The sequence below is a fragment of the Drosophila suzukii genome (genome assembly GCF_043229965.1).
Source record: "Drosophila suzukii chromosome 2 unlocalized genomic scaffold, CBGP_Dsuzu_IsoJpt1.0 scf_2c, whole genome shotgun sequence".
Lineage (NCBI taxonomy): Eukaryota > Metazoa > Arthropoda > Insecta > Diptera > Drosophilidae > Drosophila > Drosophila suzukii.
This window is the reverse complement of record NW_027255896.1, coordinates 16,957,192-17,029,280: the sequence shown is the minus strand read 5'-3', so window position 1 is coordinate 17,029,280 and position 72,089 is coordinate 16,957,192. Positions and strand designations below refer to the sequence as shown.

The window sequence follows — 72,089 nt, the reverse complement described above, 5'->3', positions numbered from 1 at the left end:
AACTGCTAAATGCGTTACCGTAATGCTTGCGCTCCTGCCCTTTCTGGACTCGAACCAATTCAAACGACCGGGCAAATACGTCGTGTGGCGTCGGCCAGAAAGCACCTATAAATTGTATTTACGTTAATTTTAACAAGTAGTCGTCGACACTTAGTTATAGGTATAGTATTATAAAAAAGGATAACTCATAGTTCTTGATTTAAGGAAGTTCTGGTAAATTTGTCCATGAACAAAACAGAGAATTTTTAAGGTTAAAAACATTTCAAAGTCAGGCCTCTATTCTGCGGCAAAGTTCTGATTGAGCGGCCGCTCAACATTGACAGTCACAGAAGTTGGGGACTTTACAGTTACTAGCTCGACAAATAAATAAGTACGCGTACATTTAAAATTATTTAATCTCCCTGCTCTATAAAACAGTCAAATTACCTATGGCAAAAAGGATGAAAGCTTTGCCATACTTAGGTGCATCCACTCCGATACCGCAGGCATCGAGATGGTTGACCCTGGTAAAATTCCTTAAGGAGTATGAAATGTCCTACCGTTGGGCGCCAATTCTGTTACGTGGGCATATTAGTGCCCGAGTCCTGACAAGGACTTGGGCCGAGGGAGAGGCGTCCGATGTTCAGGCACCATTTGCCGGCATAAGCTACGTCGTATTTGGGTCGTGGGATCTTGGTAAGCCTCTCTCCTCTCCAACATAACGAGAATAAACATTAAAAGTGCTTGGAAAAATAATAATAGTCATCAAGTTCGTCAGTCATCAGTCCACACTGCCCAACAAGCTTAGCTGTCGCTTGATCGCAATACGATCGGGCTGTGTTTTGGCCATATTCCCTCCCCTTCACACATTCGTGTGCCAATGGATCGTCGCGGGCCGCGCAATACGATCCCCTATTGTCAAGGTTGTCCGTCGAAAGTTATGTCATTGTTCTTGACCTACTTCACTCCTCGCGTCAGCACACCCCCTTTGTTAGAGTTCTAGCACAACATGGTTTTCAATTCTTTTTCACATTATAAATTTATTAAATAATATTTATGTCGGCGTGTGCCGGTGTTGAATAACATAATATTGGTTAATTCATATAGGGATTAAATTAATTGACAATTATTGTATTAGCGGAAAGTATCGAATTTATCACCTATGAAGGTGCACACATCAGCAAAATACTGACTATTCACGACTACAAACGTCGCTCAAAGGGCTCTTGCAATTATCAAATAACTACAAGGCTGATACTCGCCGCTGCAAAAGTTTATAGTAGTCTATAAAACTGTAGGATACTGCACGAATATTTATATATGTATGTTTATAAGAAAGGAACCGTGTCCCGACAAACTTACCCCCTCTTTAAATCCTGGGCGATGAGATCTCGACGCTCCAGATCCTGGGCTTTGGGAAAATATTATATTGGATATATATATATAAATATACGTGCACCAAAATACGGCTGTTCTTGAGTATATCAATTCACTTAAACACAAAATATATATATATTATGCCACAGGCATGCGACTTCTTCAACGGCTGGTGGAGAGATTCGTCCTCTCTAATTGTTTATCATGATTCGCACTTTGTCTATTGATTCGGTTGGTTTAAATATATTTCAGTGCATGTTTGAATGCTTGATTTTCACTTGTCATCCAATTGTATTATTTGAGGATATTGGTCCTTGGTTATGCATGAGTTCACTTTAGCTTTGGTTGGCTCGATTAACACATTTATATTGCATCACTACTTTCTCCGACGTATGCTATTGGTCGCTACGCTCTGAACGGATGGTTCCTATAGCTGAACAAATTTCAGGAGCATGGAGATCACGGATACTGCGTCCACAAACATCGCAGTATGTCGGATGTCGTCCTTATTGTTGATCTTCTCCACGTTCTTTGATGGCAATAGCGGCGCTGGTTCGACACAAGATTATTTCGAGCTGCAATTGTGTTCTCCTCAAGGACTGTTGGATATGGTGGCTGGTCCTGGTGGCAGAAGACTCCATGGACGACTGCCCCAGGGAAAGTCGCCTTCCCTCGAAGCTGCCGGCTTCCGTCAGCAAGACACCCAAATGGATTCTCTCCCTTTCTCTATTTGTCTAAGGTCTTTTATACCAGACTAGAGCTTTTACTTGGCTGCGGGTACGGATCGGATAAACTAGGTGTTCCCACCTAGAATTACTGTTTCTTGATATCTGCTATGTTGGTAGTCAACGGCCGGCTGTTGCCCATTGCCAGCTACCGGAGTATGGTTACCAATAGGTCGATAGTGGCCGTTGTTCTGGTCACGCGACACCCGAGAATTGCCGAATTTCTTTTTCTTCTGCCTTTACCAGTATGAGTCTGGTTTGTCACATGCACCCCTCCCCTTGGCTAAAGATTCGTCGTTGTTTCTCTATGTGAATCTTTCTATGTGGAGGGCGTACGTAACAATTACATGGGTCGAATCAAAGGTGCGCGGGAGTACGCTTACAGTATCAGGTACTGAAATTGGAACATTGACTACAGCGCCTCTTATTCCGCATTACCTTTCATATCCAAGGGATATAATGCGCATAAAAGGGAATTCGAGGAGAAATAAGGCGCTCCTCAAGACATGTCAAGTTTTTAAGGCATTCAGGTATCTCTGGAAAGTCGAAGCCATTAGAGAGACAAAGGGATGGTATCCTACCTTTGGAAACGCCTTGACGACATGTACTGCAATATTGATATTTGCCGGACGGACTCGGCAACTTTCTGCCTAAATAAAAGGCATTGTCTAGACTAAAATTGGGGTATTTAGAAGAAATAGTACGTATGTTCAAACCACTTACCTGAGATGGAAACCACGTTCCTCCACAGCACATACAAAACTTAGTTGGTCCGTCCTTAATGTTACGAAGATATTGTTCCCTTGCCGTAGCTCGACTCCTCCGTCGCTGGCGTTCCCGTTGATCCTCTCGTTCATCCTCTGAAAGTTGTGCTCTTGCACTGTGTTGGTCCTTTGCTCCTGTGTCCTAGTGATAGGGTTGTTCCTGGTGATCCTATGAGCTGCTGCGTCCCGTAAACGCTCGAGTCCTCTATTTTCCTCGATCGATCGCCAGGTAGCATGATCAGCAGTGTTTCGCGACTGCTCTCGTCGTCGCTCCTCGGAATCCGACCTGACTATTGCGTACGCTACAGCGTCCCGTGCGCGCTCTGGTCCTCGATTTTCCTCGATCGATCTCCACGTAGCATGGTCAGCAGTATTTTGCACCTGCTGTCGTCGTCGCTCCTCGGAATCCGACCTAACCATTGCGCGCGCTACAGCGTCACGTGCGCGCTCCGGTCCTCGATTTTCTCCAAACGATCTCCAGGTAGCATGGTCAGCAGTGTTTCGCGACTGCTCTCGTCGTCGCTCCTCGGAATCCGACTTGACCATTGCGCGCGCTACAGCGTCCCGTGCGCGCTCCGGTCCTCGATTTTCCCCAATCGATCTCCAGGTAGCATGCTCAGCAGTGTTTCGCGACTGCTCTCGTCATCGCTCCTCGGAATCCGACCTGACCATTGGGTCCTCGATTTTCCCCGATCGATCTCCAGGTAGCATGATCAGCAGTGTTTCGCGACTGCTCTCGTCATCGCTCCTCGGAATCCGACCTGACTATTGCGCGCGCTGCAGCGTCCCGTGCGCGCTCGGGTCCTCGATTTTCCCCGATTGATCTCCAGGTAGCATGATCAGCAGTGTTTCGCGACTGCTCTCGTCGTCGCTCCTCGGAATCCGACTTGACCATTGCGCGAGTTACCGCCTCAGCACTTACCCTCGGCGGTCCCCCACCGAAACCCCTACGACTGGCATAAATGCCATCTCAGCGCAAATATCACGTTGGCAACAAGTGCCAACATAAACATCTGGGCCGCTGCATATCCGCTCCAATTGCAACTCCCTTCCGCTAGGTCAGCATAAATTGTATTAGCTATAAGCCATTGAAAGACAAGATAAAAATAAATGAAGGCAGTCGCTGAGACGAACCCAATCACGGCAGTACTAAACGATCGTATTATCATTTGGGCGGTCACCTTTTACCTAACACAGGATATTCTCCACCCTCAACCATATTTCAACACGTAACTGGCGCAGTCGGTAGACCCTTGTTTAAGGACAGGTCTGACCCCAACATTCTGAAGGAAGGATCTGAGACAGCAAGGGATATGTCAACGATTTACATTATTTGTACCATAATTATGTAAGAGTAAGTAGAGTGAAGTGGGTGCAATGGAATGGAAAATAAACAAAACTAAAGAAATAAATTAATAAAAAAAAAAAAAAAAAAAATTAACAAAATATGCAATCAAGGAGTGTTATAATCAGTGAGAATAAAGGCAGTATTCGAACCGCAGGCAGAGGAATGTGAAAGGAGAATAGGGCAAGTACATAATGTCCGAAGTTGAACGACAGCAGATTGAAAAAATAATTAAATAAAAAATATATTCACATAGAATGTGTTTAATAAGTGGAAGAAAATTAACTTGGAAGTTTAATAAGAAGTTTTAATAATATTAATAGTGGTCGTGTTTGCGAACTAAATGGAAGGTTTGAGTGCAACAAAAGGCTCGTGGTCAAACGCCGGCGAACGGTCGGGAGCACCGACGGTTCGAGGTTGCGTCGAGCGGTTCGATCGAACGGTCGGATGTCGACAAGTGTCGGCAGACGGTTGTGGTCGGCGATGGTTCGATGCGCACCGAACAGCTCGGTCGAACGGTCGATCGTTGGTAGATGACAGAGAGAAGATGTTGCAGACAGCTCGGATCGAGTTGGAAGTGGTTGTCGGCAAGTTCAAGCAATACAGAAGACAAGAGAGTGGTTCGATAGGTTGGATACAGGGAGATGTCGAGGCAGTGAACTAGAAGTTCGGGAGCAAGAGTTATAATTCAAAATAAATACTATAAATAAATTATTGGCTCCATTTGCATGTATTGAGCGGCGCACTGTATTGCACAGGGCGGCCGCTTAGCGTGAGAATGAAGTAAAGCATCATGAACAATTAAATATAATTAATATCGGTTAGGCTTTCACTTGTATTAGGCGGCGAACTGTGGATCACAGGGCGGCCGCTTAGCAAGGGGAGGTACTGATTCGATAGAGAGAATAAGAGAAGTGATATATATCCATTAACATGTATTAGACGGCGCACTGTAATGGACAGGGCGGCCGCTTAGCGTGGGGATGGAAGAATATGTTACTAAGAGAATACAGAGAAAAATTAATAAAATACATTTAACGTGACACGAGGCTTTTCACATGTATTAAGCGATACACTGGAACAAACAGTGTAGTCGTTTAGCATGGGGATAGTCAAAGGAAATACAAATAAAAATCCCTAATGGCACTGACTGTCCGCATTTGGTTGTGATGCTGTATCGCACAGCTGAGCAGCTAGCTTCAGCATGCCGGGTAGCAACGATTAAATGAATAAATAAAATAAATAAACAGTAAAGAACAATTAAATTATGAGGTATGGTAGGAGGAGACGGAAGTACAGTGATAATAAAAAAAAAAAATTTTCTAAATGATTATAATGAAATCCATTGTTGCTATTTATAAAAACCAATCTGAGGAAAAGTACTTATATTGAATTAATTACAGAATTCCATTGCACAACACGGACACGGATCTACACAAACACAAGAAGAAAACAAATAAATAAGAATAAGTAACACTAAAATTAAGAGATACACTAAAATTATCCACTAAAATTATACACTAAAATTATACACTAAAATTATACACAGTATACATAGTATAAGCACACTACTAAGTAAAGAAGAAGAAGACAGCAAGAATAGGAAGAGAAAAAACAATTGTTATGACAGAGGAGAATAGAACGACAAGTATGGCGACGACTAGCGTCCTGGAAGCTATCAAGGTCATAGACCTGGTAGAGATAATCCCTAAGTATGAAGGAGAATCGGCGAAACTAGATGGATTTATAGGGACAGTAGAACAGGTCCTCAATCTGATAAAGGGAGAAGAGAGGTCAAACATAGGAGTGATCGCACTCGGAGCGATAAGGAGCAAGATTGTAGGAGCAGCAGATAAAGTCCTAGATTTGGATGATTCGGAGCTAAATTGGGACCAGATAAAGAAGATATTGATTACCCATTTCAAAGACAAGAGATCTGAACAGGATTTGATTATGGAATTAACACATATTAAGGAAAAGAAGTTGGAATTAGAGGCCTTGTACACCAAAGTTATGACCCTAAAGAAAGCCCTAGTGAGCCAGGCCAAGTCCAAGGAGCAAGGCATGTTGTTGAGGGGCGAAAAGACCAAATGGTATGAGGATATGGCCTTAAACGCCTTTGTGTCAGCCTTAAAAGGACCAATAGGAGTGACTATCAGGAACATGGGGGTAACCAATATAGCCAAAGCCTACGAGATAGCCTGCAGGGAAAAGAACTTGGGCACCCTGGAGGAGGTAGAAGTGGAAGCAAAAGGGCAAGTTTTGACAGAGCCGCAGGGCAAAGAGGTTAAAGAAACTCCGAAACAGGAGCCAGGAAGGCAAGATAACCCAGTACCCGGGTCGCAGACTGGCACTTGGGCTCAGTATCGGTGGGCAGAAAACACCTTACCACAGTTCCCAATGCCATTTCCGATGCCCAACATGAATGGATGGCCGGGATTTGGATTTCCGTGTCCCATGATGGGGAACCCATTCAGACCAGACAGTTTTAACCAGGGGGAAACTTCCAACTACTCAAGACCATATCGTAACTACCAGAACAGGAACGATAATAGGAATGATAATTGGAATAATAATAGGAACTATGGGCAAAATAATCGAGATAGGCAGTGGTATGGAAACAACAGGTATAACAACAGGCCTAGAGAGGGTCAGCGAGCAATCCAGGCGGCTGGAGATGCAGAGGGTAGCGGCCAGACAAGGATGTCTAGGAATTCGAACTATTCCGGGCAATCGTATAATTCCAACAATTCAAGGCAGTCGAATAATTCGGCCAATACAAGACGGTCGTATAATTCGACAAATAACGCAGAGAGAGGGGGAAATCAGCCGGCAACCAGTGGCCAGTTGCATAACATTCAAGAAGACGATGTAAATTTTCCGAAATCAGCCTCGAACAACCAACAGGATATTTAGGGGCCAGGAGGGGCCATTCAACCCTACCTTATGTATTGATCAGAATCACTCCCGAAAGAGTAATTAAAATGTTAATTGACACAGGATCTACTTTCTCTTTTATTCGTCCCGAACTGGCTCAATCACAATACGTGAAAGACCTACAAGACCCAATAGCAATTAAGACAATTACACAATCTCATAAGATTTCGAAAGAAGCATACTTGCCGACATTCAAGGAACTGGGAGGAATAGGGAAGATGAGGATGCTGCTCTTCAGATTCCACCAGTTTTTTGAAGGATTAATCGGAATAGATTTACTACAACAGTTAAAGGCCGTGATCGATATAGGAAACGGGTGGTTCCGCACGGTAGACAAGAGGTTGCAGTTTCAGTTTGCTACATATAGACCAAGCGAGGTTCACAGGATAGAAGCGGGAACAAAAAGAGTTATAAGTATTCCAGTACAGGTACCTGATGGGGACTTCTTACTGAGTAAAACAACAGTAAAGGAAGATATGATCATTTCAGAAGGAATTTATAGGGCAATGGCTGGAGAGAGCCTAGTAGAGGTAACAAATTACGCGGAGATAGACCAGGAGTTGTTTTTAGAGGAACCATTAAAAGTGGTAAAATTCAAAACTGAGCAGCATTTCGAGCTCAATAATATAGAAGGAACAGGGAACGAAGATACAATCGTACCGTTCCACAAGATCAGGACAGAGCACCTAAATAGTGAGGAGCTTAGAGAGCTTCGCAGGATTTGCAAGAAGTACCCTAAGGTATTCCATAAAGAAAAGGAGAAGTTATCGTTCACTAATGCAGTCAAGCATCAAATTAGAACGGGGGATGACATACCAGTGTATGCCAGGCCGTACCGGTATGCATTCAAAGAGAGACAGGAAGTTAAGAAACAAATAGAGAAGTTACTAGATCAGAAGATCATTAGACATAGCCACTCACCATGGAGTGCGCCGGTTTGGTTGGTGCCAAAGAAGAAGGATGCCTCAGGAGAGAGGAAATGGCGGATGGTAGTGGACTATAGGAAGTTAAACGAGAAAGTAATTAAGGACAGGTACCCGATGCCAATAATAAGTGATGTATTGGATAGTTTGGGTAGGGCCAAATATTTCTCAACCTTAGATTTGGCGAGTGGATACCACCAAATCGAGGTAAAGGCAGAAGATATTCCGAAAACAGCCTTCTCGGCTGAAGGGGGGCACTTCGAGTATGTAAGAATGCCATTCGGATTGAATAACGCTCCAGCAACCTTTCAAAGGTTAATGAATAACATTTTCGGGGAACTACTGGGAAAATGTTGTCTCATATATATGGATGACATTATGGTATTCTCAGCCTCGTTGCAGGAGCACATCACGGATTTGGAAAGAGTCTTTAAGAAGTTGGCGGAAGCTAATTTTAAACTACAGTTAGACAAGACGGAATTTTTGAGGAAAGAAGTAGAATATTTAGGACATGTAGTAACCCAACAAGGTATTAAACCAAACCCAGGGAAGATCGAAGCAATTAAAAGATTCGAGATTCCCAAGACTAGGAAACAGATCAAATCGTTCCTAGGCCTATTGGGGTACTATAGGAAGTTTATACGAGATTTCGCGGCTATCACGAAGCCGATGACGAAACAATTAAAGGGCAAAAAAACTGTACAGATGGATCAAGAATACAAAGAAGCATTTGAGGTATGCAAAACCTTACTATGCAACGATCCGATTTTACAGTTTCCCGATTTTGAGAAACCATTCATCCTGACCACGGATGCAAGCAACTATGCGATTGGCGCCGTATTATCCCAAGGAAACCTGGGAACGGACAGACCAATAGCATATGCTAGTAGGACATTATCAGGATCGGAGGTGAACTATGCGACCATAGAAAAAGAAATGCTGGCCATTATCTGGGCAATTAAGCATTTTAGACACTATGTATTCGGCACAAGTTCAAAATAGTTACGGATCATAGGCCACTGACCTGGCTGATGAGCATCAAGGAACCAGACTCCAAACTCGTAAGGTGGCGACTCCAACTGTTGGAGTATGATTATGAGATCGTATATAAAAAGGGCTCCTTGAACGTAGTGGCAGACGCATTGAGCAGAATTCAACCCGAACTCAATGTGTTAGAAGATGCGTCGGGAATAGCAACGAATGGAGAGACAATTCACTCTGCTGGAGAAGACCTACAACTGGGATTCCCAATATCAGAGAAACCACTGAATGAGTATAATATTCAGGTGGTTATACAGGAAGGGGTGAGAGCAGGAGTAGAGAAACGAGTCCCATTTAGGAATAAATTAAGAATAATTTGGACGGAAAACTGTTTTGACGACGAAACAATTGGCCGTAGGCTAAAAGAAATTCTAAAACCAAAAAGGACGGTGGCGTTATTGATTCCGGAAAACTTGGTGATAACGATCCAGGACGTATATTGCAAATACTTTGCTTATAGTAAGTTGTATAGGGCAATAAGATGTACAGTCTTGTTGCCAGATATAACGGAAAAGGGCGAACAGGAACAAGTCATTAAGGAGTATCACGAAAAGAGCAATCATAGGGGCATAGATGAAACGTTAGCCCACCTCAGGAAGGTGTTTTTCCTACACATGAAACAGGCAATCGCACAAACGATAAATAATTGCGACAGCTGCCAAATTCAGAAATACGATAGGAAACCAAATAAGATTAAGTACAGTCTGACGGAAACACCAGAGAGACCTATGGAAATAGTGCACATAGACTTGTATTTCGTGAACAAGAAAAATGTACTAACCATAATAGACAAATTCTCGAGGTACGCTTGGGGATTAACAATTCCAGCAAAGGAAAGCGTAAATATAGTGAAGGCAATAAAAGGTTTCATGGCCTTGTTCGGAGTACCCAAGAAGATAGTTTGCGATCAGGGAGTAGAATTCTCGTCCAACCTCTTCAAAGACTTTTGTAGGCAGTACAATTTGGAACTGCACACAACGTCCTTTCAGCAGTCGTCGAGCAACTCCACGGTTGAAAGGCTACACTCCACGATTACGGAAATATACAGGCTTATTAACGAAACTAAAAAGACAAATAAGTTAGATATCAGACATGAGGAAGTACTGGATGAGGCGTTTATAACTTACAATAATGCTATTCATTCAGCCACTAAGTTAACACCGCAAGAATTATTCACTGGTAGAACACATACCTTCTTAAATAACGTAGCGTTTAACAATGAACACGATTATTTGCAAAAGATCAATGCGTTTCAGGCAGAATTGTACCCAAAAATCAAAGAAAAAGTAGAGCAACAAAAAATCAGAAGGATAGATGCAGCAAATGCAGATAGAGAAGAACCAAGCCCGGTACAGGCAGGTGATACAATATTTAGGAAAGAAAACAGGAGGGATAAACTTACCCCTCGGTTTTCGAAACACAAGGTTTTGGAGGACAACGGACTAACACTAACATCAACAAGACCACAAAAGATCCATAAAGAAAAAATCAGGAAATTAACTAAATCAAATGAATGATTCATTCCAGGTGGTCAAGGACCATGACAGCGGAGAAGAGGTTCGAGATCCGGACATTACAAGGAGACGAACCGGTAGCACAAATCAGCTTAGGCCCTGCTAAAATAATTCAGACACATAAAAATTTAATACACATAATAAGACTACAGGAATATCAGGAGGCTATAGAGAACATAGAACAGACACTCAGAGAGGTAGTCGAGGATGCAGAAACAAAGGACCTCGTTAGGGTGTTACAAAACAAATTACACATGATTAAAGCGAGGCTAGAAGCAATATGTCCCAAGAGTAGGAGAACTAGAGGGTTAATTAATGGGTTAGGATCGGTTGTCAAATCTATAACGGGAAATCTTGATGCAGAGGATGCAGAAAGACTGGAAGAAGAAATTAGGAAGACCCAGGAGGAAGAGAAGATATTGAGAGAGACAATGAATGCGCAGGAAAGGACAGGAGTAAAGTTCAGCATAATGTTCAAAAACTTAACAAAATATATTAATGAGGAGCAAACTAGGGTAACCATGTTCATAAATAACTATAGGAACGGAATAAGTAAAACGTTCCTGGAAGAAGATAAAAGAATATACAGGTTAGAATACATAGATAGAATTTCTGTAACGATAGACATGTTAGGATTGAATATTAACGACATAGCAGAAAGCCTGTTGCTGGCTAAGATAGGATTAATTTCAAAATTCATATTTGATAAGCAAGAAACAACAAAATGTGTACAGGAGTTAGAAGGACAAGGCATAAATATAACGTCCGAGGAACACATGTATGAATTCTTAGAATTAAAAGCAATTATGAACAGAACGGACATAATATTCTCAATTAAATTACCGGTTTTTAAAAAGGGAACGTATTCTTTGGAGAGAATAATAGCGTTACCCATGAACAAAACTGAATATGTATTAGCACCGGAATATATTGTAAACAACGAAGAAGAGATATATTACTATAAGGAAAAATGTCTAAAAATAAGAAATTTATTTACATGTAAGAATGAGAAAATAGTAAACCAAGTCAATGAGAAATGTATTAGGAAGCTGATTAGCGGGGAGGAAGCAAGTTGCGAGACGAAGGATGTAGGACTCGTGAGCAGAATTTTCGAGCCGGAAGAGGGTTACATCGCTATATTCAATGGAGAGAATATAAAGGTGCAAACAGACTGCGGACATGAAAGGACCATAAATGGATCAGCACTGATCACATTCAGAGAGTGCAGAGCAATGGTAAAGAACATCCAATACGGAACATTGGAAAAGCTTGGCACAGTGAGATTAAACTTTCAGATACCTCAGATCAAAGCCATCCAAAAAAACCGAACTACCCAAGAATTGGGCATACATGAGTTGAAGATGGAGGACATCGAGACGAAAATACAAATCAATAGAATCCAGACGGGAACAGCAATACACGCAACAGCGACATATACAATGCTAACCGTACTATTGATAGTGGTAACAGCCGTGGGTTGCTTGGCGAAAAGAACGACCACCTTTACACCAGCGGCACCACTCACGTCATTCACGCCAACTATTGGTCCACCTGCCACCTTCACACCTACCATCGCTCCACTATGGTCGGTAGTTCAGTCTGAGGGGGGAGGAGTTACCGCCTCAGCACTTACCCTCGGCGGTCCCCCACCGAAACCCCTACGACTGGCATAAATGCCATCTCAGCGCAAATATCACGTTGGCAACAAGTGCCAACATAAACATCTGAGCCGCTGCATATCCGCTCCAATTGCAACTCCCTTCCGCTAGGTCAGCATAAATTGTATTAGCTATAAGCCATTGAAAGACAAGATAAAAATAAATGAAGGCAGTCGCTGAGACGAACCCAATCACGGCAGTACTAAACGATCGTATTATCATTTGGGCGGTCACCTTTTACCTAACACAGGATATTCTCCACCCTCAACCATATTTCAACACGTAACTCGCGCGCTACAGCGTCCCGTGCGCGCTCCGGTCCTCGATTTTCCCCAATCGATCTCCAGGTAGCATGCTCAGCAGTGTTTCGCGATTGCTCTCGTCATCGCTCCTCGGAATCCGACCTGACCATTGGGTCCTCGATTTTCCCCGATCGATCTCCAGGTAGCATGATCAGCAGTGTTTCGCGACTGCTCTCGTCATCGCTCCTCGGAATCCGACCTGACTATTGCGCGCGCTGCAGCGTCCCGTGCGCGCTCGGGTCCTCGATTTTCCCCGATTGATCTCCAGGTAGCATGGTCAGCAGTATTTTGCACCTGTTGTCGTCGTCGCTCTTTGGAATTCGACCTGGCGCTTGCGTGCTCTGCAGCGTCCCGTGTGCGCTCAAGTCTTCGATTTTCCTCGATCGATCTCCAGGTAGCATGATCAGCAGTGTTTCGCGACTGCTCTCGTCCTCGCTCCTCGGAATCCGACCTAACCATTGCGCGCGCTACAGCGTCACATGCGCGCTCCGGTCCTCGATTTTCTCCAAACGATCTCCAGGTAGCATGGTCAGCAGTGTTTTGCACCTGCTGTCGTCGTCGCTCTTCGGAATTCGACCTGGCGCTTGCGTGCGCTTCAGCGTCCCGTGTGCGCTCGAGTCCTCGATTTTCCTCGTTCGCTCTCCAGGTAGCGAGATTGTCAGTGTTCCTCAATCGTTCGCTGGCTCGAATTCTTTCGCTTCTCCTTCTCTGAGAGCGAGCAGCGGAATTTCGCGAGCGAGCTTCTTCTGCTACCTCCAAATTACTTGTACGGGCCAAGGCAATGTGCTGCGCATTACGGGTCCTTATTTGTGACGCATTTTGAGCATATTGGGCTCGGCTTCGTCTAAGCGCAGCTTGGCGGCGCTGCTCTTGAGATAAAGATGATATGCGCGGCATTCTCTTTATTTTGCTGTTAAAAAATAATTGTATAAAAGTTAAGGGGTTATAATTTGTCAGAGATTTTCAAAATCTCTTTGGTCGGGATTCTGGTAAATATTTATTGATGTTCCACCTGAATTTCACCAGAAGAGACTTATGTGATACGAATTTATGAATCCTGTTTTACTTTATAGAAATACTAACCAAAGGAATAAAATTTAATAATACTTTATTATTTTGTTACACACTTTTTTCACTTTTCACCTTATAGCCTAGTACTCAGATCGGCTAAGAGTTTCACTAGTCGAAAAATCTTATTCTTTGTAGTGTGACCGAAGTTTTCAAAGTTCACCCGCAATGCATGTAGCATGGTCTTACTGTTAAGCGGCTGGGCTTGTTGCCAAACGGAAAAGAAATCAATTGGAGAAATTTAAAAAGGAGGAATCTGCTGGTACAAAAAGAAATTTATATAAAAATAAGTGGAATAATCAACGAATGTTTTTATTTATGTAAATTAGTAGTTTGAAGCTTCTTTCTCGTCCCATGGATGCTTCGCCATCTTTCCCGCGCCACCGCAGTCCAGCTCCGAGACCCAATGGGCATATTGGACCTTAAGAAGTGGGAGCCGGATTGGGAGCGGGGTTGATGCTGCAGAAAGTCGCCCAGTATCCTGGCAGTGGCTGGCTAGGGCTTCTCCAACTGTTCCTTAGCGGGCGCCCTATTTTCGTCCTCCCTATAGAAGCCAGCGGGTCCTCCAGCTCCGCCTAAGCTGCCAAGTAGCTGGTGGTGGTAATGTCCGGAGTCCTAATGGAGAGGTCGTCGGAGGTCGTATTACTGGTGGTTCTGCTAAAAAGATACTTCTATTAGTAAAACGCAACCAAATTCTTTTGGCCAGATCTTACTTTCTTTGCGAGGGCGTGACCGGCAGGATGTCCATGTAGAGATCGAAATCCCACTCGGCATGTACCTTCCCACTGGGATTCTCTAGTGGATCTTCTCCAGCACTTCAACTATTCTGCGAATTTGCCCCTTTTGTGGAATTGCTTCCTGTCTGAGAAATCCCAAAATAAAGGGCATAAGCTTAGATTTGGCGTCCTATTTCATCTACTCTAACACCCTGCATCCGACTTTGTGGTTTTCCTTCCATTTTTAATTTTTAGTTTCCATATTTTCTTATTCTTTGGGCCGCTGCTAACGGCGTTCATCGAAAATTCACACGCGAAATCTGGTATTTTTTCTGGTATTTCCTTAGCTTATCTGAGTACCGCGCTGAAAAACAGACCCGACGAAAAACGTTAGCCGGATATTTGCCTCTCGCTCACTCCTATGGTTAGCTCGCGGTTTTCGTCGATCTGAGTACTAGGCTTAAATTGAAACATATAACAAAATTTCAAGCTTACGTACAGGTGCTTATACCCTATTCACACAGAGGGGGATTTCGCAGAAGTGACCAAATTCCTCTTCAGCGAATTTTTCCTCCATAAGAAATGCACGAGTAGGAAAAATATAGGAAAAAGTCGCAACAACTCGCTGCAGCGGAAAATGGGCCCGCACACACAAATTGAGTTGGTATTCCAATGTTTTCATTCAGTATTTTTTACAAGGTAAAGTAGTTTTTGTCTTTGACGTTTAGTGATTTTTTTTAGAAGGGAATGCTTTTGAACTGCAATCGCGCCGCTCTAAGGAATTTATTGTTGGTGCTGGCCCAAGGAGTCTTCCAACGGCGGAGATCCCAGCAATTGATCTCATCTTAAAAAGAAATATTAGTATGCTCGATTTTTAAAAAAATGGTTAAAGTCCAGCGTATATCTAAAACTATTAACTTAATCTTTTGACCAGGCGAAATTGATCGATGTTTAAAAAAGGTAGCAGAGGGTGTCGAAACGTTTGAGGATATTTGGAAAAAGGTACTCAGTGCGACAAACACCAATCAGTCTAAAAATTGTAGTTATATTGTTTGCCGATTAAAAAATTGACATATCATCTTGAAAAGAAATATTGATATGCTCGATTTTTAAGAAAATAATCAACCTCCAGCGTTTGTCCTTCTTGGCAAGTTCAAATACAAATTATTACAAATTATTATTACAATAATTATGTTGTGTCGTTTTTTTTATATAAAGTTTTTGGGTTTGTACGACTTTTTGTTAGGTTGAATACTAGGCTTAAGCCTAGTACTCACATCGACGAAAGCCGTGAGCACACCATAGGAGTGAGCGAGAGGCAAACAGGCTGCTAAAGCTTTTCGTCGGGTCTGTTTTTCCGCGCGGTACTCAGATGAGCTAAGGAAATACCAGAAAAAATACCAGATTTAGAGAGTGAATTTTCGATGAACGCCGTTAGCCGCGGCCCAAAGAATAAGAAATTCAATCTTTGGAGGTATTTGTGCAGAAGTGGTGGGGAATTTAAAAATGAAAAATGGAAGAAAAACACCAAAAACGGCTAAAGGAGGTCAGTGCAGATGAAAAAGGACGCCTAATCCAAGCTGTTGCCCATTATTGTGGGACTTGACCGACAGGAAGCAATACCACAACGGGGCAAATCCGCAGAATAGTTGAAGTGCTGAAGGAGATCCACTAGAGAATCCCAGTGGGAAGGAACATGGGACACCGCTCGATCTCCGACCAGCTCTCCATTGAAGACTCCACCTCCAAAAAAAAATAAGGTCGCCCGCTTAGCGACAGCTGGAGGAGCCATCACTCGCCATTATTGGCCAGCCTATTGGGACTTGGAGCTGGACTACAGATGGCGCGGGAAAGATGGCGAAGCATCCGTGGGACGAGAAGGAAGCCTTAAACTTCTAATTTACATAAATAAAAACGTTCGTTGAACATTTCATTTATTTTGATTTTGTGCACCAGCAGACTCTTCTTTTTTAAATTGCTCCAATTGATTTGTTTTCCGTTTGGCAACAAGCCCATCGGCTTGACATGCAACATGCATTGCGGGTGAACTTTGAAAACTTCGGTCACACTACAAAGAATAAGATTTTTCGACTAGTAAACTCTTAGCCGATCTGAGTACTAGGCTTTAAACTGTAAATTGAATCATCTAATTTGTTCACCCAACAAATAATTATGTATAAATAGTTCACCTGGCGTTTCCATATTTCTTGGGCAACAGTGGTTGCTGGTGGGAGTATGCCGCTACAACTCTTTTGAGCTGTATGCAAAGAGTATAAGGTGCCTTAGTTCAGTGCCAGCAAGCAATGTAATCGATATATAGATATGTGGTATTTAATGTACTATTGGTATATATTCCAAGATGGCGGAATATGCCAAGAAGAAAAGACCAAAAGCAAGCGACAAGTTTTTATGAGTGTATTTAAATGTTTGAATGCATAAATCTATGCATTTGTTGAGCCAAAGCACATAGTTAATGTGAATATCAATATCAAAACTACGGAGCGGAATTGCTACGTTGTGCGCCTCCATATCGCAGAGCTGTTCGTTAAGCTAAAAATCAAAAATCTTATATTTACGGACGACGACCTAGTATCTCTATAAAGCAGAATAAGATCGACGACCGAGATTATTAGTCTGTTGGTATTGGGGGAAGGGTTGCGGCTGACCCAAGGTAAATATTCATGGTCCAGGAGCTGACCATCTGCCTTTTCCTGTAAGACTTTCCATTGACCTGGGTGCACGGTGATTTGCGCGCCTCTACGAAACTGAAGTGTCGAATCTCAGAATATTTCGACGCCACGCCGCGTTAGTTGTGTGCGTGCATGCGCACCCAGTTGAACGCTCCAATTTTCCACCATCTCTTGTCCAGACAAACAGGGTATTGTAACCAAATCACCGCCACATCTAACAGCAGACTATGTCTGTCTTTTTGCGTCACCAAAATCCACAAGAGAACACATAGCTATGGCTGCAACGAGAAAACTGCAAGGTAAACAAAACTTCCTTTTGAGAGTGGTTCCAATATCTGAAACTATAAACTTAATCTTTTGACTAGGCGAAATTGATCGATGTTTAAAAAAGGTAGCAGAGGGTGTTGAAACGTTTGAGGATATTTGGAAAAAAGTACACAATGCTACAAACACCAATCAAAAGGTGAGTTAAAAAGTCTACAAATTTTAGTAATATTGTTTGCCGATTAAAAAATCGATATGTCATCTCTATCAGCAAAAACATCTGCAAGAAAAGTACGAGGCAGATCTTAAAAAGGAAATTAAGAAGCTGCAGCGATTGCGCGATCAGATCAAATCATGGATTGCATCGGCCGAAATCAAGGATAAAAGCTCGCTTCTTGAAAATCGTAGGCTCATTGAAACCGTAGGTTCTACCATTTTTTTTTTTAGTATGCATTATGAATTATTTATTTCCAGCAAATGGAACGCTTTAAAGTGGTGGAGCGCGAGACAAAAACAAAAGCCTACTCCAAGGAAGGTTTGGGCGCTGCACAAAAGATGGATCCTGCCCAGCGGATCAAAGATGACGCCCGCAATTGGTTAACCAGTTCAATAAGTTCACTTCAAATACAAATTGACCAGTATGAGAGTGAGATCGAATCGTTGCTGGCAGGTAAAAAGAAACGATTGGATCGTGACAAACAAGAGCGAATGGATGACTTGAGAGGGAAGCTGGACCGGCATAAATTCCATATAACAAAACTGGAGACTCTGCTTAGGCTGCTCGACAACGACGGGGTCGAAGCAGAACAGGTGAACAAGATCAAAGACGACGTCGAATACTACATTGATTCATCTCAAGAGCCGGACTTTGAAGAAAATGAGTTCATCTATGATGATATTATCGGACTCGACGAAGTTGAGCTTAGCGGAACGGCCACGACAGACAGTAACAACAGTAACGAGACAAGCGGGTCCCCAAGTAGCGTTACCTCCGGCGGCAGTCCATCACAGTCACCCGTCACGGTTCAACAAATTTTGAACACTCCGTCGCAGCCACTGTCTAGTAGTGGCAGCAGCGCAGCACCGTTCCAGCAGCAGCAGGCGACGACGTCAAATGGCAACACCGGAGGCAATGCGAGCGAAACAACCACATCATCGGTCACCACGACTATAGAAGCAGCATGTGGCACAGTTGCTATAAATTGTGGTGGAGGAGGGGTTGGTGATAAACGTAACAAGATCAGCGAAAGCAATGCCAGCAGCAAATCGAAAGTATGTATAAATATATAAAAATTACGCAATAAATGGTTTACTTCTGTTTGTAGCCACAGCCACAGCACCTTATTAAGCCAACACCCGTACGAGCGACGGCCAAGCCGCCTTTGAGTAGTGAGGGTAAGTTTTTGGAGATAGTATGTAGTAGTTGAATGACTCTTATATTTACCGTAAATTCGTATGCAGTTCAAGTCAATAAGATTGCCAGTTCAACTCCCAGCAAAATCCAGCCACAGCTGTCCACAGCATCTTCACTCATCGCAGCCTCTACACTTCAGTCGCAAAACGGTAGCAGTGGAAATTTCAACTCCACAGGGACGGGAGCAGCACAAACAACATCCAGTGGTCATATTCCTGCAGTACAGCCACATGCTCCAACGCCTGGCCAGAGCGGCTCCAATATTGCAGCCGCCACAGCAGGTGCATCTAATGCCGCCACAGAAGCTGCATCTAATGCCGGTTCGGCAACGATCAGTGTCAATCTCCAAGCCCCATCTGTGATCCAAGCAACACCAACAATTGCATTTGCTGCAGTAGCAAAACACAATACATGTAGGACGACAAACCAGACATACGAAAAGTTCTTACTTAAAGATTTGTCCTTTCAGCACTACCAGAAAATGGTCCAGTACTACAGCAGCAACCAACAACAGCTCCCACAGTGGCAGCTATCGTAGGAGCTGTAGCACAGCCTCAGCAGCAACATGGGTCACAATTATCTAATCTTCAAACAAATTCCCCAAACATGCAAAATGGTAAGATCGTGCTAAAAGATGAAATTCAAGTAATAAGAGAAAAGCAGGTTATACTTTTCATAAAAATTAGTAATGTCAATTAAAGATATATTTATTTAGCAGTTACGGTAAAAGGGTGAACTTCCGTTTAGCTCCAAACCACCGATTTTGTTTAAACTCTCCATATGCACGTATTTTGGGATCCTTTAATACTTGAAAAACAATCAAAGTTGGAGCAAATATTGCTTTCTTGAAAAAAATATAGTAAAAACCGTTATTCGAGTTATATGAAGAAATCTTCAAACATTTTTACTTTTTAATTATTATTATACATGCAAAAATGGAAATGTAGGAAACATGGTTTTCAAGAAAAACACAAAACTATAAACAATTAACAGTTTATAAGAATAAAATGTAAATGATATATAATAATAGAGGTAAAAGTTGGAAGATAAAATGAAAATAACAAAATGGTGCGTATTATTAATATATTTCAGTTATGTCTAAAATAGTTTTGACTTTGAGAGAAATCAAAAAAAAATCATAAATCATAATCACTATTTTTCGGGAAATCGAATTTCGTCCAAAAAAATGTTTGTTCATAATCAGGGCCCCAATAATACGTGGACTTAGAAAAGAATCGGAGTGTGAGCCCAGCGGAAATGTATCTATGTCTTACTATTCGTATTCATTTTATTAGATTAAAAATATAAAAAAAGGCGGAAGATGTTATTTTTTAAGCCTTTTAATTAAATTTTTTTAGGGTTTAGTTATATTTCGAGTTGCGTTTAACAAATTTAGGTCATATATGTTTTAGCTTACAATTATAATAAACAAGTGAATCGACTTGGAAAATGTGGAATATTTTAGTTACTCGTTATTCGTAGAGTAAAACGGTATACAAGATTCGTCGGAAAGTATGTAACAGGTAGAAGGAGACGTTTCTGACCCCATAGTGCCCATGCCCGTCTGTCCGTTCCTACGCAAGCTAGTCTCTTAGTTTTAAAGCAATCGGGATGAAACTGTCCCAATTATCTTATTTATGTTCCAGATAGTACATAAGTCAATTTGTAGCGTCTGTGTTTTACCAAAAATGTTCTTTTATTAGAATTTCGAATACAATTTTAAAAAAATATATATAAGTAATGGAAAATAATTGGAAATTCGTTTTTATACCCTTGCAGGGGGTATGTTGATTTCCGTCAGAAGTTTGCAACGCAGTGAAGGAGACCTCCTACGCTTGGAAATAACATTTTTCAATTAGTTTTGAATTTCGAATTTAATTTTATCAAAATCGGACGACTATATCATATAGCTGCCATCGGAGCGATCGGAAAATTGGTGGGAAAATTATATGAAACAAATTATAGCTTCGGCGTTTTTAACATAAAACCTCCTACGCGTGGAAATAACATTTTTTAATTAGTTCTGAATTCCGAATTTAATTTTATCAAAATCGGACGACTATATCATACAGCTTCCATAGGAACGATCGTAAAATTGGTGGGAAAATTATATGAAACAAATTATATGAGCCATATTATCTTATACTATTGGGAATATAATTTTTTTTATTTTTAAATTTAATAATTATAACTGCAAGGGTATACAAACTTCGGCTTGCCGAAGTTACCTTTCTTTCTTGTTTTTAATCATATTCTCTTCTACTCCAGTATATAATATTTTTTTATTACTTCACATAAACGAAAAAAAATTCCCAAATTCGATCGTACCAATAATTTAGAAGATATACACTAGTAGGCATAAGTATTTTGAAGAAACAAAAGTTAAATATACTCATAATTTGAACCTGCTTCGTGTACATTTTGACATCATTGAAAAGGTCATTTAAATTCTGTTTGAATGATTCAACACTTTTCTTAACCCATTTAGCACTCAATAAAAATGTCGAATTTTTGTCAAAACAAAACATTTTTTGGTGCTAAAAATTTTTTCAAAGAAAATTAATAGTAACTGCAAATGATTTTTTTAAAAATCTGCTCATATTTTGTACTATCTCGGAAAAATGTAGTATGAAAGCAAAGAAGAACGCTACCGTCGAGTACCTCGACTATCCGGTGCCCGTTACACAGCTAAAGAGACCAAAGGGAAATGGAGATATGCAAAGCAAAGCGAGACTGAAATGCGCTACCTACCTGCGATCTCAATATATGGTTATGTGGGCGGTAGACAGATTTAAGCGTTATGGGTGTTAGAGTGGGCGTGTCAAACTTTTTTTTGGGGTTAATCGATAGGTAATGACGAGACATACATTTCAGTTAAAATGTTTTATCTAGCATGATTTTCGATTTAGCGTCGCTTGTGAACGGTTGTGTTTACTCTTGTGCTCTGAATTTTTGTCTATTCTGTGATTTTTTGCGAGTGTTTTTGTTTGTTTATTAACAACCTAACCGCTGGGTTAGTGTGTTTAGTGTTTTTACTAGATCTCCCAGTGATTATAGTTATTTTAACATTTATATTAGATTTGTTTAATCTCCTAGCTTTGTTAGTGTAATTTTTATACTCACTAAACTTGCTAAAACTCTTTGATTCTCACTCTCTCTCCCGCTCTATATTACAACTGTAACTTAAACTCTCTCTGAACCTACCAAATTTCTGGTAGACTTTTGGTGTGCTATTCTCTTGTCTCTCTCTCTCTCTCTCTCTTGCTTGCTTTACATTGTAACTGTTCCTGCGTAAAGTTGTCAGTGTCCCACAAGCAACGCTCAGTCGATAGAAGATTTATTCTCTCGTGCTCTCTTACATTTAAATTAATACGCGATCTCGCGCTCTTATTTTTTTTCGTGTTTTGTGCCTTTGTGGTTTTGGAATTTGATCCCAGTGCCAAATTTACTTGAGGTATTTTTCATATATTATTTTATTTTATTTAATTTCCTTAAAATGGCTCTTGTCTGCTCTAAGAACAATTTTACTCTTTCGTCTTCAACTAAAGACCCATTTATTTTCTGTTGGCTCTGCGAATCGATGATGCACGTTAAATGCGCAGGATTTACTGGTAGAGTCAAAGACTTCATTGATCAAAATTCTGGACTCATGTGGTCATGTGGATCCTGCAAGGAAATGGTTGTTGAGATGAGCGGCTTTATGAAGCACACTCGAGACAGCCTTTTGAATCTCTCTGGTGCTTTTAATCAGCTCAATGAGGGGTTCAATTCCGTTTGTGCCCAATTTAATAATAAACAAGGAAGAACGCAATAGTCGAGTACCTCGACTATCAGATACCCGTTACTCAAAGGGAAATGGAGATATGCAAGCAGCAAAGCGAGATTAAAATGCGCCACCTACCGGCGGTAGACAGATTAAAGCGTTATGGGCGTTAGAGTGGGCGTGGCAAATTTCAATCGATAGGTATTGACGACACCAATACATTTCAGTTAAAATTTTTTATCAAGCATGCAAATTGTGGGCGTCACAGGTTTTCGCGGTTTGTGGGCGTTTAAGTGGGCGTGGCAAACTTTTTTTTAGGTCAATCGATAGGTATTGATGAGAACAATACATTTCAGTTAAAATTTTCTATCTAGCATCAAAACTGTAGGAGTTACAGTTTTGGGCGGTTTGTGGGCGTTAGAGTGGGCGTGGCAGTCTACTGAAACAAACTTGCGCTGCGTAAGAAGCTCAGGAATCTGTACGCCAAATCTCAATAGCCTAGCTCTCATAGTTTCCGAGATCTCAGAGTTCATCCGGACAGACAGACGGACAGACGGACATGGCTAGATCGACTCGGCTAGTCGCCTAAACGTAAAAAAACCAGCTTAGCGGCAGTTAATACGGTCACGGTATCCACCCAAAATCCGAACTTGGTGGCTGCAGCAGTCTCTGTTGACACTGTGGTAAGTGAACCTACTGCGCCTATGGATACAGCTGTTTCAGGTGAAGTCACTGCTTCTCGAAGTCGGGTGGTAAAAAAATCTTCAGTGCCGGCTACGGTGCCGACCGTACCTATAGGTACAGAAGTTACCGTTTCTGGCTCTCAGCTTAGTGAGGTGCAATCTGCTACTGGGGGACCTAAGAAATTATCAGTTGTTCCACATAGAAAACAATTATTTGTTTCGAGATTCACCCCAGATACCACATCTGAGGATGTTTTGGAATTTATTCGTGAAAAATTCCCATCCGAGAATATTTCAGTTGAACAATTTAAATTTTCATATGCTCGTAGTATATCGTCTTTTAAAATATTTGCTCCGCCTGATGTGTTTAAGGTACTACTTTCTGAAAGCTTTTGGCTTAATGATGATTTAGTAATAAAAGAATTTGTTCCCAATAAACCGAGAACAAATAACAGACCTTCCACTGCGCCAAAAAACTAAAAAATTTATTTTTGGCTTATCAAAATGTTAGGGGACTAAATATGAAGCTACCCAAGCTTTATGCTGACTCCTCTGCATTTACTGCTGATATTTTGGCTTTTACGGATACTTGGCTGAAACCAGAGATATCTGACAATGAAGTTCTGTCAAACAATTTTAATGCCCATAGGACCTCACGTAGGGGAGGCGGTGTGCTGATTGCCGTTAGCACTAGCCTAACATCCGAGAGAATTCACTCTGATACTCCAAATGAAATTGAATTTGTTAGTGTGAAAGTTTCCTTGCAATCATTCTCAATATTTGTTACATGTTCCTATATTCCACCTGGCTCTGATTTAATAATTTATGAGCACCACCTGTCTGCGATAAAATCAGTTCTATCCCTTCTTTCTAACAGTGACCTTTTGATTGTTTTGGGTGACTTTAATCTCCCTGATATTTCTTGGTCTCCTCCTACTGACTCACTAGTTGCTATACCTCTATCCGCCCATGATTTTGTAGATGGTCTTCTAGAATTATCGTTACAGCAAGTAAGCTTTATACGGAATTCATTAAATAGACAACTAGATCTTGTGTTTGTTTCAGACCCGTCTGAAGTCACGGTATCTAGAATTGACGCTCTTGTTGTACCTGAAGACCGATATCATCCAACAATGGAATTGACAATCTGCCTCCCATGCGTTGATACCCTCTCTCCTTTAGTTTCTCAAACTAAAGTGAGATGTTTCCGAAAATGTAACTATAAAAAACTTAACGACATGATTTCTCAATATAATTGGACAGAATTGTACAATTGTATGGATATTGAAAGTGCCACTGAACACTTCTATATAGTGTTAAATACCTTTTTTAATGAATGCGTTCCTGATAGGTTTCCTTCAAAGACAAACAGGCCACCTTGGTTTACCAATGCGCTTCAAAGACTTAAAAACCTTAAGACAAACACTTATAAAAAGTATAAGAAATCGGGTAAGCCATCTGATTTTTCGAAATATGTGGTGGCTCGATCGGATTTTAATGTTCTCAATAGTCATTGCTATTCTATGTATTTAAGTCGATGTAAATTTGAATTTTCAAATGATCCGAAGCAGTGTTATAACTTTGTCAATGCCAAGCGTAAGTCGTCAGCATTGCCTTCATCGGTACGTTTTAACTCAATGGAGGCATCGACGGATTCTGAAATTGCTGATTTATTTGCCGAGTTTTTCCAAACTACTTATAGTTCGGCTGCTTGGTCAAATTCTAACTACCCTAATCCCTTAAATAAGGCAAATTGCATCTTTACCCCTGAAATTACGGAAATTTCTCTCGTAAGAGACTTAGAAAAAACAACGCCAACTTATTCTCCCGGTCCTGATGGACTCCCCGGGTGTGTGCTTAAGTTTTGTGCGTCAACCATATGTAAACCGATTCTTAAACTTTTTAATTTGTCTATTTCATCGTCAGTTTTTCCTACTATCTGGAAGGACTCTTTTATCATTCCACTTCACAAAAAGGGTGCGAAGGCGGATGCCCAGAATTACAGAGGTATTTCTAAATTGTCGGCAATTCCTAAAGCATTTGAACGTATTATTACTTCTCATTTGCAACATTTAGGTTCCTCGCTAATATCACCGTGTCAGCATGGTTTTGTTAAGCGAAGATCGACCACCACCAACCTTCTGGAATTGTCATCTATTGTAATAAATGGATTTAAGAATAAAATTCAGACTGACGTTATATACACAGATTTTAGTAAGGCCTTTGACTCTGTCAACCACTCTCTTCTCTTATTCAAATTAAATCAGCTTGGGTTTCCATGTAATCTATTAACTTGGATTTCAAGTTATTTGAATGGTAGGACTCAGAGGGTTATATTCAAGAACGCTGCCTCAAAACTGATCTATGTGACATCTGGAGTGCCTCAGGGTAGTCATTTGGGCCCTTTGCTGTTTACTTTGTTTATTAACGATCTTCCCTCTATCATAGCACACTCTCGTGTACTAATTTATGCTGATGATGTTAAGCTTTGTTTATCACATAATGATATAACGTCGGGTTTCAACTTACAGCCAGATATTGATTGTTTTCAGGGATGGTATGAGTATAACCTTTTAAATTTGAACTGCCTTAAATGCAACGTTATGACTTTTCATAGGGGTACTCCTACTTTTGTTAGTTACTCTCTTCAAAAAACGCCACTCGACCGTATATATTCAGTTAATGACTTAGGCGTTCTTCTGGACCCAAAACTTAAATTTGACTGCCACATAATGTCCACTGTCAGCAAGGCCATGAGTGTTCTTGGGTTTATAAAGCGTTGGTCAAAAGAATTTGATGACCCTTATACAACCAAATTATTATTTACCTCCCTTGTCCGTCCTATTTTGGAATATTGTTCTTCGGTTTGGAGTCCACAATATCAAGTGCATATTGACCGTATTGAGTCGGTACAAAAAAAATTCTTCTTTTTGCCCTTCGTAGTTTGAACTGGGATCAAAACATAAGGCTACCTTCCTATCAGAGTAGATTACTATTGCTTAAGGGGGGCACTCTATGAAACGGCAGAAAAGATTGTCAGTTTTCTTCTTTTTATTGTAAATCAACCAAAAAACACAGGATATTCCCGTTTACAATATCTTTAGACATAAGTCTGAAGTTAGGAAAACAAGGTTTTGTTTGTAAAAAAAATTAAAAATGGCGGACATATTGAACATCGCCCACGGCTGGTTTTAAAAAAGTCTCCCCGTCCTCACGATATCGTCTCAAGTTGAAGTCTGAAACATACAAATTATATATCAAATTAATCAGCAGGCTTGTCTCAAGTGCATGAACTTTAAAAACTATTGAAATTTTTTAAAATTAGCAACAAAACCATATAAAAACAAAAAAGTGAATTTTGGCTCTGTTGTTTTTATTGAAAAAACATTGAAAAAAAAATTTTTTTCATGCATTTATGTGGTTCATGCACTTTTCTGTTCAATATCCTACAAAATGAGTGTTCATTTTTGAAAATCGGTTCAATGGTTTTTTTTTTTATCGTGAAGACGGACTCTAAAAACGTGGTTTTGAGAAAACGCGCGACGCTGTAGTAACGAACACCTGGCATGACTATGCACGAGCAAATTCTAGAAATTATATCTCCGAAAGTAATAGGAATTAGACTTTGAAACTTTGCAATTATGTTCTCAGATAATATATCTATCGATTAAAGCAATAAAAAAAAATCGAATTTTTGAACCCATTTCATAGAGTGCCCCCCTTAATTTACCTACCCTTGCAAATCGTAGAACAATGCTTGGTACTATTTTTATGCAAAATCTTATAAGAGGTGATATTGATTCTGTAGAACTTGTAAACCGCCTAGCTTTCAATGTTCCTGTTAGACTAACACGAAATTATTATCCCCTAAATTTGCCACGATGTACATATAATTTTTGTCTGCACGAGCCCTTTCGCGTTCTATGTAATAATTATAACAACCTTTATCATTTAATTTGCACTTCAACTTCTATCCCGGTATTAAAAACTAATATTTTAACTCATTTGCTTCATTCTTAGATGCTTCTTTTATTTTCATTTGTGTCCCGTCTCTATTTGTTTTTTGTATCTTCCTCGCGAACTCGTATTTTTTGCCCAAATTGATAAAAGGGCCCGCGCGTAACAAGCACGTGCTTGGTGTCGTTGTTTGTACTGCTCGTAGTGCATCAACGTCCATCATTAATATAAAAACAAAAAAAAAAAAAAAATTGTGGGCGCCACAGATTTGGGCGGCTTGTGGGCGTTAGAGTGGGCGTGGCATATTCGCGTAACAAACTTGCGCTGCGTACAAGGCTACGGAATCTAAATCAAATCCCCATTCTTTGTCTTTAATAGTTTCCGAAATGTCCGCGTTCATACTTACGATATTTTTTAAGTTTGTGGACTGCACAAGAAGCTCAGAGATCTACCTACCAAATCCCAACTTTCTAGCTTTTGTAGTTTCCGACATCTCGGTGTTCATCCGGGCGGACAGACAGACGGACAGACGGTTATAGTTATTTAGTTATGATCCTGATCATAAATATATGTATATATTTTGTGGGGTCGGAAGGTAGCGTTTCTACCTGTTACATACTTTCCGACGAACCTAGTATACCCTTTTACTCTACGATTAACGGGTATAAAGAGCAAAATATGGCTATAATACACATTTTAAAACATTTTACATAAAGTATGTTTAAGCTATAAGTATAATTAACTTTTGTTTAGTCAAAATATTCCGGCAGGTCCTTAAAAGTTATTTTCTTCAGGTTATTTAATCGTTTTAGTCGTTTTTTTCGCTAACCACGTCTTAAGAAAAGATTTTTTTTAATTCTTTTGTCACTTATTCAGCATTTTGAAAGATTCGTTTGAACGATAGATTTTGAAATATATTTATTTTTAGTAATTTTAAAAATTAAAACCCCAAAATGTTTTGTCCGAGATTCTTTTTTCTTAAGTCTGTCAGAAATTAAAAATTAATTGTTATCCAATTCCTTTGTTCATATTGTCAATATCGTTCGTTTTTTGAAAAGAAAACATGAAATAGTGATTGTTTTTGCATAAAAGTCTATTTAACGCCTTAAAAATTAAATTTGAATTGTTTTAATAACAACGACTTACTAATAAGAAATAGTATGCCCGCATGGGAAATGGGCAATGGGACAAAGGGTTAACCCGCGATTCGGGAAAGGGAAAAGGGCGAAAACAAATAAACGCGGCCAATTAATTAATTGTTTATTGTTTTTTGTAATATTTTGAAAAATTAGTTTTGCGGACACAAAATAGTGTTAGATTCCGAACACTTCGGATTTGCTTTCTTCTACCTGTTACATACTTTCCGGCGAATCTTACTCTACGAGTAACGGGTATAAAAATGTGGTCGCCAGACCGCATCTTAGATATAAAATAAATAAATTTAAAAAAATCTTATTGTTTCCAAGATCACAGCGATCACACGGACTGACAGGCATGACTATGTGGTCGCCCTACATATATTAGGTGACCGATCCGGCTCGTTCCGACCTATATACTCTCTGCAATAAAATTAGACTTTTGGGAAGGATTCATACCGATAGCTTCAAAACTGTGTGTAGAAACAGACAGACGGAAAGCCTGACAGACGGAGCGGAAATCATCTTCTGCAAGGGTATAAAAATAAGAGCACAACTTATTTTTAAAAATGGAGCTTACCATCAAAAAATTACAATTTGTAAGTTTTTTTCTGTATAGCGGTATTAACCAATCAAACCAGAGCTTATTTTCTTAACATACTCTTACACTTAGTGCTATTGGCTATAATGAATTGGAGATGATTAATAACCAGGTCAGGACCCTAGTTATAGAGCAATTGGGACCCAAAGGTTAGGTTCGGTTAGGTAGGAGTGGTTGGAGACTAAATATTAGTCCCCTCACTTTGGCCACAATGGGCCCCTTGTGATACCACATGATTTCTGAAAAGATCCGTTTCCCTAGCTCATGGGTTATCTGCTTTCGCGAAGTATTCTGTTTTTCTCAAGAAACATAGTAGTTTTTGAATGCTTACGTCCTGAATGGCCGCAAGGTTCGGAAGTGTGTAGCTACCTAGGGTTTGAAAGCGCTTTAGGTTATGCGCTGGGCAGAAGCATAGGAGGTGTTCGATGCTCTCCTCTTCGTCGACCCAAAACTTATGAACTATTTTTCATCTGATCCCTAAGCGAATTGAGGTGTTTTAGGTTACCAGCATGAACAGTCTTTAAAAGAATCGAAGATTTTTAGATGGGTTATGATCAAGTGAGTACACAAGGGACTTTACTACCGAATTATATCTTTGCTATCTTGGCGGTGATCCTGGCCGGATTTTATTGCTGAAAGATTCATTGAAAAATATTTTGTATTCAGCTTGGGCTAGGAATCACTATCTTATTCAAAATAACATTATAGGCTGATTCATAATTGATGTAACCCTTGTATTGGACTTACTTTAGTATGGAAAAACAAGTACATGTCAATAGAATGGACCAAGCATGATAAATGGCTGCTGTGGTACTATGTTTTTGGTTTATTTTAATGTTTAAAGGATCCCTAACTTTTAAAAAGGGTCCCCTTTAAGCAATTTAAATATTGTCCGCATTTAGGACATGCATTTTTTTTCAATTCATGTTTTTGAAATTTGTTCTATAAAACATTACATAATGATTTTAATATTCGCTCTTTTTTTTAAGAACCATTTTTTAAAGCCTCTTTCCACAGCGATCCATCCACCATTTACCATCCGTTGTACGGATGGTCCATAAGGTTATGCCTTTCCAAAATTATCCAGTTAGTCCGCCAGTAAAATTTGATGGTCTTTAACGGATGTGATGTTTTTTCTTCTTCACAGTGAAAATTAAAAAATTCACTATGAAAACGTAAACAATAATGACAGGGAACATTTACAAATGGAAGGCGCATAAGCTACGGGCTTCGTTCAACAAGCCAGATCAGCTGTTATCGGATGGTAGATGGTGGATCTGTGTGAATCGGAGTTTTATATATAAAAATTGAAGACGCAGAGCAACATGCTTGGTTGGATTAGGCACAGGTCTTCAGATCATCTGTTATCGGATGGTAGATATGGATATGTAAGTGGGTCACAGCTCGGTTTTTTTTTTTTCTTAACTTGTCATGATATATGATTTTAATCTTAATCTAAGACAACCAATCAAAACGTTTTCCTCGACCGTTCTTCACACACTTTTTTTTTTTTTTAAATATTTTTCTATTTTGACGTGGAAAATTGTTCACATATCCTTACATTGCCAGATGATTAAGAGGTCTGAAGGTTAGAAAATGTAAATTGTAGTCAAATCTTATTTTATAAGATTTATGCATCCTATACAAGAATAATACCTATAAAATAAGATTTGACTAAAGTTTTCAATTTATGCATCCTATCCAGCAATTATTTTTTCGGTAATTTTTGACTTTTCTTAAAGTGGGAAAAGATTATTTTTTTAACTAATCAATATAATAATATACTCTTCTTATAAAATAATATACCCTTTCTATATATTCTTTAAAATAAAGACCGTGTGGCTTAGTGAAGCTATATATTTTTTTTCGCAACTGAAGGGTTTTTTAAATACACTTTCTACATTCGTTGCGTAAATTGTTTGCCTTATATATTAAAGGGTAATAGTACATTTCAGAAATTCTTGCAGAGAATAGAGAAATACATACTCGTACATGTGAGTGCAATATAAATTAAAATCAACTGTTTTGTTTCTGCTAAATTTTAATACCATAAGAAGGCATGGGAAAACCTAAACCTTAACAGCGATATACTGTAAAATTAGATTCGAATATTCGAAGCGAATAATTTGTAATTATTTTTGTCAGCCAAAAGGTAATGTCATGTAAAGAAAGTATGGGCAAAAAGTTAAGGCTATATTTTTTAAAACACAAAAAAACAGTCTCAAATTACTCATAGGAAGATAGCCTTTTAATTGGTAACCGGCGCTTGTCGTTGTAAATTTACAGATTTATGATATTTATACCCGAAATATATAATACATTTCAGTTAAAATTTTTTATCTAGAATGAAAATTGTGGGCGCCACAGGTTTTCGCGGTTTGTGGGCGTGGCAAACTTTTTTTTTTGGGTCAATCGATAGGTATTGATGAGAACAATACATTTCAGTTAAAATTTTTATTCTAGCATCAAAACTGTAGAAGCCACAGTTTTGTGCGGTTTGTGGGCGTTAGAATGGGCGTGGCACTCTGCTAAAACAAACTTGCGCTGCGTAAGAAGCTCAGGAATCTGCATGCCAAATCTCATTAGCCTAGCTCCCATAGTTTCCGAGATCTCAGCGTTCATCCGGGCAGACAGACGGACAGACGGACATGGCTAGATCGACTCGGCTAGTGATCCTGATCAAGAATATATATACTTTATGGGGTCGGAAACGCTTCCTTCTGCCTGTTACATACTTTCCGACGAATCTAGTATACCCTTTTAATCTAACGGGTACAAAAGGCAAAAAACATCCAAGAAAATCTGAGCAAATGAAGTGTTAAACCGAAAACCGTTAATAGTGCTTTTTTTGTTGCCGCATAATTTACAACTTTTTTGATAAATGTATCGAAATTTTAAAAACCATAAGCATTGTGGGCGTAACCACTTTTATTTTAATTAATTGATATGTAACCCTACTTACCCTTACAAAAAGAATAAAAATATTGAAAAAAAGACCATATTGTAGCACAAAGAAGAATTGCCTACACATTGGTGCTATTTTTGTTGCCGCAGCTGTATTGGTCTCGTCAATACCTATAGATTGACCTAAAAATAAGTTTGCCCACTCTAACGCCCACAAACCTCCCAAACCTGTGGCGCCCACAATTTCCATGCTAGAAAACAAGTTATAACTGTAATGTATTAGTCTCGTCGTATTCCTTTTTTAAAATAGTTTTAAGCTATTGGTTATATAATACAGAAAATAATCATTTTTATTGATAGTAGGCCTTTCGCCCACGCAGTTTTTCAAATCATCTGAAGTTGTTTAAAACGTTGAAACATATGAAAAATACTAAATGTTTCGAGATGTCTCGACTGTAACTGTGTCGTACGTAAGCGCAATTTATTCAGATCCATGTGGCTACACATTAAAATTAACATTCAATTACATAATGACATTCATCCACATTAGGGCAGTCCAAAAAATGAAATCTTGTTCTCACCCCATCACATGGTTGATTAAAGTGTGCAAAAAATGTATTCAAAAATTAAAAGTTTTCTCGGTTGACCTTAAGACCGTGCGAAACGTCCTCAAAGTTTCGTTTAAAATTACTCATAAGACATGTATTCCAGCCATAACTTTTTCAAGAAGATCGATATCCCCTTCCCAACTTTGTCAACTCTCGTATCTCGGTCAATGTGAAAAAAAATTGACGACAAAGACCGAATGGTTTATGGAGGGAAAACTAAAATCAGAACTAGACACAACCGTCTTTCCATCCATGTCAGGGCCACCTATATAACACATATACATTTGATTAACTTCAACAGTGCGTATGAGTTATAAGCTTTGAAACCAATTCGCAGACCCTAAAACGCGTCTTTTTTTAAAAAAATTTCATTTGGTATACTTTTAATTCCTCAATGCGCACCTTATAGGCACATGAGAGAGGACCTTAAAAATATACATACAAATGCGGACCGCCCTAATGCACATGTCTAATGTGTTTAGATTTCGAGTTAGCTCTCACAATGACGCTCAATAAAACTTAATTTCCCCAACGTTGACTTTATCAGTCTGAGAATTTTAGCCGGCACCCGAGAAAATGGTCTTTAAGAAGATAAAAAAATTATTATATCCTTGCGAGGGTATTATGATCTCAGTCAGAAGCTTGCAACGCAGTGAAGGAGACGTTTCCGACCCCATAAAGTATATATATTCTTGATCAGCATCACTAGACGAGTCGATATAGCCATGTCCGTCCGTTTCTACGCAAACTTGTCTCTCAGTTTTAAAGCTGTCGGGCTGAAACTTTTCCAAAAGTCTTCTTTCTTTTGCAGGTAGTATATAAGTCGGAACCAGCCAGATCGGTCAACTATATCTTATAGCTCCCATAGGAATAATCGAAATTTTTTTTTTTTTATTTTATATCTTTGGTTTTTTTCACATATAGCCTCCAACGCTTGGAAATAACATTTTTTAATTAGTTCTGAATTTCGAATTTAATTTTATCAAAATCAGGCGACTATATCATATAGCTGCCATAGGAGCGATCGGAAAATTGGTGTTATTTGAGATATTATCTTATAGTATTGGGAATATCAGTTTTTGTATTTTTAAGAATTTTGAATTAAATTTTATAATTTAACTGCAAGGGCATTTCTTGTTGTAACTAGTATTTTGTAGCCATTCGAAAAGGACAAGTGCATTTCCTTTGGGAGGTGTAAATACAAAAACATATATAGTAGCATATTTGGGTTAAAAGTATTTTCTTAACTAACTAAAACATTAGTACCATCTGCAAGGATACACAAGGCAAAAAAGAATATATATCTTTTAATTTACAACTATAATGTCACCCATTAATTTTGCAGAATAAATGAATTGACTTGTGAGGTATAAGAATTGAACAGTTTATTAACTAAGGCGTCTGTTGACATCGTAAAAATTCAAACAAAAAAATCCGATCACAAATCGAGACGTTTACCATTTCAAAGTTACTGTCTGACACCATTTATAATAAAATAGATTTTATTTTGATTTTTTCTAATTTGCGATATTAGGTCGGTACAGCTTTGCGCCTAACATTTTAATTTCAGTATTGGTCAACGTAAAAGGGCTCATGTTATTTCCTTGGGCAGTGTTGTGAAACTTTTGTTTTTAAAGTTACTAGAATAATCAATAAAAATTATTTAATCAAGTGAACATATAATAATTAAGCTAATAATAATATTGAAGAAAACTTTTACAGAAAATGGTGTCAGTAATAAGTATTTGTAATTCGTGTATGTATATTTGTTTATATAGTTTGAAAAGTTGGCCTCCAAAAAAAAAAAAAAAAAGCTATAATATGTTCAAAATCTATGGTAAAATCGATTTATTTTAATTTTCAAAATTTGATATGTTAGTTCGGTAACGGATTTGAGCCCGAAATTTGAATTTTAGTATTGATAAACGTAAGGGGGTTCATGATATTCTTTTAGCCAGTACTGTCAAACTTTATTAACTTTTTGGAAATGTCAATAAAAACTATTTAAAGAACTTTTCAACGATTTCAATATGTTAAGTGGCGGTCTTTATTACGTAATCAAGTTAAAAAGTTCGTTTTCAAAAGCAATGCAAAAGATAAGTTAGGATGAATCGTCGAATTTTTTACAACAATGACCTCATAACTGTTAAAAGCTCAGGTGCATGAATGCAAGTGGGTCCCTTTTAAGCCGCGTATCGAGTTGAATGTTTTTTAATATTTGTGAGTACGTTATGGAATATGCGCTAGACGACAAAAAAAATCTCCCCAGACTTCAAAGCTTGGGTGAACTGAAAGAACGAGTCGTAAATAACGCCATAATAAGAGGGAAACGCATTTTATGATCTGGCGTTTGAAAATTCTTCATGCTTACATGAAAATGACTTCAAATTCACATCAGACAACCTTCGAGTCCAAAATTGATATCAAAGTTCTCAATTAACATTTGCAAATAAAAATCATAGTGGAGCTGCTAGTATTATGGTTATCATAACCATATCATAAGGTTAACCCATACATGATCAACGTGTTTACTTTGATAGCTCAAATTATGATTCTATTTGATGCGTAATAATAAAATAAATAATAGATCTTTTTAATGAATCCTTATATACAACTTTTTTGTTGTTGTATAAAAACAATAGACTAAATACTCAAACCAAGTTTCCCAATCTGTTTTATCAACAGATATATAGGATCCAATGTATTTGTTAAATGATCTACGACTTCGTTCTATTGCTTCTAATGTTTGGTAGTTAATGTTGTTTTTTAAACACAAGTATTTTCACAAATCTTCAATTATTGAACTTTTATATTCAGTTTAAAATGGTGATTTTTTTATATTTGGTTATTTTTGCCCTTTGATATTTTGGGCATTTTTTTTACAGTTTAAAAGCGGTTTAAAGCGATTTCATAAGGATATTTTATTGGACTTGTTATAGCATTAAAACCGTTTTTTATTTTTATTCAATTGTATCTCGTTGTGAACGGACGTGTTTTTAAAACCTCCGAAGAAAATTAAGTTTATACCTAGTAGTTTAGGCCGAAAAATCTAATCTCCGGTGTAAAATTGGAACAATCTCGTGTTCTCACTGTGAACATTGTAAATCTGCACCGCCACTGACCTTGCAAAGTCTTAATCGATTTAAAACAATTAATAATCACAAACTTCGAACTGCACTTGTTTTGTGGTTTTTGTGCATAAAACCCGGCATATGAATTTGTGTGTGCGAATCAAACTTCGATTTACCGCCTTCCTTCTTTGACTCCATTTGGCTCCATCTACCAAGCGTCTGCGTAGCAACAGCAACAACTACGTATCGTAGTTAATTTACATACTCCGACACATTTTACCAATACCTGTCCCTAGTAAGATTTCGTTGTATGACCAAGTCTCTGTACCAGTTTTCTCTAAGCATGACCTCATCTTTCTGACGTATGATTTGACCTTAGCTTATAATTCTGACACTTTCATATTTAAATTATTATAAAGATGTTAACTACACTGGCCCAGCACCAAGTGGACGTCAACGATCTGAACAGGAAGTTTGTGCAATTCGATGTACCTGAAGCTATATGTAACAAGTACCTGAATGCCTTACCAGACTGTGATAATAGATTTACCTTTATGTGTGTTAGACAATGTGAAGTTCTTGAATGTTTACTTAAGCTAAAGTCAAACGCTGAAGGCCTGGATGGCAATAGCCCTAACTGTAATAAATTGTTGTTACCTTTAGTCCTTAGCCATATTAGACACATTGTGAACACAGCAATTACCACATCCACTTTTCCCTCCGCATGGAAGTACGCGAAAATTGTCCCTATACCGAATTCGGACCCATATCTCTACTTCCTTTCTTGTCAAAAATTTTTATACCCGTTACTCGTAGAGTAAAAGGTTATACTAGATTCGTCGGAAAGTATGTAACAGGCAGAAGGAAGCGTTTCCGACCCCACAAAGTATATATATTCTTGATCAGGATCACTAGCCGAGTCGATCTAGCCATGTCCGTCTGTCCGTCTGTCTGTCCGTCCGGATGAACGCTGAGATCTCGGAAACTATGAGAGCTAGGCTATTGAGATTTGGCGTGCAGATTCCTGAGCTTCTTACGCAGCGCAAGTTTGTTTCAGCAGAGTGCCACGCCCACTCTAACGCCCACAAACCGCCCAAAACGGTGGCTCCTACAGTTTTGATGCTAGAATAAATAAACTGAAATGTATTCTTCTCATCAATACCTATCGATTGACCCAAAAAAATGAATCCTGGTGATGTCCATTTATACGCTGATGATGTACAATTCTATGTAAGTAAGCCTCTATGTCAAGTTAATGATTGTATTAGTATGTGTAATACCCTGCTTTTCATAAATTATAACTGGGCCAATGAAAACGGACTATGTCTAATCCCAAAAAAAAGCAAGTGTATCGTTATTTACAAAAAACCCTTCGACACTACGCAACTCCCGAATTTAATGATTGGCAATAGCCCACTCAAATATGAATAATCTGCAGGCAAACTGGGTATCACATTAAATAACACGTTAACATGGAGCAAATATTATTCCAAAGCAGCGAGTATATGGGCTTCTGAGACAGCTTGATTTTTGGGCATTGCGACACTCAGGATACGCAAAAATTAACTGTTGCTTGTAATTCAATCGTCCGTTATGTGTTTAATCTTCTTCGCACTGACCACACTTCCAACCTAGTTAATAGTATTCTTGACCTTAGCCTCAGTCAGTGGATTTAACTTAAGACCTTAATTTATTTTCAAAAGATTGTGTGCAGAAACTTCTTCCAGCCCAATCTCAAAGAACACAAAACTTTCTTGTCCCTAGATATAAAACCTTATGCTCGAGAAGGCAATTCATTATTAATGCTATTCGTCCATGAAACAATCTACCTCATGCACTTAGAACCATCAGAAGTGCGGCTCAGTTTATCTCTTAAATCAAAGAATTTATGCATGCTTAAAGATAGTTGCAAACTTAAACATATACTCAAATTGTAAACACAACTTCATCAATTTTTAAGTAGTTCATTTAAATTATTTATTTTATTTTAAAATTCTTTACTCAACCCGATTTGACTAATGCAATAAATATAATTCCTTACTAGTAGCGTTAGGATATAAATAAATGAATGAATCAATGGATGAATGTATGATATTACCTGCTCCTATATGGTGTCAACTTTAAAATATGTCATTACAACCTATATAATGCGAATAAACAAGAAAATTGGAAAAACTTTGGAATATAACACTTATTGCAGCCTTCTGTCCTAAAAAAACGAGTTTAAAAGAACTTCAAATCAATTAAGTTGTGTTTGCGGATTTTTCATTCCGAAAACTATTTAAATGAGTATAATTTTGTTTTTTCACATTCGTTTGGTTCCATGACTTATTTTAAATTTACAACATATAGGATAGACAATAAAACGAAAAACACCGGTATTATTGCTATAACAACTCCAACATAATATCTTTTTAAAATAGCTTTAACCGAAATTAAAGCAAACAGTGGACAATATATTCCAAGAATAATAAAAATGACTTTTTTTATTTTTTTTTTAAGAGAAACTTTGAAAATGTTGTGAATTCCAATTTTGACGTCAAATTCCAAAGACTTTGACTATGGCTCAAGATAGGGACTTTTTTAAGCAATGCCGATATGTTGAGACTAAGTTTCAGCGAAAATATTTAACATACCTCAGGGAAATAGGTATATGTGCACTTTTTAATTTTCTTTTATTTTCTCTAAAGTTGAAGGTACAGTTTTTGTAAGCATGCAGTTTTGTATTCTTATCTTTTATAAACATCCTCTTTGGGCATCATTCGTTGTACCGTTTTTAATAACATGTGCTGAAACTTGTGTTTTTAATAGGAAATAAGTATATGTGCAAATTGAGATTATTGTGTTATTGATAGCGAGTAAGCTAAGAAGTGTGATCTAAAAATATTTTTTAATCAGCGGAACGTAAGTAAAATAGATTGTTTATCCTTGTAGAATAAAATAATTAATATTAAGTTTGATTTTACGGTAGAATGCCACGTGGTTTACATTTGTCAGAGGAAGATCGCGGCATGATTAAAAAACTGGCTGAATCTGGCCAGACCATTTCTTATATTGCTGCCAGATTAAATAGGCACAGGAATACAATAAGTAACTTCTTTAAAAATCCGGAAAATTATGGAAAAATAAAGCGAAGCGGCAGGCCCACTGAAATCGACGAGCGGTGCAAGAGACAAATTCGGCGTCTAGCTGTTTATGACAACAAGTCTTGCATGGAGATAAAAGGTCAACTGAATCTTGACGTATCCAAAAGACATATAAACCAAATTTTGAACCAGAACAAAATGGTTACATATGGTTCACGCGACGCTGTACCAAGGCTATTAAAGGGTCACATAACCGCTCGTCTACAATTTGCTGAGCAATACAAATTTTGGTCGGAGGAGTTTAAAAAAGTTATATTTACGGACGAAAAAAAATTTAATTTAGACGGTCCTGACTCCTGTCAAAAGTATTGGCGCGACAAAAGGTAACCACGACAGATCTGCTATAAACGAAATCACGGTGGAGGATCATTAATGGTTTGGGCCGGATTTGGGTATGCTGGGAAGTCTCCACTTTGTTTTATACCGACTAGAACAAATGCAGAAATTTATATAGAGTTACTGGAAACTGTGCTCACCGAATTTGCTGTGTACCTTTATGGGGATGAGTGGATATTCCAGCAAGACAACGTGCCAATCCACACAGCTCGTAAAACTAAAGACTTTCTTGCAGCTAGAAAAATACCGCTATTGCAATGGCCAGCGATCAGCCCGGACCTAAACCCAATAGAAGATCTTTGGGGAATACTTTCTAATAAAGTTTACAAAAATGGCCAGTTCGACACAGTTAATGACCTCAAAAAGGCTTTGATCAAGGAATGGGATCAAATAAATCCGACAACTCTACAAGACTTGGCAACTTCAACGCCGGATTAATCAAATTTTTATTAAGAAAGGAAAATATATAAATTATAAGGAAGTATATTTAAAATTGATAAAAAATTGTTCAACTTGTATTTCGAATTTTCTTGCAGTATGCACATACAAGGGTGGTCAAAAGTATTTTCACAAAAAAAAAGTTAAATATATTCATAATTTAAACTTACATCTTGTTAACTTTGGCCTCAATGGAAAGGTAATTTAAATGCCGTTTGAATGATACAATACATTTCTCAACACATTCAGTACTTATTGAAAAGGACGAATTTGTGTGAAAATGTCCTTTTTGAACTTTTTTCCTCGACTTGAAAACTTAAATTTTTTGATGCAAAAAGTTTCTTCAAACAAAAATAATAGTAACTGCAAAAAGAATTTTTCAAAAATCATTTTGCTTATATTTTTTATGGTTTTTTAAAGGTGACACTGTCGGAAAAAATTTGTATGAAAAAGAGAAAAATATGCCTAAAATGCATGTTTCTAAGCATTTTCAAAAAATCATAAAAAATATAAGCAAAATTATTTTTGAAAAATTCTTTTTGCAGTTACTATTATTTTTGTTTGAAGAAACTTTTTGCATCAAAAAATTTAAGTTTTCAAGTCGAGGAAAAAAGTTCAAAAAGGACATTTTCACACAAATTCGTCCTTTTCAATAAGTACTGAATGTGTTAAGAAATGTATTGTATCATTCAAACGGCATTTAAATTACCTTTCCATTGATGCCAAAGTTAACAAGATGTAAGTTCAAATTATGAATATATTTAACTTTTTTTTTGTGAAAATACTTTTGACCACCCTTGTATACTTATTTCATATGAAAATAAAGTTCTTTTTTTAATTTAAAGTTAATCTTAACGTTTACGAAAAATATTATTTTTTTGTTAATATGTACTCAAGCAATATAAAAAAAATGTAATCAAAAACCTAATATAATTATTTTATGTTTTTGTTTTAAATAATTTCAATGCACATATACTTCTTTCCCTGAGGTAAGTTCAATTATGTGGGGCATATAACTCAAAATGTCACAAGCATCGTTCAATTTTGTGTTTCTGTGTTATCTTCATGCCACAAATAGTTGAAATCGGGTTATCCATTAAAAAGTTATAAGCAAATAAAGAAATTGACGCTAGGTGGCGCTGTTTCGGGGTGTGTAGTTGTAAACAGTCGCACTCCCCTTAGCTTAGTATCGGGTATTCGATAGCCGATGGCATGGACTATAGCGTTTTCTCTTGTTAAATTTGTGAATCAACTTTGAGATGTCAGTCCAATGTCTACTTGATAGGTTATCTCTATGCTCATAAATTATACGGCGTGCTTTACTAAAGCTTTTTACTTGCTTTTTGCACGATTCTATTTTTTAAAAAACATTTGTAAGATTAAAGTTTTTCTCATTTTTCTTTTAATTTATCGGAAATAGATTTCCAATTTATTTAGATTTATTTGGAAACTACTTCAATACTAATTACATTGCCTATTAAGGAATTTTAATCGTAAACAGAGAAAACTTTACAATTTCCAATGGTGGAGGGGAGAATGGCAGATATTATTTTTTTTCAATGTACTCATGTTCAAGTTGGTAAATGGAAATTGGGTCTTTGTGAGTTTAGAGGATTGATATTACTCTATTATCGAAACTAGGATCATTTTTAAATGTTTGTTGTTCCATACACTTGTTGGTCTTCATCTTTACAAAACCTGTTAAGTTCTGACAAATAAACAAGAATGTTTGTTAGTTTAAAAAATCATTTGAAATATTATTTTAACATTTCCCATTTTTCTATTTATATTTTAAGCATGGTGTCCCGCTTATTTTTTTTATTTTCTTCCCAACCTTTGATAAACGATTTTTTTTTGCCTCAACGCTTACTTTTCTTTTTCTTACAACAGACTTCACTCATTGTAATTAAACAAAAATAAATAAATATGTACTCAATTGTTCTTTATTAACTTTTTAACTTTTCTTTATAAATATAAAAAAATGTCTCGTTTTGGCTACAAAAAAGGCAGTTCCTCTGTAAACCCCCACAAACCCCCTACAAACTTCAAAGATCGTAAATATGAACGTGGATATCTCGGAAACTATCATAGATAGAGAATTGGGATTTCAGATTTAGATTCCGTAGCCTTTTACGCAGCGCAAGTTTGTTACGCGAACGCCCACAAGCCGCCCCAATCTGTGGCGCCCACAATTTTCATGCTAGATAAAACATTTTAACCCCAAAAAAAAGTTTGACACGCCCACTCTAACGCCCATAACGCTTAAATCTGTCTACCGCCCACATAATCATATGATGAGATCGCGGATAGGTGGCGCATTTCAATCTCGCTTTGCTGCTTGCATATCTCAATATCCTTTGGTGACTTCAGCTGAGTAACGGGTATCTGCTACGCAGACGCTTGGTAGATGGAACCCCAGTCAAAGACATGGTTACTGCGTACGTGTAAGGCAAGTGATTATGTAGAGGTGCGGTGGTAGTTGAAGGAAGGCGGTAAATCGAGGTTTGATTCGCACACACAAGTGCAGATGCCGGGTTTTATGAACAAAAACCACAAAACAAGTGCAGTTCGAAGTTTGTGATTATTAATTGTTTTAAATCGATTAAGACTTTGCAAGGTCAGTGGCGGTGCAGATTTACAATGTTCACAGTGAGAACACGAGATTGTTCCAATTTTACACCGGAGATTAGATTTTTCGGCCTAAACTACTAGGTATAAACTTAATTTTCTTCGGAGGTTTTAAAAACACGTCCGTTCACAACGAGATACAATTGAATAAAAATAAAAAACGGTTTTAATGCTATAACAAGTCCAATAAAATATCCTTATGAAATCGCTTTAAACCGCTTTTAAACTGTAAAAAAAATGCCCAAAATATCAAAGGGCAAAAATAACCAAATATAAAAAAATTACCATTTTAAACTGAATATAAAAGTTCAATAATTGAAGATTTGTGAAAATACTTGTGTTTAAAAAACAACATTAACTACCAAACATTAGAAGCAATAGAACGAAGTCGTAGATCATTTAACAAATACATTGGATCCTATATATCTCTTGATAAAACAGATTGGGAAACTTGGTTTGAGTATTTAGTCTATTGTTTTTATACAACAACAAAAAAGTTGTATATAAGGATTCATTAAAAAGATCTATTATTTATTTTATTATTACGCATCAAATAGAATCATAATTTGAGCTATCAAAGTAAACACGTTGATCATGTATGGGTTAACCTTATGATATGGTTATGATAACCATAATACTAGCTCCACTATGATTTTTATTTGCAAATGTTAATTGAGAACTTTGATTTCAGTTTTGGACTCGAAGGTTGTCTGATGTGAATTTGAAGTCATTTTCATGTAAGCATGAAGAATTTTCAAACGCCAGATCATAAAATGCGTTTCCCTCTTATTATGGCGTTATTTACGACTCGTTCTTTCAGTTCACCCAAGCTTTGAAGTCTGGGGAGATTTTTTTTTGTCGTCTAGCGCATATTCCATAACGTACTCACAAATATTAAAAAACATTCAACTCGATACGCGGCTTAAAAGGGACCTACTTGCATTCATGCACCTGAGCTTTTAACAGTTATGAGGTCATTGTTGTAAAAAATTCGACGATTAATCCTAACTTATCTTTTGCATTGCTTTTGGAAACGAACTTTTTAACTTTATTACGTAATAAAGACCGCCACTTAACATATTGAAATCGTTGAAAAGTTCTTTAAATAGTTTTTATTGACATTTCCAAAAAGTTAATAAAGTTTGACAGTACTGGCTAAAAGAATATCATGAACCCCCTTACGTTTATCAATACTAAAATTCAAATTTCGGGCTCAAATCCGTTACCGAACTAACATATCAAATTTTGAAAATTAAAATAAATCGATTTTACCATAGATTTTGAACATATTATAGCTTTTTTTTTTTTTTTTTGGAGGCCAACTTTTCAAACTATATAAACAAATATACATACACGAATTACAAATACTTATTACTGACACCATTTTCTGTAAAAGTTTTCTTCAATATTATTATTAGCTTAATTATTATATGTTCACTTGATTAAATAATTTTTATTGATTATTCTAGTAACCTTAAAAACAAAAGTTTCACAACACTGCCCAAGGAAATAACATGAGCCCTTTTACGTTGACCAATACTGAAATTAAAATGTTAGGCGCAAAGCTGTACCGACCTAATATCGCAAATTAGAAAAAATCAAAATAAAATCTATTTTATTATAAATGGTGTCAGACAGTAACTTTGAAATGGTAAACGTCTCGATTTGTGATCGGATTTTTTTGTTTGAATTTTTACGATGTCAACAGACGCCTTAGTTAATAAACTGTTCAATTCTTATACCTCACAAGTCAATTCATTTATTCTGCAAAATTAATGGGTGACATTATAGTTGTAAATTAAAAGATATATATTCTTTTTTGCCTTGTGTATCCTTGCAGATGGTACTAATGTTTTAGTTAGTTAAGAAAATACTTTTAACCCAAATATGCTACTATATATGTTTTTGTATTTACACCTCCCAAAGGAAATGCACTTGTCCTTTTCGAATGGCTACAAAATACTAGTTACAACAAGAAATGCCCTTGCAGTTAAATTATAAAATTTAATTCAAAATTCTTAAAAATACAAAAACTGATATTCCCAATACTATAAGATAATATCTCAAATAACACCAATTTTCCGATCGCTCCTATGGCAGCTATATGATATAGTCGCCTGATTTTGATAAAATTAAATTCGAAATTCAGAACTAATTAAAAAATGTTATTTCCAAGCGTTGGAGGCTATATGTGAAAAAAACCAAAGATATAAAATAAAAAAAAAAAAATTTCGATTATTCCTATGGGAGCTATAAGATATAGTTGACCGATCTGGCTGGTTCCGACTTATATACTACCTGCAAAAGAAAGAAGACTTTTGGAAAAGTTTCAGCCCGACAGCTTTAAAACTGAGAGACAAGTTTGCGTAGAAACGGACGGACATGGCTATATCGACTCGTCTAGTGATGCTGATCAAGAATATATATACTTTATGGGGTCGGAAACGTCTCCTTCACTGCGTTGCAAGCTTCTGACTGAGATCATAATACCCTCGCAAGGATATAATAATTTTTTTATCTTCTTAAAGACCATTTTCTCGGGTGCCGGCTAAAATTCTCAGACTGATAAAGTCAACGTTGGGGAAATTAAGTTTTATTGAGCGTCATTGTGAGAGCTAACTCGAAATCTAAACACATTAGACATGTGCATTAGGGCGGTCCGCATTTGTATGTATATTTTTAAGGTCCTACTCTCATGTGCCTATAAGGTGCGCATTGAGGAATTAAAAGTATACCAAATGAAATTACGAGAGTTTACAAAGTTGGGAAGCGGATATCGATCTTCTTGAATCAACCATGTGATGGGGTGAGAACAAGATTTCATTTTTTGGACCGCCCTAATGTGCTTGAATGTCATTATGTAATTGAATGTGAATAAAGTGTGCTTACGTACGACAAAGTTACAGTCAAGACATCTCGAAACATTTAGTATTTTTCATGTTTCAACGTTTCAAACAGCTTGAGATGATTTGAAAAACTGCGTGGGCGAAAGGCCTACTATCAATAAAAATGATTATTTTCTGTATTATATAACCAATAGCTTAAGACTAATTAAAAGAAGGAATACGACGAGTCTAATACATTACAGTTATAATTTGTTTTCTAGCATGGAAATTGTGGGCGCCACAGGTTTGGGAGGTTTGTGGGCGTTAGAGTGGGCAAACTTATTTTTAGGTCAATCTATAGGTATTGACGAGACCAATACAGCTGCGGCAACAAAAATAGCACCAATGTGTACGCAATTCTTCTTTATGCTACAATATGGTCTTTTTTCAATATTTTTATTCTGTTTGTAAGGGTAAGTAGGGTTACATATCTATTAATTAAAATAAAAGTGGTTACGCCCACAATGCTTATGGTTTTTAAAATTTCGATACATTTATCAAAAAAGTTGTAAAATTATGCGGCAACAAAAATAGCACTAATAACGGTTTTCGGTTTAAAACTTCATTTGCTTTGATTTTTTTTTTGGCTACTTTCCGACGAATCTAGTATACCCTTTTACTCTACGACTTACGGGTATAAATATCATAAATCTGTAAATTTACAACGACAAGCGCCGGTTTCCTATTAATGGGCTATCTTCCTATGAGTAATTTGAGTCTGTTTTTTTGTGTTTTAAAAAATATAGCCTTAACTTTTTGTCCATACTTTCTTTGTCCATACATGACATTACCTTTTGGCTGAAAAAAATTATTACAAAATATTCGCTTCAAATATTCGAATCTAGTTTTATACCGCTGTTAAGGTTTAGGTTTTCCCATGCCTTCTTATGGTACTTAAATTTAGCAGAAATAAAACAGTTGATTTTAATTTATATTGCACTTACATGTATGTATTTCTCTATTCTCTGCAAGAATTTCTGAAATGTAATATTACCCTATAATATATAAGGCAAACAATTTACGCAACGAACGGATGTAGAAAGTGTATTTTAAAAACCCTTCAGTTATAGAATATTTAGAAAGGGTCTATTATTTTATAAGAAGAGTATATTATTATAATGATTAGTTAAAAAAAAATAATCTTTTCCCACTTTAAGAAAAGTCAAAAATTACCGAAAAAAATATTTGCTGGTATATTTGGATAGGATGCATAAATTGAAAACTTTAGTCAAATCTTATTTTATAGGTATTATTCTTGTATAGGATGCATAAATCTTATAAAATAAGATTTGACTACAATTTACATTTTCTAACCTTCAGATTTCTTAATCATCTGGCAATGTAAGGATATGTGAAAAATTTTCCACGTCGAAATAGAAAAATTTAAAAAAAAACATATTGGATGAAAAACGGTCGAGGAAAACGTTTTGATTGGTTGTCTTAGATTAAGATTAAGATCATTAAAAATGACAAACTGAGAAGAACAGAAAAATCGAGCCGTGACCCTGTTACCCGTCAAGCGAGCTTGAAATGCGCCACCTACCCGCGATCTAAATATATGGAATGTGGGCGGTAGAAAGATTTATTATGGGCGTTAGAGTGGGCAAACTTATTTTGGGTCAATCGATAGGTATTGACGAGACTTTTACATTTCAGTTAAAATTTTTTATCTAGCATAAAAATTGTGGGCACCACAGATTTGGGCGGTTTGTGGGCGTTAAAGTGGGCATGGCATCTTCGCGCAACAAACTTGCACTGCTTACGGAATCTAAGTCTGAAATCCCCATTCTCTATCTTCTATAGTTTCTGAGATATCCGCGTTCATATTTACGATTTTTTTTTAAGTTTGTGGGCGGTTGTGGGCTTTTAAGTGGGCGTGGCACTTTTATGGGGGTAATCGAAAAGTATTGATGAGGACAATATATTACAGTTAAAATTTGTATTCTAGCATCAAAACTGTGGGAGCCGCCGTTTTGGGCGGTTTGTGGGCGTTTGAGTGAGCGTGGCACATTGCTGAAACAAACTTGCGCTGCGTAAGAAGCTCAGGAATCTGCATGCCAAATCTCAATAGCCCAGCTCCTAAAATAGTTTCCGAGATCTCAGCGCTAGAACGACTCGGCTAATGATCCTGATCAAGAATATATATACTTTATGGGGTCGGAAACGCTTCTTTCTGCCTGTTACAAACTTTCTGACGAATCTAGTATACCCTTTTACTCTACGAAGCGATAATTTAAAATAAATGTTGTTGACTATAGCTAGATTGGCTCGTCTCGTGATGCCGGTCAAGAATATACAGGGGTGGTCAAAAGTATTTTCACAAAAAAAAAGTTAAATATACTCATAATTTGAACTTACTTCTTGTTAACTTTGGCATCAATGGAAAGGTAATTTCAATGCCGTTTGAACGATGCAATACTTTTCTGCAAACAAAAATAATAGTAACTGCAAAAAGAATTTTTCAAAAATCATTTTCTTATATTTCTTATGATTTTTTTAAGGTGACAATGTCGGAAAAAATTTGTATGTAAAAGAGAAAAATTTGGCTCAAATGCATGTTTCCTTCATTACGTTGCAAATTTCTGACTAAAATCATTGTTTATATATTTATTTTATATTTATATTTGTTTATTTATTTTAGCCAGACGTTTATATCATTTTTGGTGACTTAATTAACATTATTTGTGTAAATACCATGTTTGACAATTAGGCCAAAAGATATTTTATTTAAATGTTTTTTTTGTTGCCTAAAACATATCAAACATAACACATTGTTGAAAAAAGTTACTTTTGAAAGTAATTAACCAACAAAACAAATATTAACCGGTTCAGAACAAATAACGCTGCCTGTGCATTGAATTTTGTCCTGGAAATTAAGGAAACTTTAGTTCTAATTCCTTGAAAAATCCGCTAGTTCATCGATAAAAGCTTATCAATATCCAGACTTAAAACGACTGTAGTTTCTAAATTACTAAAGCTAAAGATATGTGCTGTATGTCGTTTAAAAGTTATTTTAAAATGCTTATAATAAAATAAAAATTTTCTTAACTGAAATTGTCGAAATACAATTGACTGTCAAAAAGTGTAGTACCGTTTTTTTTTTAATTTAAATCTGTATAGCCCTTGAGATTGCTTAGTTTTTAAAATATAATAGTGTGTTTTGACTACAAGCATCTTTGTTAAATATTCAAAGTCAAGAAAAAACGCTATAATCGATGGCCCGACTATTAGATATCCGTTAATCAGCTTAAGAGAGTGCGAGAGGGACTGAGATATGCTTAAAGCAACTCTACTTTTTTCACTAACATTCCTAGCACCACCTATCTTATTCTTCTATAGCGCCACTTGGCCTACAGCGCCAACTAACTCTGCACGCGCCTTAAAAGTTGCCGAAAAAAATATGCAACAGCATCAGAACTTTGGTATGTTGAAGGTGCGATTGTCAGTCATTTTTTTACCTCGATAATCTCTTATTAAGTTTTGTTTAATGTATTTATTATATATTTTCCTTTGTTAATTTAGAAAGTTTTAGTTTGCTAATTTATAAATTTTTATTTTTAAAATCGTTTTGTAATCGTTATTCATGACCTTTGATTTATATCGTTTTGCAGGTCTGACGATCTCGGAAAGTAATACTGACAATAACAACAGTGTTGCCGATACAATATCCCTAAAAACAATGGCACAGGAAGCCATTAATAGATCAGCGACCGATTACAATTCATTAAATCAGCAGCAAACAAGCCACTCTGACACAAGGCAGCAGCAGTCGCAGAAATTACTCCTCCAACATTTCAGCTCGGAAACAAAACCCAATCAACAGCAATTGACACCCCAGCACCAACAGCCGCTTCAGAATACCACCGGTTCAATTGCGTCTGCGGCACTTGCCACTGGAACCGGAAACGGACCTTCGACAGGTAGTGGACTTATAAATCTGGCGAACGCTGCTGGTCAGCCCATCAGCGGAAATGCCAAATCGCATGCATGCACGCACCATCAGGTGGCAACAACGGAAGCACACATTCCTACTCTGCTTGGAGTGACACCGTTAGGCCCAACGCCACTCCAGAAGGAGCATCAAATGCAGTTCCAAATGATGGAAGCCGCGTATTATCACCTGCCACAGCCCATGGACACTGAAAAGCTGCAAACTTACTTTCATCGCGCACCAGTGCCTACGCCAGCGCATTATCCACAGGTGAGTTATTTTATTTACTAGTCATCGTTTATGCATAGATAACCATATTTAATATAAATTATAATCAAGGCACAGCTGCCAATATATGATACCGTTGAATTCTATCAACGACTCTCAACGGAGACCCTTTTTTTTGTGTTCTACTATATGGAGGGCTCTAAGGCGCAATATTTGGCGGCCAAGGCCTTAAAAAAACAAAGCTGGCGTTTTCACACAAAGTACATGATGTGGTTTCAAAGGCACGAGGAACCCAAAATTATCAACGATGATTACGAACAGGTAAGCAAGGCAACCCATCAGGGAAAGAGCTAGCTTATAAAAAGTATTGTTACCTTTCACAGGGTACGTACATCTATTTTGATTATGAAAAGTGGAGTCAGCGAAAGAAGGAGGGATTCACTTTTGAATATAAGTACTTAGAGGACAAGGAGCTGAATTGAAAATGTTGCGATGTGTTTTTCTTCGTTCGTATATAAGAAAATCAATTCATTAAAATAATAAAATAAACAAATACCATTTTAATACGAAATCACACATCCACAATCATAAAACATAAACCCAATAACAGTAAGCGAGAAAGAAATCAGGTAAAAACGCAAATATGCCGCTGTAAACATAAGTTAAAAGGAAAATAAACTATGATACTTATTTGAAATGCATGTAAAAATAATTTTTTATAAAAATGCTTTATTGGTTACGACTACGTTTAATTTGTACATTCTCGCTGAACTTATGAGGATGTTATGACGTGAGATTCATACAAAACTTTTATATAAATTACGAGTAGGTTTTGTTATCACTCAAGCTAAATAGCTAACATTTAGTTTGGTGATTTGAGTGAAACGTGGCAGCCGAATGCAGAACACCCTTATAAAAAAAGTCAAAAAACAAAAAACCCATTAGTAAAGTTTGTATGCGTCTAGAAAAGGATGCGATAAAAAATTTAACAAATTTCAGCTGATCTTATTTATATTTAATAATATATTTATGGTTACTAAGATCATTGATTAAGTTGTTTAAACTTTATGCAAATGTAAGAAAAAATAAAAACATGAGTATCTACATGAACCTATTTGTATTATTTTAGTTTGGTTTAATCACCTACATAATTTTTGATGTTGTATATTTGGTATGGAGTACATATGTTTTTGATCAGCACTAAGTCCTTTCCTTTCTTTAATACCGGTTTTATACCCGTTACTCGTAGAGTAAAGGGGTATACTAGATTCGTCGAAAGTATGTAACAGGCAGAAGGAAGCGTTTCCGACCCCATAAAGTATATATATTCTTGATCAGGATCACTAGCCGAGTCGATCTAGCCATGTCCGTCTGTCCGGATGAACGCTGAGATCTCGGAAACTATAAAAGCTAGGCTATTGAGGTTTGGCGTGCAGATTCCTGAGCTTCTTACGCAGCGCAAGTTTGTTTCAGCAATGTGCCACGCCCACTCTAACGCCCATAACGCGTAAATCTGTCTACCGCCGGTAGGTGGCGCTTTTTAATCTCGCTTTTCTGCTTGCATATCTCCATTTCCCTTTGGTCCCTGATTTAGCTGAGTAACGGGTATCAGATAGTCGAGGTTGTGTGTTGTAGATCTCTGGTTGTGTTGCAATCGCCTTTTAATATGTGCGCGGATATAGTTAGAAAACGGCCCTGGTCTGAGGTCTGTACCATAGATTCCATAGAAAGGATTGATTATCTCAAAATGCAAAGAATATATTTATTATTATTATTATTTTTTTTTTATCTTCCTAGCGCTAAAGTTAACAATTTAGCTTAAATATAAAGCACTAGTCACAAGACAAAAATTACAATATTACAGAAAGTTTTACACAATTACTTTAACATATACGTTTTGATTATTTTATAGGTAATGGTTATCAATAGTAAAATTTTTAATTCTTATCTATTATAATGTTGCATTTATAATTAGTTGACTTTAATAATAACTCTTTCCGAAACTGTCTAGCACGTCTTTTTTAAACTGTGTGGTCAATTTTTCCAAATATTGAAATAAAATCTTGCTATGTTGCTGTATGCTACGATCAATTCATTCGATCTTATTGAGTCATAATATTCTGGATCAGTTTTATTTGCCGTAGTTGGTAAAGTTCTGTTAAACACAATTCCAAGGTTATTTGCGTGACTTACATATTCAATCTTATCAGTATCAACCCTGCCTTTGCATTGGTGCGTTTATTTCTTTTTTAAAAATAATCAAACATTAAAATTTTTTGGATTTATTTGAAGACAATTGTTCTTTGCCCAATTGCTTACTAGTTTAAGTTCACTATTAATGACATCAATACATTCAGATATACAGCTATAGGGACGACTCACATACATTTGCATATCGTCAGCATACATCTGCACTTCACAATTAGACAAGACATTTGGAAGATCATTCACATATATCGAAAACAGTAACGGTCCAAGGACCGAGCTCCGTTACAACACATTGAGATCGATCCATTAGGTATGTTCTTATCAAGCTTGTAGCTTGGTTTGAAAAATTGTATAGTTTTTCTAACTTAGTGCACAGAATAAAATGGTCGAAAGTGTCGAAAGCCTTACTATAGTCTAGCAATGTAAGAAATGTAACTTGCCTTTTCCGAAAGCCATGTTGTCGTGTATTTAACAGTGAATTATCGTGAAGATACATATTAATTTGTGTGGAGACTAGTCGCTCAAATGCTTTATATAAAAATGAAAGTATAGATATCGGTCTATATTCACCCTTTGTTTTTGGTATGGTAAGTATTATGGCTGTCTTCCAACATTTTGGAAATGTAAAAGATGTTATTGCAATATTAATAATGTGTGTTATGTATGCGAGTAGCCTGGGGACAAGGACAAGTAAAACTTTGGGATGTATATTATTGCATTTGATTTTATAGTTAACATGGACTGTACACTGTACACTGGACATCACACTGACTCACACAAACAAAACTAAAGCTAGTATCACAGTTTTTGTTTGGCAATGTGTTTAGGTACGGATTGTTAGTTTGATCAGGTACTTCAGGTTGACATTTCACAAACGTAATATTTAATTCATTAGCATTAATATGGCAAGCTGTCTCTTCTCGTTGTTTTTTTACTCAAATACTTTTAATATTCTTCCAGAATTCCTTTCCAGATGACACATTATTGAATTTCTTTTTAGCTAACCAGCATGACTTATTTACCTTTATTCTCTAAGAACTGTATTGCTTGAGCAAGTAATCTGTTTTATAGCGTTTCCACTTTCTATAGGCCCTATCACACGCATGTATGATAGTTTTTATTTCCATGCTAGTCCATGGGTTCTCATTCGGCTTAATTATTTTTGTCCTGAGGGGTACATATTTGTTATATAGAAGCTCAATATTACCGTTAAAGAACTCTAACTGTGACCGATAAACATTGGGAATTGTATACAATGTTTGCCAGTTAAAAGAGTTAAATTCTTAGTCTAGTAGCGTATAGTTTATATCTTCTAAGGTCCGATAAGTTATGGATTATTCCTCAGCGCTTAATTCTATGCTATACGTCATGTAGATAAGATCATGCCGCGAGAAAACTGGTTACCTGATTATATAAAAGGATTTTACTTGCGTCATTAACGAAAAATGCGTCAAGTAAGGTTTGTGAGGAATTTCTAAAATGGGTAGGGTGTAAGACATTTTCTGGCTGAGTGATAATAGTTCTGCGCAGAGACTAGATTCAGTTAAAAGATCGCTGTTGAAATCACCGGTTAAAACGACATTTTTGGAATTGTACGTTAGGGCAGTCAGATTGGCAAGTAGATCTGAGTAGCAAGTAGTACGATGTGGTCCTCATACTTCTACAAGTAAGTATTCTATTGCACCCTCTAACGCTTGCTGACATATAACTTTACATTCAAATTGTTTACGGACTAAAATAGCAACACCACCGGCATGATTTACTCTATCAGAACGAAACAGATTGTCATCAGCACAACGAATATATGAGCTACTAATATCGGACGTGAACCAAGTTTTGGAAACACAGATGATATCGACTTTTGAATTTTCGAATAGGTACCTGAACTCATCGATCTTATTAGTCAAACCTTGCGCGTTTATGTGACACACTATCATACCAGTAGTTTGTTTACAAAGAATTCTGATTAATGCATGGCTGTTAAAGTTTGGAGTAGGCTCGATTGCAAATATAAGTAATAACGAGACCTGCACTACACACACAGAACCACACATAATATACCAAGAGTACGAATTGTAATTGAAAGTAAATATAAATAGAACTACTGATACCTTAAAATGGACATTTAGAACATTTAGACGAGCTGCATTAACGAAATGAATTAGGTCGCTCCATCCTTCGTTGAGTCAGTTTCAGCAGGTGTTTTATGCAGATCAGGATTAATGTCGTTAAGGGCCTTCATGTTCTCAACGCATAGGACCTCATCACTGCCCGTCTTCTTTACGTGGACTGTTGCTCGACGAGTAAAGACAGCCGATAGGGTCTTCTGACGCTTCATTTGCATGACTGCTTTAAAAATCTCGTAGTTTGTTTTAGTTTTAGTCAACTGTTCGTTCAGATAAATTGGAGTGGGCGACTCTATACCAACGTAACTTAGAGAAAGCTGGCTTTTCGATTCACGCCATAGTGCACCCACGGTACGCATCAGGTTAACCTTGTCTTCAAGTCAATCGAACTTGATCATTATTATAGGGTAAACTATAGAAAGACCGTTCCGAGGAAGATATCTCGAGTTCTTGGGGTAGGAGTAACTTTAAGGGTAAAGCAAAGGGTGTGAATCAATGCCCTCACATCTTCGCCTTGATTAACTGGTACCCCATGAAGGCGGAGATCTCACGCTGCAACTCAGATGCAGACTAGGCGATTGACTTGCTCTCGCAAGGCCCGGGTTTCCGCGACCTCACTCTTCAAACGCTCGAATCTTTTTATTAGTTCCGACATATCACTGTTAATAGCGTCCAGCGAAATAGTAATTTTGGTCGTGATGCAATTCTCCAGTTCAGTCATAAGGTTTTTAAAAAAGTCAGTTAGCTCAGCAAACTTCTGACATATTTTTTCCCAAAATTAACTCAGTGGAAGTTTTTTCCATGGTTCTCTTTGCTGGCGGTACAACCCAAAATTATTAACGATGATTACGAACAGGTAAGCAAGCCAACCCATCAGGGAAAGAGCTAGTTTATAAAAAGTATTGTTACCATTCACAGGGTACGTACATCTGTTTTGATTATGAAAAGTGGAGTCAGCGAAGGAAGGAGGGATTCACTTTTGAATATAAGTACTTAGAGGACAAGGAGCTGAATTGAAAATGTTGCGATGTATTTTCTTCGTTCGTATATAAGAAAATCAATCCATTAAAATAATAAAATAAACAAATACCATTTTATTACGAAATCACACATCCACAATCATAAAACATAAACCCAATAACAGTAAGCGAGAAAGAAATCAGGTAAAAACGCAAATATGCCGCTGTAAACATAAGTTAAAAGGAAAATAAACTGTGATACTTTTTTGAAATGCATGTAAAAATAATTTTTTATAAAAATGCTTTATTGGTTACGACTACGTTTAATTTGTAAGTTCTCGCTGAACTTACGAGGATGTTATGACGTGAGATTCATACAAAACTTTTATATAAATTACGAGTAGGTTTTTTTGTCACTCAAGCTAAATGGCCAAAATTTAGTTTGGTGATTTGAGCTCCCCCGATTCGCGTATTGTATAAACGTGGCAGCCGAATGCAAAACACCCTTATAAATAAAGTCGAAAAACCCATTAGCAAAGTTTGTAAGGGTATAGAAAAGGATGCGATTAAAAATTTAACAAATTTCAGCTGATCTTATTTATAATTAATAATATATTTATGGTTACTAAGATCATTGATTAGGTTGTTAAAACTTTATGCAAATGTAAGTGTTGGGACACCCAAGGTCCCAGAGGGTTTCCACTTATTTCAAGCTCTGGTTCACAGCATACAGATAGCTGAAATCTTTATTCAAATTCAAATGAGTTCACAATTAATCAAATTATGAACATTTTTTCTTACACTTGTGGTTTGCCGCTCTTTAACTTCTCATAGCATCATTTTCTTCTTCTTACATTCCTAAGTTTTCCAATACTAACAATATAGAGATGACACTGGCTAGCAGTGTTGAACAACTTAACAGTATTTTTAAACTAACAGACTTTAAATTCAAATAAATCGACTTTAGAAATTGGACAGTTAGCGTGCGGCTAAAACTTCTTATTAGCCTCGCAACATTCCCCACCTTGTGATTCTTCTGCGTCACTACGCTGAATATCACCAATCCTTAGATGTCCAATTTAGCCAGTTTAACTGCCGGGCGAGTAACGAGTCCTCCCGGTGTACGCACAACACCGCTACGAACTTGTCCATCCTTCGCCAGATGAACATCCACGACGATCCCTTTAGGCCAGGAGTTTCGCTTTCTTGTCTCATCAACAACAAGAACCACGTCATTCACGAAAATTGGAGCTGGGTTCGGCTGAAACCATTTTGTACGCCTCGTCAGGGTGGGTAGATACTCTCGAATCCATCTTCTCCAGAAACGGTCTGCTAGTTGTCCAGCAATGCGGAAATGCTTGCCAAGCCTAATCCGTTGGATTCCATCGCACCGCGTTCCCGTAGACCACTGGAGTTACCAACCAAGAAATGGTTTGGTGTAAGGGCTTCCGAATTTTCCGATTCCAACGGAATATAGGTCAATGGTCTTGAGTTTAAAGTGCATTCGACATCGGCCAACGCAGCGCGAAATACTTCCTAGCGCAGTCCGACGTTCGACAGAATATCCGTCTGGATTGACTTTGTAGAACGCACCATACGCTCCCAGCTGTCGCCCATATGAGGCGATCCCGGAGGAATAAAGGTAAACGACATCTCCGGATACTTGTTTTCCACTACTGACGTTGATATACGTTTGATCTCTTGCGCGAGTACTCTGCTGGCTCCCTGAAAAGTCGTTCCGTTATCGGATAGCAACTTAAGAGGCACACCTCTGCGTGCAGTAAATAGTTTTAGAGCCAGTAAAAATGAATCCGTTGAAAGAGATGGCACCAATTCTAAATGAACAGCGCAAACTGTTAGTCAAGTAAATAAAACTCCCCATCTCTTCTCGCGACGCCTTCCTACAGCAACTTCAATCGGTCCAAAGTAGTCTACTCCAGTAAACGTAAATGGCAGTGTATGTGGCGATAGACGTTTCTTTGATAGAGTTCCCATCATCGCACACTGGGCCAGCCGATCCGATTTTTGGCCAAAAATACGTTTTCTTTTTTTAAGAAAATTACCAGACCGAGTATGGAGTCCTTTTTATAATACATTAAACTAATTTATGCCAAAGTTTCAAAGAATTCGGGCAAGCAGTTTTTTTTACCGTATTTTTAAAGTTAAAAATTCATCAAATATTGATGGAAATGAAAAAAAATCTAAAAGTCAAAGATGCTGATGTAGCTGTTCGACTTCTTTACAGAACTTTTAGAAGTCATTATTTTCAACAAGTAAAAAATATTAAATAGCTCTTCTGACTTACTTGTTTCCTAAAAGAAACTTTTTCGTTGATTTTTACTGCTTTTCTTAGCAAATGAGTACTTTGCTTTTCGAGTGCTTTTGAGTGCCATCCCCGAATGAATCAATGAATCAAAATTAAATTCTTTAATTAATTTACTTAAACCGCTCGATGCGGTTTTGCCTTAGTTTTTAATTAATTTAGTTTTAGTTGATGGCTTAATTTGTAGTCGAACCATTTTGATGAGCTTTACTAAGAATGCCTAAAAGTATGCCTAATTTTTTGTTCGTCAGGTTTAATGTACGTTTTGCGCGCCAAAATTTGATTTTAGTCTGCCTAACATCTAAAATCTACTTTTTTCATTCATTCCCGCTTCTTTTATTTCTGACACCCAAAAATCGAATGTTATATCGATATATCGAAGAGAGAAATATCAACTTTGTTGGATCTTCTCTAAAAAATGTTCACAATTTCACTTATTCGGTGCTCGAAACTCGAAGCGAACACACCATGGCTTTAAAAAAGCGGAAATTGTGGACTTAATTTCTGAATACAACAATGATATATCTTTAGTAGCTGGTTTTATTGCATCTAAAGCTGGAATTTCTGATGACAATTGCATTAAAGCTATAAAACTTAAAGTTTGCAAACTGAGATCCGAATACCATGTTAAAAGGAGTTGTTTGAAAAAATCAAGTCTCAATTTTAACGAACGTCATTCGACTTGCTTAAATTCATTATTCTTATTTCCAATGACCTTAAAACGTGGTCCATCCGAGAGGGGTCGTCCAAAATTAAAATTTTCGGAAATGTCTAACAGGTCGCAGCGTCGAGAAATTTCAAATATAAGTGTCAAGCATAATAATGATTCACAGAAGCTTCTCGAAGCTGGGACATATGCTGCGAAGAGGTCTGGGGATAAGGTATTTCTAATAGACCGGAATTAAAAAGGGAACTTTAAAAAAAAAGTGCCGATGAAGCCTTGGCTTTTTTTTAAATAATTCGTTTTCTAAAGCGCAATATACTGCCATTCGAATATCGTCGAAGGAATCTGGTGCCGACGTCTGGCCTTCTTATAATACTTTAAGAGAGGCTAAACATAAATGCCGTCCGTCCGCAGAGACTGTGAAAATTTCCGAAGACAGCGCTGAAGTTAAGCTACAAGCTTTAGTGAATCACACGACCCAACGGCTTTTAACTTTATGTTCAGACTTAATAATAAGTTTAGGCAGCAATTCACTTGACTTGCAGGCTATATTTTCCTATGGGTTTGACGGTAGCAGCGGACGTTCTGCTTATAACTAAAAATTTTTGAATGGGCCTGGAAAGGATGAAAATTTGTTCGCAACAACTCTAATTCCTCTTAGAATTATTGTAAGACCATCTGGCGAAATAATTTGGAACAATAAATCGGCTCAGTCCGACAAATTTTGTAGGCCGATAAAGTTACAATTCGTGAAGGAAAGTAAAGAACTGATTTTATCGGAGTACAATAATTTGGAAAAGGAGATTTCTAGTCTACAACTGTTCCAAAGGATTACTGAAAATACCAATATTTCAGTAGATTTCGTGCTATCTCTTACATTAATAGACGGAAAAGTTCTAAACGTTTTGACAGGCACAAAATCGATGCAAACATGCCCCATTTGCCATCAAAATCCCAAGGATTTTAATGTAAATGCCAATATTGAGGGTCGTCTTTTTGTGTCAATAAAATCTGCACTTAACTTCGGCATAAGTGCATGCCTATATTCGGATTTTTGAAATGTGCCTACAAATATCGTACAGGCTGAATATAAAAAGACATCACGTTCGGTCCGAGGAAGACAAACTGGAATTTAATTCCAGAAAGGCTTATATTCAAAATCAGTTTTGGGAAATGCTGAGCCTAAGGGTAAGCCAGCCAAAGCCCGGCGGGTACGGCAACACCAACACAGCCTTCAAGGATGTCGACGTTCTTTCAAAAATAAGGGGCTTAAAATCCGAGCTCCTTTATAAGTTAAAAATTATTTTAATAGTTATTAACTCAAAACATGACATAAATGATCAAAAATTTGAAAAATATGCTTTACAAACAGCTCTTTTTTATATAGATGCATATCCGTGGTACCCAATGACCGCTACTTTACATAAAATATTGGTTCATGGAGCAGATATAAATCGAACCAGTATTTTACCGGTAGGTATGTTGGGCGAAGAAGCCTCTGAGGCTAAAAAAATTTTTACAAAAATGATCGGATAAACCATACCAGAAAGTGTGATCGCATATCAACGATGTCAGGCCTTTTTTATAGATCAATGTCAGTTTCTGTTTCAATACCGCTTGCGAGCTGAGCCTAAGGGCAAGCGAATCTAATCCGTTTCGTTTTCTTTTTTGACAAATGTTGTGAGCGCTACGTTGACCGTTTATGTGGAATTTCATGGTATTGGTACCGAAAGTTACGCTAACCGTTCATGTCACTTTCGAAATCTGTATAGTTTCCATGCGGAAACTATTAAACAGGAAATTACAGCGCAGAGATGAAATGCCTGGCAGAGCGCTTAAGGGACTTATGTATGCCTAAAGGTATGCTGCATTTCTTGTACTTTCTTCGGAGAAGAACTAAAATATATATTATAAAAATATAAATGTAGCTTACATAAATACGTAGTCGAAGGCCTCGTAGCTAGCACTACCCCCTATATTAGTATTAGTTTTTTAAACTTTACTATGATCTCAAATTAATAAATATATAAATAAATTGCATACTTTTGTGATGACTTCAGAAAATGTCAAATTAACAGAAAACGAATTAAAAAACAATATTTTTCAAACAATTTTTTTCTAAGATTTTGATTATAAGAATCTAAACAGATAACAAGAAGAAAAAAATAGAAAATTTTGTTAGGTCGATTATTAAATAAACGTTCAAGTGGGAGCCTCCGAAAGTAGCAATTTTTAACGGTTCATAAATCTCAAACGACGTCATATTTTATAGTGGTGTTCATTTTTTTTAATTTGTTTTCTGTCATACTTAATCGTGTATGAAAATGAAGAAGGTGCGTCTTCTAGGTATTTTTTTAAAAATAAAAAACCGAAAAGTATGTAAAATTTTCCGATTTTGGTTTGGATTATCTATACCATATAAAATTCCAATAAATTGTACTTTTAAGATATAAATGCAAAAAACTGCATCCTTCTAACTATCCCAGGAAAGAAATTACAGATTTACAGGCCAAAAAATTAACTTTCTGGCCCACAGTGCAGCATTCAAAATTGCCACCTGGAACTAAAATGGCCGAACAAAATTCAATCAAGTTTCGGCTTTACAATAGTGAAAAAACGCGTTCGATACAGTCTCCTGGATAACTCTCCTATAATTTTCGGATACCGACTATTCGGTCTTTCCGTTTTGGGCCTTGGCAGTGTGAGGGTCGTGCTCCCCTGAACAAACTTTCATCAGTGATTAAACCCAAACTCAGTGATCTACCAAAATTTAATCGGCATAAATATCAGATATCGTCGGCCTTTATTAAAGTTTTCTGTTACCAGTTAGTTGCTGTTGATTTAAGAAAAATCTTGTGAAAGTCCACCTAAACAAACCTGTGCTAGTTTATGTACGTCCGTGAAACTTAGTGGAAAGCTCTGTTCTCAGTGCACCCTTTGTCGCACATAACACATTTTGCACCCTTTGTCGCAAATACATACAAACAACATAGTGCCGCACATACTTCCAAGCAACATAGTGCACCCCTTGTCCTCACGCCGCAAAAGAGCCGTAGCCAAACCAGAGAAACCTGAATCACTGCCGGGCTGCGCGGGACCTACTCCTGCAGTCAGTGAGGGAATGTAAGGCGGTTCTGGCTGTCATCAGCGAACCTTACAAAGTCGAAGACGACTGCGACTGGATAGCGAAAACATCGGTCATGGCTGTGCTGTGCAAAAGAAACGGCAAACCTTTTCTGGACATGTATGAGGGTTCGAGTTTCGTCCGAGCTCGAATAGACGAAATGTGGGTCTACAGCTGCTATCTAGCACCTAGCCTCTCCACGACGGACTTTAGCCGTGCACTGGACACGATCGTTTTCGATGCAAGGGGCCGTTACCCTACTATTATCGCAGGCAACTTCAACGCGTGGGCCGAAGAATGGGGGTGCCCCACCAGCAACATAAGGGGACGAACCCTATTCAATGCCTTTGCAACGCTAAAAGAAGGGACGCAGGAGACTTTCAATCGGGCTGGAGCTGGGTCTATCATAGACCTCACATTTGTGAGCTCCGCGTTAGCCCGACGTTCTCACTGGAGAATCGGCGACTTCTGCACGGCCAGCGACCACGAGGCAATCCTATGCACAGTGAGCATACGCCCGGGACCAGGAATCCTGAACAGAGCAGTCAAGGGCTACCGCCAGGAGACGCCGAACGCAGAGGGGATGAACAGGTGCCTTGCCGACGTGCACTTATTCACGGAAGCAGACGCAAGCACCAACGCCGACGGGATAGCAGCCAGCTTGGAGGATGCGTGCAGGGCAGGGATGCTGCAGCGCAAACCATTCAGAAGAGACCACGAGCCGGTGCCTTGGTGGAACTTTGAAATAGCGACCCTTAGAAGGACCATCTCAGAGCCAGAAGAGCTCTTCAACGGTCAAGAAGGACGGACAGGGTCGAGGCTGCACATGCCGCATTAAAGCATGCCAGGAGGTCCCTGAAGCACGTCATTCAGGACATCAAAGGGGAATGCTTCCTGAAGCTATGCGACGCAGCCGAACAGGATCCGTGGGGTGGGGCCTACAGACTCTTGGTAAGTCAAGTAAATGCAGGCTGCCGCTCTCCAACGGACCCCGAAACCCTGTGTGAGATTGCTTGCACATTGTTTCCTTCGAGTAGCGTCAAGGATAGTACACTGTACGAAACGGGGCCATCGTGGGAGATCGAGGAAATAACGCAGATTGAGGTTGCTGAAGCAGGACGCAGCCTGCAAAACAATAAGGCCCTGGGACCCGACGCAGTGCCCAACAGAGCAATGAAGCTGGCGCTTGCGCGTCGGCCAGGCACTTTCGCGGAGCTCTACAGCGAGGGAATATTTCCCCGGAGATGTAAAGTCCAGAAGCTGCTGCTACTTAAAAAACATGGGAAGCCGCCTGGTAAAGCTTCCTCCTACAGGCCAATTTGTCTGCTTGACACAGTCGAGAAGCTTATCTCGAAACGGCTAAACCTGGCCGTAGATGCGGCTGGTGGCCTATACCCCACCCAGTTTGGTTTCCGGAAAGGAAAGTACACGCTAGACGCGATCCGAACGTTCACCGGGATAGCTGCGGAAGGCAAACGCGGGAAGCTTTGGAAAGGCGACACGAAGAAATTCTGTCTGCAACTCGTCGAGACGGCGAAGCTGACGGTTGAAGGGGTCGACATAGTCTTCCATAGATGATTGACACCAGGCTGTCATATATGCCAACAAAAAGGCTGCAGCGACCCAGATCGCTCGCACGGATTCTCCTGAACACGAGGGGCCCAAAGCAGGAACGGTGGAAACTCATAGCGAGCGTCGTTACGTCCCAAGTCCTTTATGCCGCCCCGGTATGGGCTAAAGCCGCCACGACGTCCTCATATATGAGTGGCCTGACTATGTGCCACCAGGATATCCTGTGCCTTCCGAAAATCTCCGAGGAAGCGGCGCTGGTTATCGCTTTTCTAGTTCCGGTACAAGAACTAGTAAGAGAAACAGTAGAAGTGGAGAAAAAAGAGCACGGACGACCAATATAGGCGCGAGGCTCGACAGCCCGCGAGAGAGAGTCATCTCTCGGTGGCAGGAGAGATGGGATTCCGCGACTTCTGGGCGCTGGACCCACGCTCTCATTCCCGTCTTGAGTCCTTGGCTGGAAAGGAGGCACGGGCAGGTGGACTTCTACCTCACCCAGATCCTGAGTGGTCACTGATGCTTCTAGTCGTACCTGAAGAAGTACGGACACGATACGAGGGACGGATGCCCATTTTGCGGCTCTGGAATCGAGGAGGACGCGCGCCACGTCCAATTCAAGTGCGTGCGGTTCGTAGAGAACAGGACCGCCCTGGAAACAGCGACCGGTGTCAGCACTAGCCCCAGAACGCTAGTGCCAGCCATGTGAAGAGGCCGAATGGAGTGGGACGCGACGGCAAAATTCGCCGCGTCTCTAATGCGAAAACTCAGGATAGCTGAGAGAGAGAGGAGAGGTCTGGACACGTATGCTGCGACGGTTGTGTGAATCATTGCTTTGCGGCCGTACCGCACAACTTCTACAGATTACGCCCATTTATTTATATGTATATTTGTTAGTAGATGTAACCCAATAAAATAAAAAACAGAATACAAAAACAAGGAAGAACGCTATAGTCGAGTACTTCGTCTATCAGATACCCGTTACTCAGCTAAAGGGACCAAAGGGAAATGGAGATATGCAAGCAGTAAAGCGAGATTAAATTACGCCACCTACCGGCGGTAGACAGATTTAAGCGTTATGGGCGTTAGAGTGGGCGTGGCAAATTTTTTTTTAATCAATCGATAGGTATTGTCGAGACCAATACATTTCAGTTAAAATTTTTTACGTAGCATAAAAACTGTGGGCGTCACAGGTTTGGGCTGTTTGTGGGCGTGGAAAACTTTTTTTTGGGTTCAATGGATAGGTATTGATGAGAACAATACAATTCAGTTAAAATTTTTATTCTAGCATCAAAACTGTAGGAGCCAAAGTTTACATGACACTATAAAAAACTCAATGAGTACTCTTAAAAACCTCGATGTCAGCACGAAATCCTGGGATCCAATCCTGTGTTTTCTTATCAGAAGAGAACCAGACCAGCAGTCTCTAGCTGCTTATTCCAAAGTTAAGGAGTATACTGACGTTTATTGAGCGGCGAGCTTGCATGCTGGAGACGATAAGCGCTCAACCTACAGCAACACTCCGCCATCAGTCAGTTCACAACGAAGAGAGCTGTAAGATTTGTCACCTAGGACAACATAACCTTAGAGCATGTAGCCGTGTTCAGCAAATGGATCCCAAGGCATGGCGCCAAGCCATTATTCAAGTAGAAGCATGCACAAATTGTTTGTCAACAGTTCATAAGGTTGAAAACTGTGGATCACCAACCACTTGTCGGGTCTGCCAGCAACGGCATCATTCACTGTTACACCAAAGACCGACTAGCAATCCTGTGGCCGGCGAGAACAATACAATTCAGTTAAAATTTTTATTCTAGCATCCAAACTGTAGGAGCCAAAGTTTTGGGCGTAAGAGTGGGCGTGGCATCCTGCTGAAGCAAACTTGCGCTGCGCGCTCAGGAAGCTGCACGCTAAATACCAAAGCCTAGCTCTTATAGTTTCCCAGATCTTAGCGTTCATCCGGACAGACGGACATGGCTAGATCGACTAGGCTAGTGATCCTGATCAAGAATATATATACTTTATGGGGTCGAAAACGCTTCCTTCTGCCTGCTACATACTTTCCGACGAATCTAGTATACACTTTTACTCTACGAGTAACGGGTATAAAAAGCCTTTGTCAGAGAGACATACAAACAACATAGTGCATCCTTTGTCTCACAAACTTACAAACAACAAAGTGCACTACTTTTAAGTTTATAACACAGTGTACCCGTTACTGAAGGTTCAAAAGTGGGCAGGCTCAAACCTGCAGCACGTTCTTTTTTTGCGATTAGGAAAAAAACAACACATAAACAACATTTGTTCGTACCCAAAGATACTCAACATGACCACACCCAACAAATCCAGCAGTAGCCAAGTTGGGAACAGTACCAGGCAATTATATTATATGTCTCACTAACTCACCGTCTCACCGACTCAACGGCACACTGACCCGCCAACGCAGTCAGCACATTTTGCAGTGTCAGCCGAGCCAACTACGCAAACTGCTACCATAATCATAGTTCCCTGACCTACTTTAGAATATAGCTTATTTCATTAAACATTACACTAATCTTCCGTGTTCCAAGTAGTATATAAGCAGGTCTCAAATGAAGAATAAAGCAGTTATCAACACACCTCATAGCTCCGCGGTTCTACTTCCTTCACTGGGAATAGGGCTCGTAATACACTATCTCAACTAGTGGCTAACCACGTTAGCTTTACCTCAGCGCAGCTCCAACATCGCCTGTGGTCCGGCATCGCACTAACCATCGTTACCATTGCCGCGACGCGATCGTCCTGCCATTAAAGCGTCCCCGTGCCAGCGTCAAGTGCTCATTTCCCCCTTGTCCCGCGGTGTGACCAAGAAGTCTACTTCGGTTAGGCACAAACATTGGTGACCCCGACGTGATCCTTTACCAACAAAGGATCCCACTCAAGCAACCCCCTTCCCACCAAAGGCTGAACCTCTGACTGGTGAGAAGACCCGTTAAGTTCACTACATCCACCCGCCCTGGAAACCGTAGCTCATCCAGCTTCACAGGATTCGCTTCGTCATCCAGCGTCACAGAATCGTCAGCCTAATCCAGCTTCACAGGATACGCTTCGTCATCCAGCGTCACAGGATCGTCAGCTTAATCCAGCTTCACAGGATAAGCTTCTTCATCCTGCGTCACAGGATCGTCAGCTTCATCCAGCTTCACAGGATACTTAGTTGCATCCAGCTTCACAGGATACTCAGCTTAATCCAGCTTCACAGGACTCACAGCTTCATCCAGGTTCACAGGATACGCTTCTTCTTCCAGCGTCACAGGAACGTCAGCTTCATCCAGCTTCACAGGATACTCAGCTTCATCCAGCTTCACAGGATACTCAGCTTCATCCAGCTTCACAGGACACACAGCTTTATCCGGCTTCACAGGATTCTTTGTTTCCAAGACACACAATATGTCTACTTCATTCATTGAGGAAACAAGTCACACAAGAATCGATTTACACAATCGATTACTAGATACCCAAAACGAGCTGCAAGGGAAAATCTAACAGCTCATAAAGAATTATGGCAAGGATTCTGCCGACCGACGCCACCGAGACGTCTATTATTCCGGTAAGCTAGATCAGTTAAACGATCTCTGGCAGCAGTTTTGCGACCTAGATGAAGAAGTGCAGCAAGCGGCATTACCCACTGGAAGTGATTTCTCTTCACGAGTAGTAGCACTTAAGGAGCTGGTCGAAAAATATCAGAATATCTTTCTGGACAACATGCCGACTGGAAGCGGGCTTCGGAAGGCCCCGAGACGAATTTCGGCCAACATCAAGATCACAACAAGAGATCAAGTCAAAGGAGATTCCGCAATTGACACGGTGATCCGACAGTTGCAGAGAAGATGCAACGAATTGGAGTCATCATAAACATTAGCCTCGAACGCCCCAACCGTCACCCCAGCCCTACACAGGCACCTGGATCTCCATTGGGCGTTACTGAGGCAAGCCCACGACGAATTTGACAGCACACCTGGGGCCGCAGCCCTGGCAGAAGCAGAGCTAGATTAATTCCACACATTATACGAGGAATACGAAATGAACCTGCATTCCGGAGTTCAGCGGCGAGTATCTAGACTGGCCACGGTTCCATGATCTCTTTGTGGAATTGGTACATAACAAGCCATATTCGGCCAGTCAAAAACTACATATTCTACAGAGTTCACTTCGTGGTTAAGCGAGGAACCGACACAGCCTTGTCACAGGGTGGCTATGACGACACCTGGTTGCGATAAGCGCTCAACCTACAGCAACACTCCGCCATTAGTCAGTTCACAACGTAGAGAGCTGTAAGATTTGTCACCTAGGACAACATAACCTTAGAGCATGTAGCCGTGTTCAGCAAATGGACCCCAAGGCACGGCGCCAAGCCATTATTCAAGTAGAAGCATGCACAAATTGTTTGTCAACAGTTCATAAGGTTGAAAACTGTGGATCACCAACCACTTGTCGGGTCTGCCAGCAACGGCATGATTCACTGTTAAACCAAGGACCGACTAGCAATCCTGTGGCCGGCGCAGTAACTATAGCAGGCTACGACAACCCTAGAGGATACACTCTGCTCGCGACCGCCAAGGTATCATTACTATGGCCAACGGGTCACCTACAAACATGTCGCGCTGTAATAGATGGTGGATCACAGGTGAATCTTATCTGAAGGAGGAGATCTGCTATCTCTTAAGGAAATGTCATCGATTGAAATATCTGGAATCGGAGGAAAAATATCAACAGCAATCAGATCAAAACTAAAGCTCTCATCATGTATATCAGGGTTGGAAACACTATTAGATATATTTATGTTGCCCACAGTCATTACAGACCAACCGTCAGTACCGATTACAACCGATCTTAATATTCCCGAGGGACTGCCGTTAGCAGATCCTGACTTTCGGCAACCAGGACTCATTGACCTAACCTTAGGGGTTGAAGTATTTTCTCGTGTAATAACTGGTGAACTTCTTGAACTAGGGCCTAAAAGACCGTTGGCCCAAGGCACAAGGCTTGGTTATGTAATCACAGGTTTTCTCGATAAAGAAACCTCATCTGATACGGAAATCAACCCTACTCTGGTAGAAGACAGAGGTGATTTTGCAGGACCGAACGTTGCTTATGAGCCAACGAAAGATAAAAATCAGATGAATAATAATCAATTTGATATAGAAAAAAACAAACGGCAAAATGAGATTTCACTCGATGAAGAAGGGATTCATTTAACGAACGTAGCATTGATGGATCATAAAATAAAAGAGCCTGAAGATATATGTCGCCAATCAAGAACTAGCGACACTGACTCGTCCGATCGAGAATCAACCGATACGTATAACGGTTCATTGCAGCTGACTGAACTTTATACTGCAAGGAAAAAACCAATTAATATAGAACCGACTTCTCATCAATTTAAAACCTACAAGAAGGCTGACTTTTGTTCAACATTTCTAAACTTAACAAAGATTTATCTTAGTTTTGTTGCAGAAGGTTCACATACCATAGACGTGCCAAATGATCAAGTTCTACGTGGTCACACTATCAGTTGTAACGAACACGGCAATGTGTGCGGCTATCTGGCAGCGTACTCTGCCTACAGGGTCGGCTGTGCTCAGGGAAAATGGGTGTGGGGTTTTGCTACCTAGAGAACCGCGCCGGCACATAAACTTAAATAGTAGACAGAGTAGGGAACTATTGAATAACTAAACCAAAGCTAAAAGAATCTAATTTTATACAAAGTGTGAGGAAGTGCCGATGTCCTTTAATTCCTCTTCAAAAACCCACCCAACCTTGCATAGGCTCGCTTTGCGTATGTGGCCAATGCCCTTATTACTGATGCACAGTTACTTCAGGTGTCCCAATTCGCAAACAAATTCACTTCATTTTATACTTCATTCTCAAAAACGTACCAAAATTCAATTAAAGATAAGTTGCCCATGGCGGCTGCTTATGATTTTCTTAACGTTAGCTTGCCCATGGCAGATTAACCATATAATGGGTACAAATGACTTCATTTATGTTCTTCATTCAAAAATTTACGTTAACAATTAAGTTTTAAAAAGAAAAAAGGTAGTCTTCAACAAAATAGCACGGGTTCTATAGTTATATTACTTGGCTCAGATTGATGTTAACAGACGGTCGGCTATGCCGTACTTACAACATGAATACTTTAAATCTGTTTCCAGTGCAGTCGACAGGCTTGTGGACGGTGTGTGTAAACGAGGAGTGAACTACAAAATATTATTAGTTAACAGTCAATCTAAGTCCAAATATACATACTGTACCCGTGTAATAAGCTTAATTTCTATAAAATTTAAATCTATTCTAAAAACTACAAAAGCGATGCAACAGTCAGATCGGCTGCCGAGATCGGGAGTGAACCCTTAGCTGCGAGGCGGCAGATTCAACAGCTAGAACAAGAGTCCCGGGTGTTTACTTATCCGCGATACGCTCGTGTTGGACGTGTCGATGGCTAACCATCAGTCCGGGGTTAGGTTACTCGCAACTGGTCAGGATTATATGGCGAACAACACGTGTATCAATCTAGGAACGGCAAACATAATAACTAACTGGTCAAGGCTGGGTTTACTTTTATTTACCTTAAGTTTTCCTTACGTCTTACAACGGTTGGAAAGCTTGGCTCGAAACTTAAATTTGCACTTGTAAACTGTATGTGGCTCGGCTCGAGTAGTCCCGCTCCACGTGTTGGCAGCCAGAGTGGGCCAAAACGAGCACCAGGCGATTTGATCAAATAGCGCTGCGCACTCCTACTTTCGTTTATCCATTAGTACACAATTATTGAAAAATATTAAATTCCCTATGCTCACCTAATTAGTTTTTCAACTATAAGTTGGATGTTGCGATCGGTGCCAGCTAAATAACGCCAGCCACTTTGGGCGTTTGGAAATAGCTTTGTGGTGGTTTACTTATTAGTTTTTTGTCTTGTTGGGCGGTTATTAAGCCCGATATGGTGCATATATATATACACACGTGGACTTAGCACTTCTTTGCAAAATTCGATTTGATTTAAAACGCGTGTGCTTTGGCCGAAAGATCAAAAATAAGAGAACGAAAAAACGCAAATGGCGGGTGCTATTTTATATTTTAAAAAAATACAAGAATCTTTTCCCAATAATTTCACACCCCTACAGCACAGGATTAATCTTTAGTCTTTATGACAAAGATAAAACCTGAAAAAGGGTGTCTACTGTTACCAAATATCCTTTGCATGATATGTTCCTAATTCCTTTCCGTTTAAATCCTCAAGTAAATAGAGAGAGTTTCCCAGTCTTTGCTTGACACGGACCTTTATTCCTACCGGTGCAAGCTTAGCATTAAAGTGGTCGGCGGCATTGCTAAGGGCGAAGTTTCGTTTAATTACCTCGTCTCCTACCTGAAAAGATCGAGGCCTAGATCCGAGGTTATAGGATTGCTCATTCTTTTCATAAGCTTTGTCTAAATGCTTTTGGAGGTCAAAACGTAACGTAGAGAATTGGTCTTGTCGGTTTAGTCGTAAGGAACTTTTATTAAGCAAATTAAGATTTTTGAGTAATTTATAATCTTTTCCGTGACAAATCATATGCTGTCCGAAAACAACAAAGAATGGAGATTCAGCTATTGAATGGTGTATATGACGACGCTGAGAACAGTTTATACTACTAAGACATCTATCCCATTCTCTCTGATCGGATCGGGTATAGGCTCTCAATGCAGCATTAATAGACCTATTAACTCTTTCTGCGGCATTGGACTGCGGCGAATAGGCTGCGGTGCAAGTGTGGGTAATGCCATGCTTTGAAAGAAAAGAAGAAAATTCATGACTTTTGAATTGCGAACCATTATCGCTTACTATAACCTCAGGCGTTCCGTAACAATCAAAAATTTCCTCTTTCAGGTAGGACACGACGACTTGAGTTGTAAACTTCTTTACCGGTTTAAGAAACGTGAATTTCGATAGATGATCGAGTACTATAAAGATTCCTATATTACCTCTTTTCGTCCTTGGGAAGGGACCAATAAAGTCTATATAGAGTCTTTGAAATACTCGTTCGCTAACAATTTGTTGTCCTATTGGTGGTTTAAGTTTCTGCGTGGGGTATTTTGTAGTCCTACAAATCTCACAGTTTTTGATGTAATTGCGAACGTCTACAACCATACGCGGCCAGTAAAACTTTCTTCGAATATTTTCCAAACATTTAGCTATACCGCAATGAGAAGAAGACGGCTGATCGTGAGCTGCCTTGATTACACCTTCTCTAAGCTCGACCGGAACCACAAGCTTCCAGGAGTCTTCCGGATGCTCGGAGGAACTGTTAGAGAAACCAACCCGGTGATAAAGAAAACCATCTATTACTTGAAAATCCGGTAGTTGAGACTGCGTTGACTTTTCTTTAAGTTGCGAATAGCTGGAGGATTGAAAGAATTCGGATTCCACATCAATTTCTGGGAGAACATCGATATCAATTGTGGCAAGGCCTTCATCCGATTCAAAAGATCTTGAAATGGCATCGGCTACTACATTTTCACTACCTCGACGATGTTAAAATTAAATCCTTGAAGTTTGAGTGCCCACCTAGCAAGTCTTCCTTGAAGGTCTTGTTGCGTCATGAGCCATCGGAGACTTGCATGATCAGTCACCACAGTAAATTCATGACCCTCACTATACATTCGAAATCTTTTAATAGCTAAAACTTCTGCTAAGCATTCAAGTTCCGTAGTAGAGTAATTCCTTTGAGATCTATTAAGCTTCTTAGACATATATGCAATAGGGCGTTCTGTTCCGTTTTCATCACATTGAGCTTGAAGCGCTCCCACACCATTGATCGAGGCATCACACTGCACTATAAACGGTTTTTCGTAATTAGGATGTACTAATAATAGAGCAGTGGTCAGAGCCTTTTTCAATTGTTCAAAAGAAACTTGGGCGTTATCATTCCAGTGAAATTCTTTTCCTCGCAACAACTCGGTTAGGTGGAAGGTTTGATCCGAATTTTGGTTAATAAACCGTTGATACCAACCGGTCATCCCAAGGAATCTCTTAAGTTGACGTTTGGTTTTTGGAACAGGAAAGTTGGACACGGCGGTTACTTTATTGGGATTCACTTGCAAAGTTCCCTCTCCAACAATGTACCCTAAGTAGTCGATTTTCTTTAAGCAAAACTGACTTTTGGCGATATTAATAGTAAGACCTGCCTTTCGAAGTTGCGTAGTCCGAAAGGCATTCGTGTAAATTGATATAAAGGACGGTTGGGTATAGTTATTGCTGTTTTTGGTTTCGATTCTTCGTCTAGATATATCTGCCAAAACGCATCTTTTAAATCAATTTTCGATATGCAGTGTACTGAAGGTAAGCGACTTAGTAAACCTTCAATAAGAGGAGTAGGATAAGCATCCTTTACTGTAACAGAATTAAGCTTCCTAGAATCTAAGCAAATTCTCACTTTGCCTGGTTTTAAGACCATGAGGACGCGGGCGCTTCTTCTAGTACTCCCAGACTAATCATGCGGTCTACTTCTTGGCATAACTGAAGCTCTTTGGCTGGAGATAGGTTGTAATATCTTTGCTTAATTGCTTTTGCTGCACCGGTGTCAATATGATGTTCAAGTAGGGTTGTTTTACCTAAACCACTTTTTTCAGACGATGGAAAGAATTCGATAACAGCTTGCAATCGGTTTCGGTCGGTTGCATTAAGCAAGACTGTGTCACTTAAATCATTGGAGTCAGAAATTTCGGAAATAGTCGTTGGACTGGATATTCGAAGGCCAAATAGTTTCCAAAAATCCATTCCGCAGATTATATCTTGTTTAATACTGGGTACTATTAAAAATTCGTCATCCTGAGATAAGGAGTTATAGTGAATCGGAACGACAATGGTAGCGGTGACGTTTTGATTTTGTCCGTGGGCTGTACGAACATAACATTTTAATTTCCATAACCCTGGATGATCTGTAGGAATAAGCTTAGCCAATTTACCACCTACTACGCATTTGTTAGCTCCACTATCAAGCAAGGCCAAGAAGGTTTTGTTAAATAATTCCAAAGCGATTTAAGGACGGTTGTCATTGTCCTGCCTAACAAT

At 38.7% G+C, this 72,089-nt stretch overlaps 2 protein-coding genes and 1 long non-coding RNA gene across 8 annotated transcripts; 2 read left to right on the top strand and 1 right to left on the bottom strand.

Moving 5' to 3' along the window:
* Positions 1-13,920: 13,920 nt before the first annotated feature.
* LOC139354520 (uncharacterized) lies at positions 13,921-16,637 on the bottom strand. Of its 2 annotated transcripts, XR_011605484.1 has the most exons (3): positions 16,539-16,637; positions 14,347-16,479; positions 13,921-14,290 (listed from the first exon to the last, which is right to left on the bottom strand). It is a non-coding gene; the product is annotated as an uncharacterized lncRNA (long non-coding RNA). The 2 variants fall into 2 exon arrangements; XR_011605485.1 differs by lacking the exon at positions 16,539-16,637 and having other exon boundaries at positions 13,921-14,287; positions 14,347-16,427.
* Positions 16,638-16,708: 71 nt separating this feature from the next.
* Positions 16,709-49,729, top strand: Not3 (CCR4-associated factor Not3). 5 transcript variants are annotated; one of them, XM_070998759.1, is made up of 11 exons: positions 16,717-17,338; positions 17,405-17,502; positions 17,575-17,724; positions 17,778-18,575; positions 18,629-18,698; positions 18,765-19,130; positions 19,187-19,333; positions 24,229-24,378; positions 48,485-49,074; positions 49,150-49,353; positions 49,416-49,729. In XM_070998759.1, the coding sequence occupies exons 1-11, from the start codon at positions 17,314-17,316 to the stop codon at positions 49,512-49,514; spliced, it is 2,697 nt and encodes an 898-aa protein (XP_070854860.1). In that variant the 5' UTR covers positions 16,717-17,313; the 3' UTR covers positions 49,515-49,729. The 5 variants fall into 5 exon arrangements, with proteins under 5 accessions (XP_070854862.1, XP_070854861.1, XP_070854860.1 ...); XM_070998758.1 differs by having other exon boundaries at positions 16,719-17,338; positions 49,144-49,353; XM_070998762.1 differs by lacking the exon at positions 24,229-24,378 and having other exon boundaries at positions 16,722-17,338; positions 49,144-49,353.
* Positions 49,730-60,512: 10,783 nt separating this feature from the next.
* LOC139354313 (uncharacterized) lies at positions 60,513-62,014 on the top strand. The gene is made up of 2 exons (XM_070998534.1): positions 60,513-61,249; positions 61,474-62,014. Exons 1-2 carry the CDS (start codon positions 60,513-60,515, stop codon positions 62,012-62,014), a joined length of 1,278 nt encoding a protein of 425 aa, XP_070854635.1.
* Positions 62,015-72,089: the final 10,075 nt, after the last annotated feature.

Bases quoted from the DNA above. Each gene is read 5' to 3' on its own strand.
- LOC139354313 (XM_070998534.1), top strand. From the start codon at position 60,513: ATGGCTGTGCTGTGCAAAAGAAACGGCAAACCTTTTCTGGACATGTAT. The intron at 61,250-61,473 runs GTCGAGGCTGCA...TCCTTCGAGTAG, and splicing joins GGTCAAGAAGGACGGACAGG to CGTCAAGGATAGTACACTGT.
- Not3 (XM_070998758.1), top strand. From the start codon at position 17,314: ATGGCTGCAACGAGAAAACTGCAAG. The intron at 18,576-18,628 runs GTATGTATAAAT...TTCTGTTTGTAG, and splicing joins ATGCCAGCAGCAAATCGAAA to CCACAGCCACAGCACCTTAT. The intron at 18,699-18,764 runs GTAAGTTTTTGG...ATTCGTATGCAG, and splicing joins GCCGCCTTTGAGTAGTGAGG to TTCAAGTCAATAAGATTGCC.